This window comes from Linepithema humile, chromosome 7 (genome assembly GCF_040581485.1).
Source record: "Linepithema humile isolate Giens D197 chromosome 7, Lhum_UNIL_v1.0, whole genome shotgun sequence".
NCBI classification, from domain to species: domain Eukaryota; kingdom Metazoa; phylum Arthropoda; class Insecta; order Hymenoptera; family Formicidae; genus Linepithema; species Linepithema humile.
Window position 1 is genome coordinate 12,903,432 of NC_090134.1, and position 72,089 is coordinate 12,975,520.

Sequence of the window (72,089 nt, forward strand, 5' to 3'; positions counted from 1 at the left end):
GATATATTTTTGAAATATTGCAACATTACTACAATATTACAATGGAAGTGTTCTACAGGGAATCAAAGTAATTTTTAGAAAACATGATTGATGCCCAGAACAAACCGCTTAGTAGCAATCAAATGTGATTGGCTCTTATTTTTAGAACCAACAAATCAACATTAAGGGCAGTATTCACAGTCCGTTCTTAATATTCAAGATTGTCTTAAGCATGACTTATATTCGCTCTCTTCGTTACACACAATCTGTACGTGTTTCAACAGAGCTCAATATTTTTCCGGATTTGACTAAACGTTCTTTGTATTCGCTTGAGTTTGTGTTCTTTGTTAAATTGTGTTCTTATTTATTGCGGATCACGAGTGTCAACCCTGATAGCACAGAAGGTTTCGGTTATGTTGCGTTATGTTGCAGAGACATAACAGAGACTTTGTTATATCTTTGTTATATCTCTGCAACATAATCGAAACCTTCTGTGCTATCAGGGAATTGACGCAGTACTATTCGTTTCGCAACAATATTCATATATTTTAAAAATATTGTGCGCTTATAGGGATATTGCTAGATATTTTTCGCCTTCATGTTATATCGACAAGATGACAATTTAGCAGTTGTTTTGTTGAACGCGGTAACTATATATCTTATATTCCATGCGGGGCGCGCCTGCGCAGCAATCGACCAAGCTAGCATGCGAATACTTCCATGTGTGTGTGTGTGTATGTGTGTTTACGTGCGTGATTCGATCACGAGAGTCACAAAGGCTGATGAAATAAAAAAAGAAGTCAGACGAAAAGACAATCGTATTGCTGCGCCTATCGTTCTGGTCGAGTCTTTATTGTGCGAATTTTAGTGACAGAGGTAATCGACCACGAGAGTCACAAAGGCTGATAAGACGAAAAGAAGTCGGACGAAAAGATAATCGTATTGCTGCGCCTGTCGTTCTGGTCGAGCCTTCATCGTGTGAATTTTAGTGACAGAGGTAAGTTAAGATAGAAAATAGGTAATTGAATAAGATTATAGTGATGTAAAGTTAAAGGAGGTTAGAAGGGTGATGGAGGTTAGAAGAGTTACCTGTTTTTTAATCAAGATAATATAGTAGATTGATATATTTATATTACAGTAGATGATAGAATATCGTAATTTTTAGAAACACCTAATAAATAAATACTTTCTCTTCCATTCATTTCTTGTTTTTTCTGCATTGTTCTTTGGAATGATTTTATTTCAATGTTATTGCTAGATTTTTTACTTATGTAACATATCCTCTTACAATAGTATATTAAGTACAACAAAGAAAATAATAAAATAGAAATCGTTAATATAGACAATGTATAATGAAATAATGCAGCCACAATAAAAGCACGATTAATCGATATATAATTTTTTATATGACTTTTGGAATGTCTTCAATTTATCTTTAGTAAGTTTTTTAGCACTAGAACTCGCCAGGAATATAGACTTGTTTAGATTTCTATCTATATTATATATATAGCATCTTTCTTTAAATTTTTTTTATTTAAAATGACATTTTTCTAAAAATTTTTAACTATTTAAGAGGATTTTGTATTGTGTTGATTTTGCTCGGAGGCTAAAATTTTGATTAGTTGTAAAGATTATAATTAAAAAGTTTGTTGATTTTTTCCGGGATTTTGGAAGAAGTAGTCTTCAGTTAGAAAAAACAGTAAAATATTGAAAATTGTTTGAAAAAATTATGAAAAAATCGCAACGAGGCATCTTTTGTTAACTACAAATATTTATTTTTGACTGTTTCCTAAAATGTTTATGATTAGACTACTACTTCTTCTTCTCCCTTTCCCTACAGACATGCCACAATATACCAAGAACTTAAAAATGAAGATACATTAACAATTTTGAATATCGCTATTATTCTTTTAAAGCAATCAAAGTACATTTAATTGAAAAGATACAGGTTTCAAAATGTATGAAAACTAATTTCATGTTACCAAAAAATTAATGTAGTGTGAAAATCAATGAACCAACAATGCATTCATGCATCATTTATTCTTTCAAATATAATATTTTGTAATTTGCAATTGCTTTGATTAATATCATTAATTTTAATTGTTTTAATTGTTTCACACATTTAAACGTTTTTTCATTATAATTGCAATAAAGAAGTAAATAAAAAGTTGAATAAAATAAGGAGTACACTCTTTCGCAGGTTATGGATCGCATTCAGAAACCTAGTCGTTTATATTCTGATCGGCACAAACGCCGTTTAATTCAACAACAAACCGCATCTGATTTACGCAGAATTTTTGAACAAGCATTATTTCATAGAGATGACGAAAACATAGATCAACATTTTCCATCTAAACAAGAGTCTTTTTTTGAAAATGAAGATATCAGACAAAACTTAATGACTGTACAAGAAGCACTTCCTTATGATGCAAATTCCAATCGTAATAACGATTCCATCGCCCAATGTTTAACCGCGACAGACGGATTCCTTGATGATGCAATCGATAGTACAATTAATATTAATGATTATTCGGCGTCTAATATAAGTAACGACGAATCGTCGGAGGAATCATTAATCGAATTTAATAGAAGCGAATTATTGGACTTTCAATCAAACATTACTGAAGAGTCAGATACAGAGACATTCTTAACAGCTTTCATTAGATGGATAAAGGAATTTAAGCCCTCGGCCAACTCCGTCAATGCACTTCTCCGCATTTTCAGAAAGCACACGTCTGAAAATTTTCCTGCAGATTGCAAGAGTCTCCTCAAGACCCCTAGAATTACGAAAGTGCATTCAATGGGTAAAGGAGAATACTGGCATAATGGTCTTGCGAAAGTTGTTTTAGCTGTAGCAAAAAAACGTGAAGAAATAGGTTGTACAGATAAGAATATTGATTTGTTTATAAATATCGATGGAGCAACAGTAGGAAAATCCTCGGAGAAAAGTATGTGGCCGATATTATGTTCAGATACGCTTTCTAAACAAGTTTACGTGATAGGTATATATTTTGGAGAGGGAAAACCGGACAATTCAAATACATTTTTAGAAATGTTTATTAATGAAGCAACTCAATTAATTGATAATGGCATTGTATTCAATCACAATTTATATAATATTAAAATCAAAGGTTTGATTTGCGATGCATCTGCAAAAGCATACGTTTTACAAGTTAAATACCACTCTGGATTCGACAGTTGCACGAAATGTGTTATAGAAGACAAACGTGTCCAAAATACTGTGTGTTTTCCCGGAGTTAAAAATGTAACTTTAAGAACTGACGAGCTGTTTAAGCGTTATGCATATAATCTTGATTATCAGATCGGAGAAACAAATCTTGTGCAAATCCCGCATTTAGGCTTAGTAAGCAACGTCGTACTCGATTATATGCATCTTGTATGTTTGGGGGCAATGCGCAAATTAATATGTCTGTGGATGTCCGGACCACTGAATGTACGGTTATCAACAAACAGTATTAAAAAAATATCGAAGGAATTAATTAACTTAAGAAAAAACATATCGTCCGATTTTTCTAGAAAACCAAGAGCGTTAAACTTTGTAAAATTATGGAAAGCTACGAAGTTTCGTCAGTTCTTACTGTATCTGGGACCAATAGTTCTGAAAACAGTTTTAAGAAAAGAGCTGTATGAACACTTTTTAACGTTACATGTCGCAATAACAATCCTAGCCAGTCCAATCCTTACTCGTGCTGATGTTGCTAATGTTACGTACGCGGAAGAACTTCTAAAAAAGTTTGTTGAAAACTTCGAAATATTATATGGAGAAAAATATGTCAGTCATAATATACATAATTTGCTGCATCTCGCAGCTGATGTCAGGCAGTACGGATCTGTAGATGGCTTCAGTGCCTTTCCGTTTGAAAATTTCCTTGGTGTTTTGACAAAACTAATTAGAAAGTCCGAGAAACCATTACAACAAATTGCTCGTAGGCTTTTATGGTGCAATAACTTCCAGTGATGTAAGAAAGTCAAATCTTTATAATTTGGAAAAGCACCACCATGATGGTCCTTTTGATAACGTTAGAAGTTATACAAAACAATACAAAATAATGCATAAAAATTTATTTTCTCTGAATTGTGATAATGAACAGAACTGCTACTGTCTATTGAACGATGGAACCATGATCGAAGCTGTCAATTTTGCGGTATCTAACAATGTAACATACGTTATTGGCTTGCAATTAATTCCGATTGGTAATATATATTCAGATCCTACAGAGTCAGGAGAGCTCGGCATAACAATGATTGAAAAAAGTGAACAAATTAAATCTTGGCCATGTGATAGGATTTATTTGAAATTAATGAAGTTGCCATATCAACGTAATAAATTAATCGTTTTTCCGATCCTTCACACAGCGGTGTAAGTTTAACAATATAAAAAAACTTTAACGTAAAGAAAAAGTTGTGCCATTAATAAAGGTTTTTTATTGTAACAGATTTTCCATTTAATTGAATCTTTTTTCCTTTAAAATGTCTATTTAAGATATCTATGATTTTTAAGCCTCAAAAGTGGGCAAACCTTTTGAACATGTTCTGTCATTGTTCCCAATCCTCATTCAAACCTGTGTAACAAAAAGGGCAGAAGAAAACAATTTTGTTTAGCGTAGTGTTGTATATTAGGAACTGAAGTGATTATTCGTAATAAATTCCGTTAGTAAATATTTTTTGTTTTATAGTTTTTGAATTTTTCAGCATGTGGAATAAATTCAAAATAATTTGATTTGTTTTAAAACAAATCACATTTTACAAGTTGTGCTTTCAATGTACGTACGAATGTGCAGTACTTCACAAAAGATAATTATTCTAGAAATTATACATATATGCTTACATATTTCTACGCATCTGATTGTTATTATCCGAATCATTCCATTCATTACACTAATCAATAATGAAAAATAAAATATAAAATAAATTGGAAATATAAAATAATATAACTTTAAAAATCAAAAAATATAAAAAATGTACGGGCACTTCCATAGTTACAACTGTATCTTTTCAATTAAGCTCTGCTACATTAGCGTACAGGATTTAGATTCAATGACGAAAAGTACGATAAAAATGTATTCGCATTCGCAGTTCGATTTTGTCGACCAGTGTTATTTTTATTTTTATTTTGTAATTTCATTAATACGACATTTGTAGAGTTTTATATTTCAATGTAAAATATTTGAAATAATTACAGAGTATCAGATAAATCAATATGTATAAAGTTGTGGAATTCGATGACGGAATAATGGCGGTTCCAACTAAATGGGTAGATATTAAAAAAAGCGTCTGCAAATGGCCACCATATAAAAATAATGAAATTGAAGAAGCGATTAGAGATAACGAGGACGTCGGACGTGGCTGGCTAGAATTGCCAATACGAGCATGTTTTGGAAAAGCAGTCGGTAAAGTAGCATTTATTATTGTATTTTATAAACATATTTATTACGTATATTAAAAAAGTGTTGGAACATTGGAAATTCTATAGTAATAAAAATCATCGCGATTAAGAAAAATTATAAAAAGAATTTTATAATGCTTGTGGCATCTTATAAATATAAAATTTTACTCTAATATATTTCATTTTAGATGATTTGGCAAGTGCGAAAGAAAAGGTAAAACTGGCGTTGATCGTGTCCGATTGCGACGATGACGAAATGTTAAAAAGAAGCAGACATGAAAGAAGCAGGCGAAGGAAAGTCTCATCAGAATCGAACAGTGAAGACGACGATAATACCACTGAAGTAAATGAAAAAAATGCACCGTCTGCAAACAAGAAATTGTTGAATAAATTACCTACAAACATGTCACGTATTGTGCAATCTTCGGGTGAAAAGATGGAAAATACAGATACTAATGAGAATGTATCCATTTTTGAACAAGTATTTAATCCTGGTAAGTTTATTGTTCTTTACTTGTAAATAACACTATTGTTGATATGTAATTAAGGGGGAACCAAAGTGATTTTTCATTAAAAAATCGATTCTTTTTACTATTGTTTTACGTATCTTAAATCTTATTAAAAGTAGAAAAAAACAGTACGTAGTGATTTTAATTTTTTGTCTACGAAAAATCGCATTTTAAAGGATAAACTTCCCATAGAAATAAATGTACAGCATTTTATAAAAGTAAATTTTTCTAAAAATTGTTTATTTTTATGTTTTAATTGTTAAAAAATGTTAATGTGCCTGAGTTTTTATCGGATCTTCATACAATTTGGTGTCAACGTTTATTGTAATTACTAAAACAAAGTTTTGCATGAATGAAGAATTTCGAACATTTCCAAATTGTTACAAATAAAATAAGGTTGTAAGATTACAGTAATTTTAATAGTACCGCAAATTAATTTTTGTGTGGCTTTCACTTGGACACCGTACAATTATTTGCGCACCGCTCATTAGTTAGACATAGAAAGATGCGCATTTTCACATTAGATCTAAACATGGAAAAGTAATAGATATGCAAAAAACAGTTTATAAAGGTAATTTGAATCTTCTGAATTAATTTTATTCGATATAAACTCTGACGCAAGATGTTGACGGCAAAATTTAACAAATAATTTTAAAAATATCAATTTATTTAGGCTAAAAGCGCGGCGACAGAATTAGTCTGATATATATATTTTCTACAACACGAGATTTCTTTTCCACACGATTCCTACTCGAATCTAGAATATCTCTCCATGTTTTACTCGCGATCTGCAATCTAATCTGCATTACTTAACGGTTCGAGATTTCTCACAATTCCCTGCCTAATTTCGAAGAACTCTCTCCGTTCGTCTCGCACTCACGCTAATCATTCTAGCTAAAAGCCTATCCGCAAAATTAAGACTTATTTACAATTTTCGACGCTTCTATTTTGACCAATTATTTTTGCCTCTTACACATTTATATGAAATTTGGTATATAATCTTCGTATTTGATACTTTTTAATATGTAATTATTGTAACGCGATTGATTTATCCGTTTTCAATTTGAAAAAATCACGTTCCTCTTTATTTATAATGTTGTTATATTTTATGTTTCGTAAAATTACCTGTTGAGAAATAATAACTATTACAGAAACGCACGTTGTCACACAAACTGCGGCGAAAAATTCCACTGGAAAATGTACGAATGCCAAGAAGCAGTACGGGACAACATTGGACGAAAAACTTAATTATATTATTAGTAAATGATACATTACATTTCTATTATTCTATTATATTAATCTAACAATATTTATTTATATGTTAACATTTATTTATGTACATGTAGGACTACTCGAAGAAAATATGAAAAAGAACAACGCCATTTTAGCTGATTTGGGGCGCATGTGGAAACATATTCGTGATGATGAGAAAAAGAATGAACATGAGCCCAACGCTAAAAGGCAATTTGAGATCGCCAACAATATTAATAGCTTCATTTCTTTAAAAGATGCTAATGACTTAGATTTACTGGAGGAGCAATTGAAAACAGAAGATTTCAAGAATGCAATGGTAAATATAAATTTCATTCATTGTACGGTTTTTTAAAGTTATTTGATTCTATTTTTGGTGCTTTTTTTTACTCTTTTTATTTTTTTTATTTTTTTTTTGGTAAAACAAATACTTACTTAACGTTTTCAAACTTTTTTAAATATATTTTAGTACTCTTGATGTACAAGAAAATTTTTAAAAAATATTTTTTATTATCTTGTTATATAAATATCTGCAGTTAAAGATGATGAGATATTCCGTATAAATTGCAAAAAATGTTTGATTTTTCAAACAAAATAATCTTTTTTAATTTTATTCGCGATATCTCGAAGACACTTCGAAAAATGTGTAAAACAAGTTTCATAAAATGAATACTAGGGACTAGCAGGGGAATAGCAGGCAAACGGAAATTAAGCAGTAGGTTTTTATACAATTGAACATTTTTTAAATCTATTCAGAATATCTCGGAAACGCTTTAAAAAGTGCGTAAGAAAATTTCATGCAATGAAATGTGTTATACCGCACAAAATTAAAAGATCAATTTCAGATTCAAATTTTGTTGAGAATTCCTATTGCGCTTGCTGGAAATTGTCTGCTAGCTTCAGTTGTATCATCATTGTATGTGTTACACGGATAAAAATTTAGAAGAATGTAGAATTACATAAACTTTGATTTAACTTGGATTGTGCTATTATAGTAAGCGTTTGTAATATATATTTACAATAAAAGCGATTGAACGCTTTTGTAATATCAAATTTTAAACTTAGAAGGAGAATCAGTTTTGATGCTATAAAACAATAAACGCGATAAAAATTAAGAATTTTGAATTAACGGGCATGTGACGTAGAGGCTACACTTTTGTAATGACAATAATGATTAATACAACGTAAAAAATATTAATTTTTATTTTTTAAACGAGTTTATTTATTTGATATGAATGAGTTGATTATCACGTTATAATAAACGTTTGTATTGTATATGTTTACTTTTGCCCGAGTCGAAATTTAGCGTCTCTTTTAATGCTCATACAGCCTATATGAACCTATTTTTACGGAATTAGAACCTAGAACTCCTCTTTTAAAACCTGATCTCCTATAATTTGATGTTGAAATACTACTTTAAACCTATAGAGCCTCACAAAATAGATTGTATTACTGCGAGAACTCCTCCATTAAACCTCGAACTTTTATCTAGTATATATATATACTAGATAAATTCGACCTATAAAAGTTATTATAATGTTTAATCATAAAGGAAAATATTTAATTCGTTGCATTTCCAACTTTCATTAATATTGATACCTTTCCGTTCCCTTCTTCAAAATAGTGATATGATATCTGAAAAAAATTCAGCGCAAAAAAATTTTTTTAAATTAATTTTTTTATTAAATGTTAACTATTTTAGATGTACTCGTTAAAATTCAAATAAGAATGAAAAACTATACGAGCAATATGCATAATGTGGTTGTATTTTGATTATTGCTTTATTAAGTGATACAATATTATCAAACATTTCAGTCTTAATTTGGACCTTTTTCTGTATAAATATTTCTGTCTGAACTTGTTTTAACGCATGTTAACTATACTTAATAATATACTCTTAACTATATGTATTACATATACTTTGAAACCGTGTGAGCTTCGGCGGACGCGGATTAGCTCGCCGGAATCCAGGTTCGGTCGGTTGGGGGTATGTCAAATAAACCAAATGCTCGTTTATAACAAAATAATGAAACAGCGTTTATTGAGAAAGATGTTGATTCGATTTGCCTCGAATGATCTGCTACAATGCTCGTGCATACATGCGAAGCGTGTGCAAGATGAACTTGAAATAGCATACAAATTAGCCAAATATCGGTGAAGTAATTAACAAGTGATAGCGAAATAGTTCTTTAAAGCGGCGTGAAATGAATACAGAGTAGCGTGAAGATAAATGCGGAGTATCGTTACTGGTAAAATAATTATTTGAGCAACGGTGGAATAATTATTTTAAAGCGGCGCAAAATAAAAGCGAAAGCAACGTGAAAATAAATGCAAGATATCGGCAAAGGCGAAATAATTATTTAAGCAATGGTGAAATAATTATTTTAAAGCGGCGCAAAATAGAAGCGAAAGCAACGTGAAAATAAATGCAAGATATCGGCAAAGGCGAAATAATTATTTAAGCAATGGTGAAATAATTATTTTAAAGCGGCGCAAAATAGAAGCGAAAGCAACGTGAAAATAAATGCAAGATATCGGCAAAATGAAATAATTATTCGAGCGGCGGTGAAATAATTATTTAAGGCGGCGTAAAATAAATGCGAAGTATACGTGAAAATCAATGCGAAGTATCGTAATAATGAAATAATTATTTGAGGCGACGGTGGAATAATTATTTAGTATGACGTGAGGCATCCTGGTGCGGTCGGCGAGAGCGCAAGCGCGGGCGATCGTGTCGCAACGGTTGGTACAAGACGGAGCGCTTGTCGGTGAGTGCGTTCGTAGTATCGCGAGTCTGTTCGATCGTAGATCGATGCGGACTATTCGGCGGCGCGGATTGGTCGACGCGGTGTTGCTTGCCGGACGGATTACAATTATGAAATCCCGGCGAATAAACGCGGTATGCGGACTTAGGCTGCCGATTACGTTCGGCGGGAGTACGAGGATGCTCGTACGAAGACGGAATTTAGAATAGCGACCTGGCTAGGTATGCGGAAATGCCCGCAATACAGAGTTCGGTGGCCTAGAGGAACCAAGTACGCTTGGCGGGTATACGAATATATTCGTATCCTGGAATCAAAGAATACCGAGGACGCTCGGCGGTACACGAGGATACTCGTGTGCTGGCACAGGTATAGAGTCCGAGTATGCTCGGTCGGGACTACGAGGACGCTCGTAGCAGGTTTGTTCGCTGTCGATCAGCGAACGGAGTCTGGTGAGAAGACGTTCAGCCGGGCCTCTTTTATACCCGGCTGGCGGCCGAATGATTTCGAATCGGCAAGCATCGGCGGTTTCGGCGGCGAGTCCCCCACAATACGGAATTTCGGAACGGTCGGGTGTGGGGGATTTTCGGCGGTTGACCGCCGCTGTTTTTGATAGGAAATTTATCGGCGCGCGATGCGCCCTTGGTGGGCTACGGACGATGGACGGTCCGTAGCCGTAACGATGCAGCGGGCTGCATCGTTACAACTTAATAAATAATATTTAATTCAATAAATATTATGTAATGTTTTTAATATCTTATTTTATATTTAATATCATAATTTAATATTTTTAATATAATCACAAAGGTATATGGATTTTCAGCACTAGTTTTATGATATTATCAAAAAATTCTAATGATTGCAAAAATCTTCACAATAATAAAGAAAATTACTAACTGTATAATTTTAATTGATGATCATTTTTAATAGCATAGAATTTTTAAAAATATTAGAAATCAATACTCAATAGTTGAATTTTGATATTATATTTTGATATTATCAAGAAATTTCTAATAATTACAAATTTTCAAAAGATAATAAAATTCAACTAAATGGTATTGATTGATGATATTTTTAAATTTTATGCTATTAAAAATTATCGTTAATCAAAATTATAGTTAGTATTTTTCTTTATTGTGAACATTTGCAATCATTAGAATTTCTTGATAATATCATAAAAGTAGTGCTGGCAAAAAGGAATCTATATATTTTCAGGGTCTAAAGCGGGTCAACGGAGGGTTTTAACTAAACCCTACTTTGAAACTTTAGCAGGAAAAAAGGAAATTTCGGACATATTGTAGCGCCAAAGTAGGTGCTATTATATACATACGATACAATGCATAACATCTACTTTGACTCTCTTATGCCTACCTCAAAATAAAAGATTAAGGTTTAATATAGGTGCTAAATTTCGACTCGGGTAGGCGGCTTTGCTAATTTAATGATTCTGTTCTTCGATGAGTGTTTTAAAAGAAGAAAGCTTGTTTGATGCTGAAGGGCAGGGTAATTTTTTTTTCTTCTGTACAAGAGTCCTAACTGTCTCTTTAATTTTTTGTACGTTTGATATTTCATCCTCATTACTATCAGAATTCGTAATTCTGCTTAATTTCTTTTTTATTACTTGTGGAGATTCATCAGACTCCTCTGAATCGTACAAACGTTTTGTCTTATGTTTTTTTCTAGACCCTTCTAAATCAGTCTCTCCTGCTGCAGTGTCAAGATTACTATTATCTTCAGCTAATTTACATGCTTTGCGAGCACTGTGATATTTATCTAAAAAGACAGAACAAATATGATTATAACTTGAAGAGTTTATCCAAATTTAGTCGAAACATTATTGTTCTCTTTTAAAAACTATGACATACCATATGCATACATAACTGTGACTGGATAATTATTAAATTTAAAGGTAGGTTTTGACAAAGCCATAATAATTCTTGTAATTTTTTCAGTAGAGAATTTCTTAGGCGGCCATTTGCACGATAATTTATCTTCACTAATCCATGAGAAGGGCACAACTGCCACAGTTTCTTCTTCTCCATTAAATTTTACAACATACTGAAAATTAATTGAACATTTTATATATTTCAGAAAAATAGAATAAAACATGAAAAATATAAAATTATATTTTTAACATTTTATTACCTCTTCAGTAAAAAATAATATTCGCTTCTTTATTTCAATTTATTGCAATTTATTGTTAGTAAAATAAACAAATTGCTTCCAATAATTTAATGAATAAAATTTATAAATTTAATGAAAAAAAAATTTCTAAATGTTTTTACAAAAAAATATAAAAGTACAATATTTAAAAAATATTTTAATTTTCATCAATCAAAATCAACCATAGGAATACACAGAATTCCCTCTAGAAGAGGAATGGTCACACATTTGGCTTTTACATGCGATAAATTCCAATATTGACGTCTTCTCTCTTTCTCTTTAACTTTATATATGCCAAGAGAAGATGATGGCAGGGGAAAATCATAAAAATTTTCTAACTGTTTGAATTTTTTTCCTACCAAGATTACACCTCGCACGGTACTTATAATATTTGATAAGAACACAACTTCTCCAAAAATAGTAGTAAAACAATTATTTGGCTCATTACTGTTGAAGGTCATTCCTTTCCATATTAGTTCTGTGAATTGTTCACCCTCAAAAATTTCTGATCTTTTTTCATAACGGCCTTTTAAGACAGGTTTATATGAGTTGGATAAAATATTTTCAACTAATACACCTCCTGTTTTGGAATCACGATTGGCTAGTTGCTGAAATGGTTTATAATTTGATCGAAGTACTCCTTTAATGACACCCAAATAATTTTCATATGGGAAAGCACTAAACGATTCTAGAGTACCATAGTTTTTACATTCTTCAGCAAGATGACCAATAGAATGTACATTGTAAACAAGAAAATCACGACCCAAGGTACGAGCAGCATGACTGATAAATTCTTTTAATAGATAATCAGCAACATGATTTAAATTATGATTAAAAATAGAACTTGATAATATATATATAGCTGAATGAAGCAATAAAAAGATATGATAAATATTTTGAGAAAACTGGTCTTTAAATACTTTAATACCATTATAAAGTAGACACCGTCTAAATTCTGTACCTTTCCACTTTGTTCTACTATCACGATTCCCCAGACTTCTAGGTTTGCGATTGAATTCTTTAGGAAAATACTGAGCAATTTCATTTAAATTATTATTAATCCTCATTACATTATCTCTTGGAAGTCTGCAGTGGGTTCGTCTCTCAATTAGATAAGATAAAAACCGTTTAAAAACTCCTAAATATACAAGGTGCATAGGATCTAATCGAAACTGAGATACCATTCCAGTATTAATATTTTCCAGAGAAGAATTGCCATTATGATGACCTGGATTTTCTCTTCTTCTAAAACTGTCATCTGTTCGCAACTCACAGTTTACATTCTCAAATATAATCCTATTATGAAACCATTCACCTTCTACTATACATTTCTCACATGCAAATGGAGAATTATGTGGCACGCATTGCTTTATAAAGCTACGAGCTTGTGCATCCAAAATATAATTTCTAATACAAAATGGAAATACTGTTCCATTACATTCAAAACCACTTTCTGTAAGTTCTGCTACTTCAACAATGTAATTATGGAGATAAAGATCTAAATTATTTGGCTTTCCTGTACCAAAAAAGACACCGATAATAAATGGATATTTTTGATGTGCAAATCTTCGAGTATTGGCCAAAATTGCTTACTGGAATCTTTTTGAAGGGGTATTTCATCTATATTCACATTCATAATAATCTGGCCATTATTAATTAAATACTGATGATTTATTCTCTGTTCAATGTTATGTCTGATACCTTTGTACCACATCTGTCCTGTCCCAATAACTTGCAAAGAAACTTTACATGGAGTTTTGAGAAGAGTTTTATATGATTTGGGAAGAAAATGTAAAATAGGTTTAAATAATTTCAAAATTTCATCTACTTTTCTTTTAGACACATTATAAAGTCCCCATTTTTTGAGTCCTGTCAAAATATATGTCTTTATCTCTTCTTCATTTTGAAAAACATTTTGAGTTACAATCTCATTTTCAAATTCATTGCAATTAATGTTTTCGTGGTTGTCATAATTGATCCATGCATTATTATTGTCAACATTCCTACCATATTCAATGTTATCATTATAAAACATTTCATCATTGATATTCATAGAATACTGTTGGGGAATGACATTAACGCCATCATTGGAAGGATCACATATTGAAAAGCTCGTTCCAGTTTCATTACATTGAAGCCCTTGATTTACATCAAACTCAAGCTCTTGATGTACATCAATATTTTTTGCCTTTGAACGGATAAAAGCTTCATAAATTCTATTTTTTGCCCTGATTTTATACTTACGAGAAACTTTCTTTTTCAAAAAAGATGACTGCAAGAGGATAATTAATATTGAACAAAACATTTAAAAAACTATATAAAATACACACAAAATTAATTGTTTCAGCTCTTTAGAATATATATCTAAGCTAATCATATAAATCAATTTTGTTGTTACAATGTGTTCTGTATTTACAGGATAGATTTTTTAATTATCTATTTATTAATTAGCAAAATATATATATTTTTCTTTGCTAATATATATATTTATTTTGCCGGTTTATAAGCGTAAACATATTCTAACCTTAAAAATATAAATCATTTATAAGTGTTAAATATCATAAATGTTATACTTACTGGTTTATTCATAACTGTTTATTCACTCGCACAATCGTGATGCAAGATATATAAAGATTTTTTTTTACTTTTTTAAGGCACTTTGAGATGCTACTTTCGTTGTTCGAGCCGTATATTTACACTGAAACGACGTATTTTGACACGAATAACAATAAATTGCGCGAAAGACATTGCGCATGCGCAATTCATCATGCAAGTCATATTCTTATCATGATAATATCATTTTTGCTAAAAAGAATTTTTATATTCATATACCATCATATTTAAGTCCTAACATACAATTATGAATATCGGAAATAATCTAAGTTCAAATTATCGTGAACGAAGCCAAATACGAGGCTAAATTTCAAAATCATAATTTGATCAATTTTCTGTCATGATCAAAATATGACTTTTAATAGTCATTATGATGTCATTTTGATAGTATTGTGATTTTCTGTTCTCCTTGGGATTATACATAATACATAATATTGTAAAATAATATTATTATTAGGTCCTTGAATAAGTTCTCGCTGTTTCTTAAAAGATGGCGTAGCGGCACTCTGTGCATGGAATTTCGTACGGAAACGCATCAGCTAAGTAGTACTATATGTAACCTCAAATTCTAGTAGATACAGTTTACCACAGTGTCAACCACGTGTTTAATTACCTATTGCGAAAATGTCTACTTTTGTGCCAAATAAAGTGTTTTTGCGGGGAATTTTATTGCACTGCTTTATTCAAAAGAAATCTGCAGCTGAAGCACACAGAATTCTTGTTGAAACATATGGTGACAATGCTCTGTCGAATACGACATGCAGAGACTGGTTTAGGCGCTTTAAAAATAATTACTTTGACCTTGAAGATAAAGAACGTTCTGGAGCACCGACAAAGTTTGAAGACGAAGAATTGGAGGCATTGCTTGATCTAGATCCATGTCAGACGCTAGTAGAGCTCGGGAAAACATTGCAAGTAGATGCGTCAACAGTTTCAAAACGTTTAAAAGCGTTAGGAATGATCCAAAAGCAAGGACATTGGGTGCCGTATGAGTTGAAGCCGAGAGACGTTGAACGACGTTTTCTCATGTGTGAATTGCTGCTTCAACGGCATAAAAGAAAAGGTTTTCTGCACCGTATCATCACTGGAGATGAAAAGTGGATACACTACGATAATCCTAAGCGTAGAAAATCGTGGGGTAAGCCCGGCCATGCATCAACATCGTCGGCAAAGCCGAATATTCATGGTTCGAAACTTCTGCTCTGCATTTGGTGGGATCAGCAGGGCGTAATTTATTATGAGCTGCTTAAACCTAATGAAACTATCACGGGAGCTCGCTATCGACTTCAGATGATGCGTTTGAGTCGAGCTCTAAAAGAAAAGCGGCCACTATACGGGCAGAGACACGACAAAGTCATTTTGTTACATGACAATGCTCGGCCACATGTGGCAAAACCAGTCAAAACTTACCTGGAAACGCTTCAATGGGAAGTTCTACCTCACCCGCTGTATTCACCGGACATAGCCCCCTCGGATTACCACTTGTTTCGGTCGATGGCGCATGGTTTGAGCGAGCAGCGCTTCCATTCTTTCGAAGAAACCGAAAAATGGGTCGATTCATGGATTGCGTCAAAAGATGAATCGTTTTTTCGACGGGGGATTCAATTACTGCCAGAAAGATGGGAGAAAGTGGTCTCTAATGATGGACAATACTTTGAGTAAAGTTATTGTAAGCCTTATATTTTAAATTAATGTTTTTTTTTAACAAAAAAACAGCGAGAACTTATTCAAGGTCCTAATATTTTACTTACTTTTTTCTTATTCCTTCCTTATTAATCTTAGAGCTGATGGCTTGTGCGCTTTCCATGTTGATTAACAATGTTGCATTTTACTATGACAAAAAATCGATAATAAACAAAATTGTTTTTGCAGACATTATTTATTCTGCTCCCTGACAACATTTGTCACGTCAAATTTGACACTTATTGGAGTAATTGGAGTATATGAAGATAAAAAAGGGAAAAAGAGAGAGAAGGTCGAATAAAGAAGGTAAATAAAATATATGTATGTATATATATATTTAATAATTTAAGAATTTTTAAATTAATTTTATATTTTAAAGAAAAAAATAATATAAAATGTTAAAATGTACATTTTCTTAATTTTTTTATTAAAATCTGACAGAATATAGAAGAAAATAAAGAATATTAGTGAGAAAGAGAGAGAGAGAGAGAGAGAGAGAGAAAGAGAGAGAGAGAAAGAATAGAAGACAGAAAAAGGAGAAAGAAGGAGAAGGAGAGTCAAGTGAAAAAGGTAAATAAAATTTATATATACATTTCATACAATGAAATCTTATATTTTAAATAAATACTAAAAATACTATTTTAAACTATTATACTATTTCTTTCATAATCTGACAGAGTATATAGGAGAAGACAAAGAATATTGGCGAGAGAGAGAGAGAGAGAGAAAGAGAGGGAAAGAGAGAGAGAGAGAGAGAGAGAGAGAGAGAGAGAGAGAGAGAGAGAGAGAGAGAGAGAGAGAGAGAGAGAGAGAGAGAGAGAGAGAGAGAGAGAGAGAGAGAAAGATAGAGATAGAGAATAGAAGATAGAAAAGGGAGAAAAAGGAAGAAGGAGAGTCAAGTAGAGTAGGTAAATAAAATTTTATATACATATATAAATATATATATATATATATATATATATATACAGGGTGATTCAAAATAACCTGATGTCCTTGCAATGCCATATTCGTGAGCGAATTCTGAGACGATTTTTCCTTTTATAAAATTTTGTCCGAAGCTTAGTTTTCGAGTTATAATTGAAAATAGGTAGCAACTTACGAGTTCGGTACAACGGGCAGGCAGGGACGCGCAATGTATAATGAGACTGTCAAGTGTTTACTGTCGTCTCATGACGCATTGCCCGTTCCTGCCTGTCCGTTGTATCGAACTCGTAAGTAGCAAACTATTTTCAATTATAACTCAAAAACTAAGCTTTGGACAAAATTTTATAAAAGGAAAAATCGTCTCAGAATTCGCTCAAGAATATGGCATTGCAAGGACATCAGGTTATTTTGAATCATCCTGTATATGGGACATTTCATATCAAACCGATCACCCTACCTACACAGAAATTGATTTGACCGATGTAAACGTATAAGGTCTCAAAATGTTCGTCTGTTAAAAGGCTTTCAAAAGAAAAGTGGCGTTTTGAGAAATTCATTATGGCGGATCAAATATGGCGCCTATAAGGTTCACTCTTCATGGTTAATTTAGGAAAAAACATTGACAAAATTTTCAAAAGTGAGAGAATATATCCCCAATGTATATATTAGACTGTTTTTGGGTCCGCTGATTACGAATCTATCATCGGAAATACAAAATTCAAAATGGCGGATCCAATATGTCGAACATAAAACCCATATAACAGTAGCATAACGATTTCAGGTCACTTGAAGGTTAGGATCCTGGGGTTTTGGGGATCTCTGATAACAAATTTGCCATTGGAGTTTCGAAATTTAAAATGGCGGAACTAATATGGCGGACGAGGAACCCCAACTATCTTTCTTTGCGGCAAAGAACGATTACAGATCACTTACATCACTTAAAGGAAATAGCCTGGGGTTCTTAGGAAGTCTGATTACAAATTTGCCATTGGATTTTCAAAATTCAAAATGGCGGATTTAAAATGGCACACATGTTCCTCAACTTTTCCTTTTTTGAGGTAAAAAACCTAATCCATGTCCAAAAAATTCGCCATCGATGTTCTGATGCTAATAATCATTTTTACAGCTTTATAACTTTTGACTTCTTGTTCGCGGTATTTTCAGTGGTGATGAATGAGTGGCATTGAGTTCATAGCACACTTCACTCAATGGTTTCGAAGCGTTGGAGTATCGCTTGAGTTAATGTTTCATTCGATTGTGGGATAAATGCATGTCCCATTTGAATTTGTGCTACACGTGGACAATCATTAAATCTTTTTAAAAGAAATTGGTGGGCTCGTTTATGATCATCTTTAGTATATAAGAAAAATTGTATGTCAAAGTTTCGCTTACTAGTAGCCCATGAAAATAGAGCTTCAACATTTAAGATAGCTTCATTGACTGAAGCTTGTAAACTAGCTCTTGCAGCTTCTCTTTTTACGATCGCTCCAACTCCATCACAACTACCCTTTCCGTGAGCTGTTGCAAAGAAATGCCAGTCAGCATATACGCCAAAATCTTTCTTGTGGTGCATTAAATTACACATTTGGAAACAATTTTTAAAATGTTGTTTAGCACCATCACTAGCATAGTTTACCTTTTTCAATTCAGAACAAACTTTGCGGATTTCAGGAATTAGTTTTTGTTGCATTATATACACCGCAGTAGCATCATGAGTGGTACAGTCGGACATTGTTAACGTACTAAAATGTTTTATTTCATGACCAGACTTATAATAATAAATTCAATTATCAAGATTGGCAAAGACATATTGAATAAATATTCTCATTGTCAAGTGGTTTACATGATTTCGTGTCGTAATTGCGACAAAACGTTCGTTGGACAGACAAAAAGACAACTCAATACTAGAATCAAAGAACATAGGAACGACATAAATAAAAAGAGTGGTTCCCCTTCCGTCATTTCTAAACACAAGATCGATTCCTCTCACGATTTTGACTGCGAGAATGTAAGGATATTGGACGGGGAACCTTCTTATGTAAAAAGAATGATATCGGAAATGGTTTTTATTAAGAAACAATGTGCAGGCTTGAACAATCAGAATGACACTGAAAGGTTACCTGATGCTTATCTCCCCATTATTAATCTGTTTCCTTCATTATAATTGTATTACTCCCCTCTCCTACACTAATATCCTCACCCCTCCATTCTATACAGGGTGTCTGGCAATAATCGCCCCACCAGTCATATACAGGTAGAGGAGATCAAATCGAGTAGAAAAGTCCTTTATCATTTTTTAATTTTCATAATAAGTACTGAGTAATTAACGAAAAAAGATCGGCGAATCCGCGCGAGTAAAGCGCGCGCGGTGAGAAGGACATCCCACTGCTATGCGATCACTAGGCGCGCGATGAAGCGTTGGGAGGAGCGCTCTACAAATGACAATGGCAACATACGAGCGGCGCGTAACGCTAGATCCTTGTGTCCTAGTGATCGCATAGCAGTGGGATGTCCTTCTCACCGCGCGCGCTTTACTCGCGCGGATTTGCCGATCTTTTTTCGTTAATTACTCAGTACTTATTATGAAAATTAAAAAATGGTAAAGGACTTTTCTACTCGATTTGACCTCCTCTACCTGTATATGACCGGTGCACAGTGGGCCAGGATACCAGAAAAACTGGCCAAAAGTCACTTACGGCATTAAAAGAAAAAGTGTATGCCATCATCATTGAGACATGGTAATATACATGTGAGACCATTTTTATGCGTATTAATCAATTATTGTTTCGTTGGTGCAAGTCCGAACTTAGAAATATGAATATCATACCAGTAGTAGCGATTACTTCGTTTGTGTTAGTTAACAGTTTAAAATATTTTTATAAGTATTTTTAATGTCTGTATAGAAACATTAAGACAACAGAAGACTTAAAAAGTTAAAAAATATACTCAAATTTTTATAAAATAAGATGCTTAAGAGTCGTGAATTTTTATATTTTTCATGATGTCGACTTCTGTGATTCAATGTTCCAAAATGTTCCGCGGCCAATCGAAATTTTTTTCATGTTATTCAATAATTTATATCGTGCACTTCAAGAAAAATCTGCACATTTTTGCTCGAATTCATACTCTATGGAGAAAATCGCATTTAAAGCCGCGCGCAGTGCTTCACAGCGCGGCGCGGCGCGATCGCTCGTCTTGTATCAGTATAAAAGTGTGTGTGTGTGTGTGGGTGGATGTGAATGCGTGCGTGCGTATGTGTGTCATTCTGGATTAAGAAAAACCTTAAAAGAAAAATAGAAAAATATGAAACTTAAAACTAAAAAGTAGAAATTAGAACAAACCGTTAAAAGCTAATTTAAATACAATAATTATGAGAAACGCTTAATTAATTAATATAGAATACAAAATAAAATTTAAAAAATAAAATACAAACTGGCAATAGCTCTGGAATGGCGATGAAATGCAAAATAACTGCTGTGCTGGAGACGAACATAATTCTAAAGAAAATAGTAGATTTGCAATTGATTGGTGCAAAGGTGGTCATATTATATTAATATAAGATTATAATTTTATTGACAATTATTAAGACTGTTACGTTCTCGCCGTTTTGATTTTGTCGCCCGATGATATTCGTCAGCTGACGAACTGATTGATAATATTGATCGGCATTCTGACAACTGAAGATCTGGTTGCGTAAATAAGATCGGATATTATTTTCATGTCTCTATGACGGACGATACGTTGTTATTGATAAATATTGGCAGTCAGATTTGGGATTGCTATCAAGCTATTCAGACGTATTTGTAACTTTAATAATATTGTGTATCCTAATTTCTATATTCTGCGTTTCGTTTCATAAATTAGTTAAGTGTTTCTCATTTATTATTTATTAAATAGCTTTTAAGGGTTTGATTTAGTTTCCAGTTTATATTTAAAAGAATTTTGATATTAAGATTACGCTTTGCATTAATCGAAACGATGCATTTCACGAAACGTGAAATTCTTAAAGTACTAGAAGAAAATAAAGAACAAGGATTGGATGCAGTCAGAGATTATATTTTCTTAAAACTAAATGTAAATATCACAGATGTCAGTGATGATGCACTGAAACGTTTACGAGTTGCACTAGCCTCTCTAAAAGCGAAAAATAATACAAGATTTAATGCTGCTCATAGAATCAGAAATAGATATGAATCAAACAATTCAGGATGGTTGGATTCCAAATTTGAAATTCCCAATTTACAAACTACTGATCTTAGATTTAAAAATAAGACTACTAATATGGGTCGCCCAACTCTCGCTTTCGATAAAAAATCAAATAGATCCAAAAGACGCGAAGCGGCAGAGATCAGTGTCCAACATGATCATAATGTTGAAAAACTTATAATGGCGGGTCGTCATGCTGCAAGACATTCGGGCGATAATGATTTGCATTATGTTCTAACCAATTTATCGAGTACAGAACAGTCAGAAAAAATGCGAAAGTTAATAACTACAAAAACAAATCAAATCAGAAAAAAAACCCCCGAAGAAGCATTAAATTTTATTTTAGACAACAATGTGTCTAAAAAACTGTATATAAACATGCGCTTAGAGACACTTGCATCTGGAGCAGACATATGGCCGTCTTATAACGAAGTCAGAATGGCAAAATCAAAATTAAGGCCATCACAAGAATTGATGACAATTTCCGAAACGTCTGCTTCAGTTCCACTCCAACCACTTATTAACCATACTGCGAAGAGACTTATTGATCTACAAGCTCCAGTAATTCTTCAACATGTTAGAAAAAATAAGTTAACAAACATAGACGTAGTCCTTATGTGTTCTTGGGGGTTCGATGGCAGTAGTGGACATTTGGAATATAAACAATCTTATGCAGTCAAATCGCAAGAAAATGTAAGCGATGAAAGTTTATTTGCAACGACACTAATTCCATTGCAGTTATCAATAGATAAAAACGTCATTTTATGGTTTAACAAAACTTCTCAGTCTTCGAGATTTTGTCGACCGATTCATCTTGAGTACGTCAAGGAGTCACGAGACATTATTTTAAAACAAAAGCAAAATATTGATGACCAAATTAATCGATTGCAAACCTTTGAACTTAGTTTAGAAGAGTGCCATATTCGTATAAATTTTTCATTACATATGACATTAATAGATGGCAAGGTTTTAAATATTATTACTAATACAAAATCTATGCAAACTTGCCCTATTTGCCATGCAACTCCCAAACAATCTAATGATCTTTCAAATATAAATTCTCCTAAATTTTCACCGGAAGCAAACTCATTGCAGTATGGAATTAGTCCACTTCATGCGTGGATAAGATTATTCGAGTGTTCTTTGCACATCTCCTACAGATTAACCATTCAAACTTGGCAAGTCAGAGGCGATGAATTAAAAATAAAATTTAATCAACAAAAGCAAAAAGTTCAATCGATGCTTTTTCAGAAACTTGGGCTGTCAGTTGATAAACCAAAAAGTGGTGGTAGTGGAACAAGCAATGACGGAAATACTGCTCGTAGAGCATTTGAAAACATCGATTGCTTAGCGGAGTGTCTCGGAATCGAACGACAACTGTTATATAAATTTAAAATTATATTAATTACTTTATCTTCTCATCTGCCGATTAATCCAATTCTGTTCGAAGAATTTTGCATTTCAACCGCCAAACTTTATGTCTCCCTTTATCCATGGTATCCAATGACATCAACCACACATAAAATTCTAATACATGGTGGACAAATAATTAAAACTAGCGTACTTCCCGTAGGTATGCTCGGAGAGGAGGCCTCTGAGGCACGAAATAAAGATTATAAGAACTTTAGATCCCGTCATAGTCAAAAACACAGTCGAAAAGCAAATCTCGAAGATATTTTTAATCGAATAATGGATTCTTCAGATCCGATTGTATCGAGTTTGAGTCTACAATCACGATTAAAACATAAAAAACATTTTATACTCCCAGAAGAGGCCAGAAAGTTATTACAAATTCCGAGTGTAGACGAGCATGAGAGCACGTCACAAGAAACAGAAGCAAACTTGCAACTTGCAAGACTGCAACTTCGACGATAACGTACTTTCCGAAATTGATGTTTGCTTGGACGAAGTAGAATTATCAGATGAAGAACATTAATTTCGGAGAATTAATATAAAAAATATTTTTTAAAAATATAATGGTTAGTTTATAGATAAATTATACTATACATAAATTATTATTTATAAATTACATGTGATCTGTAAAATTTCACTCCTAAAAAACACCCCAAATAGTGAGTGACAAAAATAATATAATATCTGGTCACTACTCTCCGTCATTAGATAGGTGTAAGAGTTCAAAGCACTAAAAAAGAAAATTCTTTTTAAATATAATTTAACATATAATTTATAATAAACATAAAAAATTAAGATTTTTGGATCTGTTATTTTGAATTTCAAAATAATAATATCAAATTCGTAAACAGTTACCCCAAAAACCGTTAAAAAAAGATTTTCAGTACAAATTGACTTGTTTTTGCATATTATGTTCGCCATTTTGGATTCGCCATTTTGAATTTCAAAATGGTAATATTAAATTCGAAATCAGCGACCCCAAAAACCTTATATTGGTATATAATTTCACAATTTTAAACAAAATTAATTTTAGACGGACTTTTGGCCAGTTTTTCTGGTCTCTTGGCCCACTGTGCGGTGGGGCGATTATTGTCAGACACCCTGTATATGCCTTCCCTTCCTTACTCCTTGTCTTTTTGTTCTCCCCTCCCTACCTCTCAATTTTCTATCGTCACTTGAATTTGTTTTACTCTTTTATGAACATTAAGATTTTAACTATCATTTAAGATGGACCTAAGTGTTTCTCTCTTACCTTGAGTACTATTGAGTGGATGATCTTATTACCTACATTATTCGCGAAACTCCCGTAAGCCCGAATTACTCCCGTAATAATTCTAGTCCGTATTCCCGTTCTACTACAAGTATGTAACATAAATTTATTTCTATCTTCGACCAGCGTTTTTAGTATAATACAAATTCTTATTTGTTTCTTTTACTCTGATTACAGTCCTAATGTCATATGAATTTGAATATTATTTGAATGTTAATCAGTTCATCTATGGATTATTTTAAACAACTGTCATGTTATCACACTTTTATGTAATTAATATGTTGCGGCTTATTTGAATTTGTACAACTAATATTGAAAGGCTTGATGACAAGCCGAAACGTTTATTTAATGCTAATGTAAATAATTAATACACTATAATTTTCGCACGAACAACTTGCTATGTGGCTCTTTATGCTCCTTTTTAAGAATTTTGATTTTGACAATTACCAGAGCCTAATATCATTATAATTTTTAAAGTGTAATGATTTTCCTTTTCTTCAAACACGTAGAATTAATTAAGATTGCTTGGAAAATTTCTTTGGTACTGTAAGACAACAAGGTGGCAATTGTTTAAATCCGACACCTATACAATTTCAGCGTGCTTTTAAAAAACTTTTCAGTGTTAAATTTTTACTATACTTAGAAGCACAGAATTGCAGTGAAGATAGAGATTAAATGTTAAATGTTATTAGAACACCATATTTAAATAAATGTACAGAAATTATTTTATCTCCACCACTCAAAATTGTAGATATCCCAAATCATGATTATTATGCTATGGATCTATCAGAGGAAAATGTATATACCCGCACAGCACATAATATTGCTGCAATATTGCTAAAATATTGCAATATTGCGATAATATTACGAAGATATATTGCAGTAATATTGCACTAATATTGATGCAATATATAATGTCCGCGAAAATTTATCACAGTAATAATGCTGCAATGTCTCTGTAATATTTTTGCAATATCATAATAATATTGTTGCTATGGCCCCATAATATTTATATAATATCATAACAATATTGTTGCTATGTCTCCGTAATATTTGTATAATATTACAGTGATATTACTACCATGTCTCTGCAATATTCCCGCAATATCACAATAATATTGCTGCAATGTATGCACAAAATATATATATAATTATTTAATAAATATAAACAATTTCTTTATATTTATTTATTAATTCTTTAATAAACATAATAGCTTATTACATAATATTATTATATAGTATATATCGTATACGACAAAAATAAAAATATGTGTTTAAAATTATTATTTTTTACTTAATTATTTTTGATCAGCTCTGCTTTTTCCTTCTTAGCTCTGAAAAGAAAAAAAGAATCAAAAATGTATAAAACACATGCATAGGTGGTATTACACGTCAAGTAACCACTCTTGTTATAATTTTGACACATTTAACAGTTCACAGTCGTTAAAATGTATAACTGTATAATACCTGTTTCTCGATAAGCGAACAGATGCATTTGCTAGCCACTTGCCCATTTGTTTATGAATGTAATCTTCTTTACTATTTTCGCTGGCCATTATTGCTTCTGTAAAATACAATATTGATGTTACAAATGAAAATGTTTCCCATATATTATTAAACAGAATCGTAAGTGAAGATTTCAAATAGATCAAAAACGGATACTTGCCAATAATGCACGAAGCTATTTTAAAATCCAGTAAGGTCTTTTTCTTTTGTTTACCCCGCATACTGAAATCTGATGCCAACTCATTTGTGAAAACTTTGGCCATAATATTGTTTGTTAAATCTTCTACATTTTTTCCTCCTCGTTTCATAAGTGCGTCTAGCTGCAAAAATTATTTCTTGTTAAAAATGTTATTTTAGAATTTTCTGTTGTAGTTAAAATTTATTATATGAGAAAAATTAAGCTCATAAACGTTCAATGCTTACAATGAATGTTTTATCTCAATTTTAAAATGTGTAATTTATTAATGACAAAAAATTTAACAATAATTTATTTGCAAAAGAAAATACTGTGCTTTACAATCGTTATCATCATACAAATGTTTTAAAAAAAGCCATAGAATCTATAAAGTGCTGAGGGAATATTTTGAGGATCATACGTGATATATACTTATAAGAAATTCCAGAAATATCTTTGAATTTCGCAATAAGTTAGTGTATGTGCATATACATCATGCACGTTAATACAGATCCATGAAGTTGTTCACGCAATATAATAATTGAATATACTTTCGTATTATGTGCTTTTCAAGCTTTATATGCAGTTACTGTATTTTGCAATTGAGCAGCTTAGGAGTACGCGAAATACAGTTTTTCGTTTCCAAACACGTAACCACCCGAGTCAAAATTTTTAGCCTAGATTAAACCTACAAGTTTTGTCGAATTTGGAGAACCAATGTAAGCTTTAATTCATATATATAGATATAACATTACATTGGCTATTGCCCTCCTTTGATACTAAAAATTGTTACTTATTGCCGTTTTTTCCATGTGGAAGCTCAAAAGAGTACCTACTGAGAACCTCTAAAAAGGCTCCAGGTTCTATAAATATGTATTTCTAGAAAATAAATATTCAAAATTACTTAATAATCTATTATCTCATATACTCTACTTGCATTTAATGTATGGATCTTGATTTCAATAAACAATATATTAATTATTATAATTTGCTTAACTGTAAATAGGCTACTATAAGCAAATATTATATAAATAATATTCACTTATCTCTTACACATCTATCTGCAGTTAAGTAAATTACATAATTAATGTATTGCGCTTATTGAAATTAAGATATGCATTAAATACAAGTAAATGTGGTAACAGAATATTAAATAATTTCAAATTATAGGTCAAATATGTAATAAAATATTAAATAAAATTTTGAATTTCAATTGTTTTTTGTTTATTCGAATAAATTTTTAGTTATTTATAATACTAAATATAATACTGAGTTGCACTTAATTTTTAAAAATATTTTTTACTATTTATTTGTTATTATTTATTTTATATTATAACATTTATTATATTAATCTGAAACAATAGAAATTGAACTCAATTATAGATTGAATATTAATATTTTTATTGCTAGAAATTTCGATAAGATTTGGAGATTCAAAAGAGGTAGGAGTTGTAAGAACAAAAGTAGGAATTGTATATTTAACATCAATAAAAATAAGGGTTTTCTAGGACAACAAGATTAAAGAAAGGTCAAAAGAAGACATAACACTTTCAAGATAGAACTTGTAGGTCAAGGAACATTATTAGAGGCACAAATAACCATGTATGAGGTTTATAGTAGGTTTTAAATTTCGACTCGGGATGATTTAAAAATATTTTTTTTAATAAACATGTGAAGATTGCTTTTTATTTTTTTCTAAGAGCAATTATCTTATTTTCTAAACCTTTGAATTTTATTATAATTTGGATTTATTTTTATTTTTTGCTGATTTTTTGCTCATATAAGGTCAACGTAGCCATCAACTTCACTGCTGCGCATCATATATGTATAAGTCTAGATCAAAATATCAGTTCTTTGAAGAAATTTTTATTTTTATCTTTTTATTTCTTGTGATAAATAATGATTACATATTGTGTGTACACAATTACACACAGCACTGAATAGCTGCATACGATTTCGTGTTCTTTCGTTTTTGCTTTGTCGTGTTGTACAAAAACTCGCGTCGAAAGAGTAATACAAAGAAATGAGGTAATGTTTTATTTTAAATTAAAGAAGATAATTTTATTTTTTATGTACTCAAGATTGTCATTCAAGAAAAAAAGTAATAAATTATTAATTATTATTTTTATTAATTATAGTTATTTACTTCCTATTTATATATATTACTCAATAAGTTTCTCGAAAATCTATATAGTAGCATTATGGAAGTATATATTTTCATATTTTCTGTATGTATATAATCTGTATATATATAATCCATTGTTTACAATATTTCACAGGTATTTTTTTATGAATATGTGAAAATATTTTGAAGTATTCATATATATTTCGACTTTTTTATTCACAATTTTATATATACATTATATACAATACTTTGTGAGATTTGTGTTCTTGAGCTTTTATATTTTGTATTTTACGAATGAAAAGTCAAGATTTATTAATGCTTCAAAAATCAAATATTTTCACAAATTCGTAAAATATAATAATATACCGTGAGTTTTGATTATTTTGCACAAACACGATTTGCATTTTCTCATCAAAAAGTCAAAATACAGTCATTAAAAAGTCAAATTATGTTTCATTAAAAATGTTAAATGATATTATCTTGACTTTCTAGAAATGATTAGTTTTTGACTACTTTTTGATGTCATCTAGATTTTTAAATGACTTTTTGTTCTACTTGGGATACAACATTATGTACATCTTTATTTTTCAGAATGTCAAAACTGGGGATAAATCCTGATAAAGAATTATTAGAAAACGACCCTTTAAAAGACATGGACATGGAACAAGACATTCAGCTGCAAGATGCAGCTGAAATAAAAATCAAAAAGCTTGAAGAAGAGTTGGAATCCTTAAAAAAAAATAGGTAAATACATTACATATATTATTATTTACAAATAATCGCGTATCGCACACGACTAGACATGGTAATGAACAGTGGCGCACCCAGTTGGGGGTCAAAACCCCCCCCGAAATTTTTAATATGTCCTATTTTTTTATTAACTCAATAGCAAAAAGTGAAAAATCTGTAGTTAAATAAAATGCGTTCAAACATTTGTATTTTTTGTCTGTTTTTAATTAGAGTCACAATTTTAATAATTTAAAATTCACATCAATATCCTTGCACACAAATAATTGATAGCCTCTCTAGCTATACTGCTGTTCGAACGTATATAATTTATATTTTAGAATAATTTTATATTGCACACTAATAAAAATGTTACATTGTTTAATAAAAAATAGAATTTATTTTTATAGTAGCATAATTATAAATTGATATTGAGTTTTCTTTGTTTTTCGGGCAATTTATTTATAATAGAATCAAAAAATACAAATGTTTGAACGCATTTTATTTAACTACAGATTTTTTACTTTTTGCTGTTGAGTTAAATAACGAAAAATATCAGGATTAATACACAATGATCTAGTCTTGCGCAACGCGCAATTATTCGACAATCATTAATTAATATCTCAATTATTATTTTTAAAATTACAGAATAGCAAATGATTATTTATTATTATATTTTTATATTTGCTATTCTGTAATTTTCAAAATAATAATTGAGATATTAATTAAGAAGAATTGTCGAATAATTGCGCGTTGCGCAAGACTATATATATATATATATATATATATATATATATGTATATGTATATAAATACATATATAAAAAATACATATTTTTTTAAATATATATACATATATAAATATATATATATATATATATATATATGTACAACGCATGTTTTGGGACATCTTCTTTTTATTAGTTTTATGGGGACTACATCACTTTACAAACAGGCAATTTGAAATTTTGTTTATAGAGCAATAACAAAAAAAATATTGGCAATTTTATAATCATCGTATACTTTGAGATTTTTTGAACAAAGGTATTATTTGGAGACTGTCCTCAAATTATAAATAAAACTGATCAAAATTTGATTTAAAAAAAATTTAATTAAAACAACAAAATATTTATTAAGAAATACAAAAACACTTGGCGCTGCCACACCGAACAACATGTTAACTTACATAATGTCAATTAATTACATGATGTCAATTAATCATGCTATTATTACATTATTACTCATTTTCGTTGTTTCATAATACTATAGGTGTAAAGATGTAAAGGGTTGGAGGGGTGGTGGAGCCTTTTGACGGGGGGGGGGGAAAGGGGGAAATGGCGTGAAGGGGTTGCGCTAAGGGGGGAGGGGATGGGTGAAGCCCGTTGGCAGCGCCAAGTTTTTTTGTATTTTTTAATAAATATTTTGTTATTTTAATTAAATTTTTTTTAAATCAAATTTTGATCAGTTTTATTTATACATTTATACATTTTATACATTTTATAAATATTTTATGTATGTTTATTTTGAATTTGCACCTTGAATAACATATCAGTTACTTTTCATGTTGGTGATATATTAAAAATTTAGATAATTATTAAAATATAAACATATTGGAGTGTCTTTTTTGGAACTTGGCCAGACCTTATCATTTATGAATTTTTGTGCTATATCACCTACTTTTTTATAAATGTACAAAATTAATTATGTGACAGAATTGAGATTATTTTTCAATTATTTTTGCACATTTCGGATGTAACATTTATATTAAGTCAGTTGTATATTAACTAAATTATCTTACATTCTAACACAAGTATTTTGTATCACACTTACATTCTGTGAAACAAATGTTTTATTTCGAATATTCAAACTTAACTATTTTTTGTTGTAACATGTCTTCGGTTTGACTGCCCCATTGATATAAAGCCATGGATAGCTGATATAAAATATCTTTGGTTTGATATCACAGTTTTGTTAAAATTTTTACATAATATACGAAATAAAACTATAATATCAAATCAAAGACATGTTAAACATAAAATAATTTAGTTAAAACATTCGAAATGACACTTATTATGTTTCATCTAACGTAACTGTGATATCAAATGCAATACTTATGTTATTATTAGTTATTTTGTAATATTACCAATAAAACATCTGTTTAACAGAACATAAGTGTGATATAAATAAAATACTTGTGTTATAATGTGAAATATTTTAGTTAATATGTAATTTAGTTAACATAAAAATGTACAGAAATGTACAAAATTAATTATGTGACAAAATTTAAATTATTTTTAAATTATTTTTCTACATTTCGAATGTAACATTTATGTTAACTTAATAACATATTAACTAAATTATTTTACATTATAAGTTTTGCGACTGGATCGATGTCGACGTCGATGAGATGTTTCGTTCATTAATACTAATAAAATTCTATTACATGGCAGTTTATTTGTTAATAAAATATTAACAAGATTAAAGGATATAATAATTTTCTTTTTCATACTTTGCAGAAGTTCTTTTTAATACTCCTCGAGTTATTTTATATCTTAATCTGACATATTTCGATATAAAATTTAAATTAAAATATCTCTGAAAATATTAAGTTATGGATAATCTTACCGTAATACTTTTATGATTAAAATAATGAGAAGTAGTAAAAAAAACGCATAATTGTTAAAAAAAGTACATTGTAAATTACATACCTTTTCTTCAAAATAACAATGGGTTTTTTTACACGTATTGATTCGTTTTATTATTCTACGCATAAAAATATTACGGTAAGATTATTGATAACTAAATATTTTAAAAAATTTTAGATTTTACATCAAAATATGTCATATCTCTCTCTCTCTTTTTCATGTTTGCGAAATTTTCGTAGTGCAACTTGGGGAAGTCGAATTCATTGACCCCTGGCACCTGGTGCAAAAAATGAACGTAGCGCAACTCGGAGTACTCGAGTTCGTCAACTCTTGGGACTTGATGCGAGGAATTCCCGTAGCGCAACTCCCGAAAATCGAATTCGTCGACCCTTGACACCTGGTGCGAGGAATTCCCGTAGTGCAACTCGGGAAAGTCGAAATCGTCGACTCTTGGCACCTGGTGCGAGAAATTCCCGTAAATTTTAATGATAATGATAATACTCTGGGCCCCGTAAATTCTTTATCCGCCCCTGCGGACAGAGGAGAAGAATAAGGAGACGACGTTTCTTAATTTTTGCATTACCAACATTACTCTTTGACCGCTTGTATCTCTGAAACGGCTGGACCAATTTAAATTTTTTTTGGCTCAAATTAGTCGTGGCGATGCCGCCTTTAAGGATATACTATGTGTTTTTATAAAATTTTTTATATTTTAGTTGCTACAAACCCCCGAAAAGTCGACTTTGTGCGCGCAGGATAAGAGACTTAGTAGTGTCATTTTCTGAACTTTGCCAGAGATTCTTTTCCTGACTTAGTAGTGTCGTTTTTTGAACTTGGCCGGAGACACTACCGCGTCTCCTGATATTAAGTACTAATTTCTTTTGTTGAACGTATTTTTTAAATCTGTTTTTTAGTCTATGTTTCTTAAAAGAATAAGAAAGTAAAAGGAATGGGGCTGAATTAATAAATATATAATAAAAATAATCCTTTGAATACAACATGCAATCTGATGTCGTTCTGATTATTGCTAGGAATAATTTTTATTAATTTTAATTTTTTTAACTTTTATTTTTTGATACTGATAATTTGTGTAAAAATATAAATTAAAAAAAATTGTTGGATATATATGTGCCCATATAGTCTATGCTTATAATTTTTACCAAATATCTATATGTACCTATAGTACTTAAAACATTGGTAGATCCATATTCCAGCAAATAAAGCGAATCTAGCGAAAAGAGCATTGAGAAACGAGATAGACAAATCTGGCGAGAAATAAGTTGTGAAAGACTGCTTTATATGCTTTAGTACCAGTGACAAATAATAATAAAAAAAAAATAATCACAAGAATTTCAAGTCCGTGAAAATTGCAGTCTTTAAAGTACATGTTGGACAAAAGTATCAAAATGTCCTCAAAGTATACGCACGCTCGAAAAATGTCTCCAATAAATACTCTATATACCTATATATACAATATACATATCTATATGTACAACGCATAATTTGGGATATTTCCGTTTTATTGGTTTTATGAGGACTACATCACTTGATAATGCAATATAAAATTTTATTTATACTTTAAGATTTTTTGAACAAAGGCTTTGATTGGATACTATCCTCACATTATGCGATCAACGTACCTCAAATTATGTACGATCGACTGTCCTCAAATTATATGATCGGCATATGACGGAAATGTCCTTAAATTAAACGTTCTATCTCAACTTTTAGGGTATATTTTATTGTTAAAATAAATGTTTTATTCCAATGTGTTTCAAGCATATTTTATACAATTAAAGTACGAATTTCTTTTGTTGAATATTTTTTTTGTGTCTGTATTTCTTAAAAAAAAAATGTGTGAATATAAGAGGGTAATAGAAAATGAGCAAAATCAATAAATATGTGACAAAATTAAATTTTTGAATACATCACGCTGTCGCTCTGACATTTGCTAAATTATTTTCATTAATTTCTATTCTTTTATATTAATAATTTTGTGTGAAAATTTTAAATTTAAAAAATTTGAACACATATATGTGCCTATTAGTGTCCCTTATTTATAATAATAAAAAAAATTTTATATTTTTTTCGGTCTCACCCTTTAAAAAGTTTGCAATTGGTATTACATAAAATTTTAACTCTCTAGATTCTAGATTGCAAACCAATTGCAAACTTTTTAAAGGGTAAGACCGAAAAAAATATAAAATTTTTTTTATTATTATAAATAAGGGACACTAATAGGCACATATATGTGTTCAAATTTTTTAAATTTAAAATTTTCACACAAAATTATTAATATAAAAGAATAGAAATTAATGAAAATAATTTAGCAAATGTCAGAGCGACAGCGTGATGTATTCAAAAATTTAATTTTGTCACATATTTATTGATTTTGCTCATTTTCTATTACCCTCTTATATTCACACATTTTTTTCTTTAAGAAATACAGACACAAGAAAAATATTCAACAAAAGAAATTCGTACTTTAATTGTATAAAATATGTTGAGATAGAACGTTTAATTTAAGGACATTTCCGTCATATGCCAATCATATAATTTGAGGACAGTCAATCGTACATAATTTGAGGTACGTTGATCGCATAATGTGAGGATAGTATCCAATCAAAGCCTTTGTTCAAAAAATCTTAAAGTATAAATAAAATTTTATATTGCATTATAAGGTGATGTAGTCCTCATAAAACCAATAAATATCCCACGGAAATATCCCAAAATATGCGTTGTACATATATATTTGTATATTGTATATATATATACAATACATAGAGTATTTATTGGAGACATTTTTTCGAGCGTGCGTATACTTTGAGGACTTTTCGATACCTTGGAGACATTTTTATTTTTTTATGCATATTTTGAGATCTCTTTATATGATTTTCATTGCACGTTATTTTACCATTAACTCTGCTTTTCAATTACACGTAATTTATATAAAAAACAAAATAAATCTAATTAATTTATATTATTACCCATTTAAAATACTAGAAATTAAGATATTTGTTTATATTATCAAGAAATTTTCGTTTATACGGATTACTGAATTTATAATAACATTAAAACTATAATTACCTAATGATTTTTAACTTTCATGTTAAGCAGAAATCACTTAATAAATTCATTAAATAATTGTATGATAGTCAGTGTATAGTTTAAGTACAAATGCTATAAAATAATACTAATTGGCGCCTACATTTAGTCAATATCATAAATTGCAGTCCTCAAAGTATATGTTAAACAAAAATATTAAAATGTTCCAAAGTATACGCACGCTCGAAAAAATATTTCAGTATAAGTATTTTGTGTCACAACGCATGTTTTGTTCCTTTTTTATTGATTTTGTAGAGATTATATCACCTTATGGTGCAATGTAAAATTTTATTTTTACTTTAAGACTTTCGACATACTTAAACAATTTGAAATATGTATAATTTAATATACATTTGATATATAAATATTACTATAATATATAATATATATTTAAACAAATTTTTTATTGTTTATTTACTGAATGTAAGTTTAGCTGCAATAATAAACCAAATTACTTTTTCCGCGATAAAATTCTGTGTAAGGTTCCACCCCGTATAGTATTAAAAAGATTAGTAGGCTCATGTTCGAGCGGACAAAGTAAATCTAATGAAAGGAACATTAACGAGTATAATAGCTGAAGCAGCAAGGAATTGGAATGAGAAAGATTGTTTTAGTAGCATGTGGTGACTAAATAATAAGAAGAAAAAAATTAGTCGCAAGGGTTTTAAATGTGTTTTTTCTTATTTTTTATTATGTATTACATAATATATATATGTAAACTTTTAAACTCAAATATAAACTTTTTAAAAATCTGAAACATGTGATTAAATGCTTTAGATCTCAACACAATCAATATCTAATTAAACAAAAACATTGTAGTTAAGCAAAAATTAAACAAAAACATTGTAATCAAATCCAGATCTAATCTAATATTATAATTTAAACACACACAGATCTAATATTATAATTTAAACACTATAACCTACAAATTTTTAACGATAGTTTTATTTTTTCTTAAATAGTTAAACTTATTAAGAATAAGAAAATAAAATTTTAATTGTAGACACAAAAATGAAATTGAAAACATTGAGAAAACTTCTTGAAATGATAATAAACTTATAATATTTTATATTTTTGTAGTAAATTCAGCGTTTTTCTTATTTAAGTATTTCTTTTTTCTAGCTTTTTCTTTGCGCTGATTGTCAATCCAGGATTTTAATTGTTCAGGAGTCCTCTTTTTCAAGCAATTATTTTGATAAATTAAAGCTCTACATTCCTTTAATGATGGTAATTTAAGCAGCTTATGAATATCACCAAATTTTTTTTTAATTACTTCTTTTTCTTTTTCCATCCATCTAATACGTGTTACTGATCTTTGCTTTAAAGCTGTAATTAAAATATAATTTATTATATATTAATAAAAGATTTTAAATTATAAATTATAAATTTTTATTATAAATTATTAATTTTTAAAAATTAATATTATATTAGATAAAAAGTAAAGGTATAAATTTAAAAAGTAATAAATCAATAATATTAAAAAATTTTTTTACAAACTTACAGCTTGAGAGATGAGTACTGGAATTTAAGATTTCATCGTCACTGTCGTCATCATAATTTAATTGACGTGTGCAAATACGTTTTCTTGAAGATCCTGATTGTATTTTATTAATACTAACATTATTATTCCTACAAAGATCATCGATAATCAACGAACCTTCTGTTTGTACATTATCGTCTTTGGAATCAGTTTCATCATTTTCTTCATTGCTATCTTCTTTTTCATCATTATCACCTATTGCAGCTTGCAGTAAGCGAGATATTTCAGTCATATCAATCAGTCCATTAGGGATACGATACACATCCTTGTGGATTTGTTTGTCATGTCCCATAAAATTTGCTAAATCGGAAACTTGATTTTCCTCTACTCACAACATAGCAGTGTAAGTAGCAATATGCTTTCGAAGCATAGTTCCTCGCAAACTGGTAGGTATTGATGCACCACAATCATCAGCAAACTTTCGCATTACAGCACAAGCTCTGACATAACCTTTTTTTGGAGAATCTGCTCGAGGTACAGCAAAGACATATTTATTTTTTGAATTTACTCCAGCTTCGAAACGATATTTGAGTAAAACATCGATGTACGAAATTAAAAATGTATGCAATAATACGGGAACAGTTCTTCCTAACTTGCCTCGTATAGTTAATCGAACAAATTGTTTGGCTTGTCTTTGAGACTCTTCTGATATGTTGTCAAATACGTCAAGATTGAAAATTTTGTCAATCGTCTCTTGATTTTCATAGCTTTCAATGGAGAGTCTTTCAATTTCATCGGCTCTTCGTCGATTAAACATTTGGACGAGAATAAGACTGCCTTCTGTTAACATTTTCCATGCACTAAGATCAAACTCTTTTTCAAGAATTTTCATAGCCTCCTCACACATATTTTTCGTATAATTATACAATTTTTGAATATCTGATTTTGATGGAAGGACAATTTGTTTTTCTTGACGTTTATTTGTCCGATCCTCTATAACTTTTTTATTAATTGTTACTGAATAATCATCATCAAACAATACCCCATGAAATGATCAACAGCTTTTTTTCCATCAAAATCTTCTTGTTTAATATATTCAGTAGCTTGTATGCGAGCACATTTTTTTAACATTGTTCCCAGAGTAGTGGCATTATAAGGTGTTTGAAAAATCTGTAATTCTGAATCATAATTTGCACATACTTTAACCGCCTTTATAACGTCATCATAGTATCGAGGATGAAAAATGGATGCAAAATCAGTTATTTCCTTGTTAATTCTTTTGATTGCCAATTTAAAACGACCAAGAAGACGTAGATAATTTCTGATCATATCGTACTGATGAGAAAGTGTGTATGTATTGCATAATTTATTTCCGAACAAAATCAGAAGCTTATCGTATTTAATCGATTTTGAAACATCATCATCTTGAAATGATGGAAAAATTTTTCGACGCATTACATCGTTAGCATCACAATGTATATATCCCATTAACTGTTTCCCTTTCACAAGTTGATTTTTTTGACCTTTCTCATAAGCTGGGTTACATTTCTTGAAATGTATTCTTAAAGTTTTCTTAGGAAAAAATCCTTTGCAATGACTGCAACATACGTAGCTTTCAACCGTATTTTTAAATTTTGTTTGAGTACGTCGACAAGTTATGAGAACTCCTGTATTTAAATTGGCATCGGTGTTATGAAGATAATTTCCATATTTCCGAATTTTTTCAATAATTTTGCGTCGTTCTGGATTGCCTTTTGGAAAATGCATAAATTTTTTAACATCTAGTTCTTTTTTGTGTTTTAATTCCAAATGCCGAGCAAATTTTGTTTGGAGCTTTTTGCAATAAGGGCAAAAATATTGTTTAAGTAAATGATCTTTGCTTTGAGAAACAGGTACATAAATGTCACGAATATCAACTGAAGGTGCATTATTATTAATGGAAAAATTTAATTTATCATTTACGTTAGAATTTGTTTCATTTATTGTAGTGATACTACTGCTTGGTACATAATTCGAACTATCTTCACATTTGTTATCTGCCGTTGTATCATTGTCTTCTTTTGAATTAGACTTTCCAATAATGTTAGATTCCATGTTATTTTGATATGAAAAATTCACAATGTGATCGCAAGATTTTTCCCCGTTTTTGATTATATTATCAGAATTTTCGATAACTTGTTCTTCAGTAATGGAGGAAATATTTTTTTCCGTGACATTTGATTCCATACTCAAATTTTTTAGCCAATCATCTCCGACAACTTTCATAATTTCTGACACACCGCTAGGCGAACTACTTTCAATAAATATGTCGGTTGAATTTTGATGAATTGCAGATAAATGCATATCAAATTGATTCTCTGTCGTTGGTGGTATTTTAATAGGTGTCGAACAATTAGTGTCTTTTATAAAGTTAGAATATCGTGTTTGATTAGGTGATAGCAGTGATCTCGATTCATCTTTTCTATTACTCATACCGTTGTTAATATCGTCTAGCTTTCTTTGTAAAACTGTATATAAATCTAAAAATTAATAATTAAAATTTGATATCAAAATGTATGTAAAATATTTGCTAATAGTAATAATAATAATAAATATAATCAAAATACAAAATAAACAGTCATCCGTCCCTAAACTATACTTACTATAAAACTTATCTAATAGGTTATATTTATAGATTATTAGAATTAACGTACCATCAGTGTTTAATAAACAGCATTCATATGACGATCCCTTTACTTTAACAAGACAATCTTTTCCTTCAATAATTTTTACTTTTTTTGAAAGAGTTACAAGGCATTCTTGGTTATCAAATTTTATTAATGAATACATGACTGCAAGAAATGTTTGGCAAGTATATATTATCGACTTTCTTTGATTAAGATTGTGGTTATCTTGTGCAGACACTTTCTGAAAAAAAGTTTAACAATTAAACTGATTCACTTTTTAGAATCGTTTCTTTGGGGTCGCGGCACACTATTGCAATTGTGTACACGAATCGGTTAATACCGCCAATATCGTGTTAATGCCGTCCGTAATTAGATTTCGGGGGATCCCTAGGACTACCTAGGACGGACCAACGCTTGACGCGATCACGCGAGACACGAGGGGCCGAGTAGTGGGGCAGGGGGACAGTAGTAGGGTAGTGGGGGAATAGTAGTGGGGCGCGCTTCTATCTTGCATCCCTCGCGCAAGACGGACGATGGAGAGAGAAAGCGATATGCGACGTGCTATGCGTTAATGCCGTCCAATAGCTGTCTCACTCACTCGACACTCGAGTAGGGTAGAGTGAGTGAGAGAGCAATACGGTCGGCTGGACAGCCGGGCAGTTGAATCGCGTGACTGAGGCGCGTGCCCCGAGCGCGCTCCCGTATTATGCGTATGTTTACGCATTTTTAAATACCAAAATGATTATTTTGTATATGTATATGTAAGAGTGGAATTCGCACTCTTAGCTAACGTTCTTAGAACGAGGAAATTAAGCCATTCGATGTCTCTAAAAAAATGAGACTTTTTATTTTTTTTGAGTAACAATAACATCACATACAGATAATACTAATTACATAGATTCGCTTTTAACCTAAAATGCGGTAGAGTATATCTCCGCGCTTTTCGTTTGATTAGTAATGTAATTTACTAACCTAAAAAAATGAGAAATCGAAAGTACTGTGGCTTTTCCTATTCCGAGTTTCTTTCTGGAGTTTTTAATAGTTCGAATCCTTACACGTGGCGTTACACTCTTCCTCACTCAATTTTGTCGGATCGTCTCTCTCCTCTCTCTCTTTTCTCTTATCTCTCAATTTCACTCTTGTCACCTGCTGCCACCTTTTCGGATCGACGGCCGGACGGCCTTTCTCGGATAACCGCGCATTTTGAAAGAGAGATGCACAATCTCTACTTTTACATCCCCCCGCCACAGAAGATTTACAGCAGAGCCTGTAAAGTCTGTGTATCATCAACATCTTCGAATTTGATATATGGCATAAGCTTTGATATATGGTAGTAATTTGATTCCTTCTTTTTATGTCCTGAGTCTACCTCAAAAATAGTATTAGAAATTTTTTGTATTATCGGGAACGGCCCGATTCTAACTTCATCTAGTTTTTTTCTGTTTAGTCTTGATCCATTCTCTACGTAGACCATTTGTCCAACATCAAACTCATAGTTTGATCTATTTTTATCATATTTGCTTTTGTTGTAGATATGATTTTTTTGAGAATTTCTAAGTGCTAATATTCTATCTTTATCTAAATCTCTCTTTGGTCTTAGTTCTTTTGGAATCACTGGGTCGATTTCTCCGAACAGCAAATATTCTGGGCTGAATCCGGTAACCGAATGTTCCGTACGATTATATTGTTCTGTGCACTCTTCGGCTATTTTCGACCATGCTCTAGATTTTGTTTCGTTTATTTTACATCTAATCCTATTCACGAGAGTTTGGTTTAATCTTTCGTTTAGTCCATTTGAGAATGGACAGTTTACTGCAGTAAAGATTAAATTGATTTTCTGTTGTTTGAGATAATTTTTGAATGCGTCTGAATTTATCCCGCTATATTGGTCTGTAAGGAGTGTTTGTATCTGGTGTCTATCTTGAATCCTCTTCAGTAGTTTTATGAAATCTTCTGCCGTTTGGTTTTTTGATGTCAGTATAAAGGCGTATCGTGTAAAATGGTCGACTAGTAGATGTAAGTATCTTTTCGACGATTTGTTTCCTGCGAATCCACCGATCGTATCCAGGGAAACAATGTCAAAAGGTTTTTCTGCTGGTCCTAGTTTTGCTAGTAGTCCATAGTGTTTGCTTCGTGTTTTATTTTTTGAGCAAATGTCGCAGCTGTCGCAGAACCGTTTTGTAATTTTTTCCATATTTTTAAAGTAGTAGAAGTTTCTTATCTTATTTATAACTTTACTTTTGCAAATATGCCCGTAGTTTCTATGTACTTTTGCAACCAGACTCTTTCCGAATTCTTCCGATATCATTACTTGTTTGTTACCGTTTCTGAGCCTGTATACTATTCCGTTTTCTTCACATCTGTCTTTCATTGTGTCTATTTGTTCTTTGTTCATTTTCTGATCCTCTCTTACGTCTTCCATATCCACGAAATTTATTGTTTTTATACCCTCTTCTATGTCTTCTGATTCTGAGATTACTGGGTTTCGGGAGAGGTAATCCGCTTCCACGTTTGTTCTTCCCGGTTTATATTTAATGTCGAAATCAAATTGTGAAAGAAAGTGCATCATATCTCCTAGTTCTTCATCTGTTCTGGATTTAATGTTTTGTCCTTCGAGAGGTTTGTGGTCACAGACCACTGTGAATTTTTTTCCTATGAGCCGGTACTGCCAGTGGATGATTGCTTCTTTGATAGCAAGGCACTCCAGGAATATTGCTTTCTTATTTTTTTGGTAGTTTTTCAATTTTTTTGAGAAGTAGTCGACTGGTTTCAGTTCTCCATCAGGTTGTTGTTGCTTTAACACCGCCCCGAGTCCTTCTATGCTGGCGTCTGTGTATATGACTGTCGGAGCATCGGCGTTATAGATTGCGAGTACCGGTTGCGAACATAATAATTTTTTTATTTTCCCAAATGCATCTTGGCAGTCGTATGTCCAAGAGAAATCTACGTTTTTTCTAAGTAAATTGTGCAATGGTTCCAAAAGTCTAGCCGTATCCGGGATGTATTTATGATTAAAGTTTACTTTTCCCAAAAATTGGCGGATTTTTTTTTTGAGTCTGGTGTCGGAAAATTTTGAATGGATATCAAGTTTTCAATGGTCGGTCGAACTGTATTTTCTGAAATGATATGCCCCAAGTATTTTACCTCGTTTTTCGCAAAGCTGCATTTTACAAATTTTAATCGGAAGCCTTCTTCGTATATTGCTTGTAGTAATTTTTGCAAGTGATTTATATGTTCTTCGAATGATCTTGAGAAAATGATTATGTCATCGATGTAGTTTATGCAGAATGCGTTTAGATTGTTCCTTCGAATGATATTACTTAATATGCGTTGGAAAATACTCGGAGAATTTTTTAAGCCAAATGGTAAACACTTCCATTGCCAATGACCGTCTTGCGTTACAAAAGCCGTTTTATACTTGTCTTTAATACGTAGTGGGATTGACCAAAAGGCCGAATTTATATCTAGTGTTGAGAACCACTCAGAGCCACTTGTCTTTGCAATGATTTCGTCTATTAGTGGGAAAGGTTGTGGTTCAGAAATGAGTAACTTATTTAAGTCTCGAAAATCAATGCACATTCTTGTTTTTGTACCTTCATCTCGTTTGTAGGCGAGTGTAACTGGGGAAGCGAACGGTGAGCACGATTCTTCAATTAAATCTGCTTTTATTAGTTCCTTTATTTGAAATTCTATCTCTTTTTGGTCATCTATTGAGCACCGGTATTTTTTTGATATAAATCTTCGTTCTACGAGCTTTATTTGCGCCTCGTGATCCTTCACTTTTCCGACGTCAAATTTATTTTTCGCAAAAATTGATTCATACTTGTCTATTAAACGTTTTACTTCCTCTCTCTTTTCTTCAGGCAAATGCTCCAATTTTGCATCAAATTGTTCAATTGGGATACCTTCGTTGAAATTAACTAAATATTCTTTAGCTCCTATTGAAGAATCTACTTTTGAGATTTCCTCTTCTTTTTGATAAATTTTGAGATCGTAATCTTGTTTTAGACCAAAATTTTTTATCGAATCGAGGCCTAGTAGTATGTCATATCCAAAATCTTCATCATCTACTACGAACATATTTATCGTTTTCTTTATTTTGTGTATTTTCAGTTTCGCGTCTAATTTTCCTGAGACATTTTTTCTGCCACTGACCGTCTTGAAAGTGTTTCTATCTTCTTTTATTGGCAAATGCATTTTTTTCACAACTTTTGAATTTAGTAGTGTGACATTTGCACCTGAATCGTAAATTGCTTTCATTTTAGTGTCATTTAGAAATACTTCTACCGTTATCAGCGGCAGCCAAACTAGTTTTTTTGATCCACTATAGTTTCATTCAAATGTTCTTGGACTGCGATATTATTTACCGTTCTTATATTTTTCGAGTCTCCATTGGCATCTCTTTGTTTCAGTCTACATATCGTTTCGGGGTGGAATCTACCTGAGAAACCTTTTGATTCGCAATACCCGCACGTTTTCTTTTCGCTCGTTTGTGAAGCTCGTATGTGTCCTGGATATGTCGTGTCATTAATTGTTGTTTGCTTTACACTACGTTGGTTATTCGTCCCCGAATTGTTGGCGTGACTAAACGTTTTTTTTCTTTGTACCAAACTTTCTAACTTACGTAGCTCTCCTAACATCTCTTCGGTTGACGTGACCTTTGTTTTATCTATTCTATCTTGTATGTAGATTGGCAGATCTGTTATAATTAAATCAATAAGGATATCTATCGGAAAATTTTTTCGCAAGTTTATCAACAAGTTTTCTTTTCGCAGTGCATAATCTACTAAGCTACCTCCGACATATCTAAAGGAATACGCTTCCCTACATTTTCGCCATCCTGTTTCGCGAAAGCTTTCTAACATTGTTCTTTTCCATACGTCAAAACCTACGTCTAACCCTAATGCTATAACTTTTGAGGAATACCAATCTTTCGCTGTACCTTCTAAAAACAAACGCAAAATTAATATTTTATCTTCATCTAATATGATTTGACATCTTTCGCATTCTTTTTCAAACATATAAAACCAATTCTCAATTGGAAAGTTCTTTCCATCAAAGTTTCCTATCACGAAATCTTCGCGTATTTTCTTCAAGTTCTTCCTTGCGTTTGATGTTTCTGTTCTTGTCTGTGTCGTTGCATGCTCATTTGTTACCTTATCCGCCGCTTTTCCATTTTCTTGTGTGGCTTCCACAGATTGTAGATAGACCCCTTTATACCTTACGTCACCGTCTTCGTCCATGTATAGGGATGCGATATCTGGTGGCAGTGAGACCTTGAACGTGCGATATGAACCCCGTGTTTTCATCGAGGCGAGAACCGTTTTTACTTTTGGTATCGCGCAAATTTCTGGGTGAGCACTCGGGGATTGCAGTTCTGTCGGCAGTTCATAATGCACATCTGTATCGTCCGGTTGGATCCATTTTATTTTGTATACGTTTGATTTTCTGTCTGCTGCCTCTTCTATGGTTGCATAAAATCGAAATGCCACGTGCGTAGTCATTTGGAATTTGAAGTCCAACTTTCGATTTGTAAGAGTGGAATTCGCACTCTTAGCTAACGTTCTTAGAACGAGGAAATTAAGCCATTCGATGTCTCTAAAAAAATGAGACTTTTTATTTTTTTTGAGTAACAATAACATCACATACAGATAATACTAATTACATAGATTCGCTTTTAACCTAAAATGCGGTAGAGTATATCTCCGCGCTTTTCGTTTGATTAGTAATGTAATTTACTAACCTAAAAAAATGAGAAATCGAAAGTACTGTGGCTTTTCCTATTCCGAGTTTCTTTCTGGAGTTTTTAATAGTTCGAATCCTTACACGTGGCGTTACACTCTTCCTCACTCAATTTTGTCGGATCGTCTCTCTCCTCTCTCTCTTTTCTCTTATCTCTCAATTTCACTCTTGTCACCTGCTGCCACCTTTTCGGATCGACGGCCGGACGGCCTTTCTCGGATAACCGCGCATTTTGAAAGAGAGATGCACAATCTCTACTTTTACATATATATTATTAATTAATTTTCTTTTATACATATATACATATACATATACAGGGTGTTTTATAATGTCCGTGCCAACGCTCGTGTACGGATAGAGTGCGGTAAACTGAATAGAAAAGTCCTTTACCGTTTTGCAATTTTTGCAATAGTAATTGAGATATTAATTAAAAGGGATTGACGAATAATCGCGCGTTGATCGCGGCTAGATCGTAGGCTGTACGCTCTAGGCGTGACAGCAATGAGAATTGCATGGCAACGTAAAATAACAACGCATATCACTCCTGCTCTCGCTACGTGTTATTTTTCGTTGCCATGCGATCCTCGTCGTTGTCACGTTTAGAGTGTACAGTCCACGATCTAGCTACGCGCAACGCGCAATTATTCGTCAATCCCTTTTAATTAATATCTCAATTACTATTGCAAAAATTGCAAAACGGTAATAGACTTTTCTATTCAGTTTACCGCACTCTATTCGCACACGAGCGTTGGCACGGACATTATAAAACACCCTGTATATAAATAATATATATACTATTAATTAATTTTCTTTCATATATATTCCGTCATATGTCGATCATATAATTTGAGGACAGTCGATCGTACACAATTTGAGTATGTCGATCGTAATGTGAGGATAGTCTCCGATCAATGCCTTTGTTCAAGAAATCTTAAAGTATAAATAAAATTTTATATTGCATTTTAAGGTGATGTAGTCCCCATAAAACCAATAAAACGGAAATATCCCAAAATATGGGGTGTACACATATATATATGTATATTGTATATATACATAGAGTATTTATTGGAGACATTTTTCCAAGTGTGCGTATACTTTGAGGACTTTTCGATACCTTGGGGACATTTTTATTCTTTTATGGATATTTTGAGATTTCTTTATATGATTTTTATTGCACGTTATTTTGCCATTAATTTTGCATTTCAATTACACGTAATTTACATAATGAACAAAATAAATTTAATTAATCAAAATTATAACCCATTTAATGAAAATATTTTAGCAAATGGCAGAGCGATGGCATGACGTAATCAAAAATTTAATTTTGTTATATATTTATTAATTTTGCTCATTTTCTATTACCTTCTTATATTCACTCATTTTTTTAAAAGAAATACGGATACAAAAAATATATTTAACAAAAGAAATTCGTACTTTAATTGCATAAAATATGCTTGAAAAACTTAGAAATAAGACACTTATTTTGACAACAAAATATACTCTAAAAGTTGAGATAAAACGTTTAATTTAAGGACATTTCCGTCGTATGCCGATCATATAATTTGAGAACAGTCGATCGTACATAATTTGAGGTATGTCGATCGTATAATGTGCGGATAGTCCCAATCAATGCCTTTGTTAAAAAAATCTTAAAGTATAAATAAAATTTTATATTGCATTATAAGGTGATATAGTCCCCATAAAACCAATAAAACGCAAATATCCCAAAATATGCGTTGTACATATATATTTGTATATTGTATGTATATATATATATATATATATATATATATATATATATATATATTTATTTATTTATTTATTTATCCATATTTATTTATCCAATATTTATATAAATTTATATATAACGTATAATATATTTATATAAATATTATTTTAAAAAATAAAAAAAGACATAAATTAGTGTTGAAGAGATCAATAAATACTTTTTATATATATGGTAAAACTATTTTATTACATATATTATACTAAACTTTACATCTATGTATATAAACTCTTAATATGTGATAAATTATTTTATTACAAACATTAAAACGCTTTATTATAATATTTTATTGATTTTTAAATAAAATTAGTTTTGAATATTTTTGTCGAATATATTCGTTTTTTTTTTCATTTCTGTTGCGCGTTTTCCTTCATGAAATAAACGAAGAACTACATATGTTTTTATAATAGCTTTAATCAACTGTGTTTTATGGTTATCAATAATTCCTTGATTTTTAATATGCTCTGTCATGATATTGTCATTAAATATTACATGATTGATACTAACTGCCTGAAATGTTTTTATTATTAAGAATTCTTTAATATTTTTATGTGTAAAAAGTATATTGTTATTTGCGCGTATAATTTTTTCAGTCGTTCTTGCTATTATAATAACATCATGCGAAGGATATGTTAACATTCCCCGTGTTTTCATTGTGATTAATGTACATTTTGGCATATCTTGGCTACTGGCTGTCAAATATAATGCACATATATCGCACATACTTTTATTTTTTAATATTTTCTTAATTACAAATTCGCTGATATATGTTACTACTTCATCAATATACGGACTAAGATTCCACAATGTTGATGAGTAGTTGTGATCAAATAACACATCAACCGATGACGTTATTTGCATATTCTCATCCTCTGTAAAAAGAGTGTCTTTCTTGTTTGCCAACGAAACAAATAAAATCTGAATATCATTAATCATACAGTTTCCTGTTTTAGCAGCTTTCACCTCATGTCGTACTAATAATCTCTTATAGCTAGATTCAAAGTGTCTGGCCGATGGATTATTATTAAATCCACCTCGACTTCTTATCGCACTAAAAAATGTTTCCAAGTGGTCCTGATTAAGTTTATAAGTTAGTAAATATTCTAATCCCTTTTTTTTTTTAAACTAGAAACAATTCAAAAATATTTTGTAAGCATATAATTAAACCAATAAAACCAGTTTTTCTATTGCTTTTTAAAATAGATCGGTGCTCACAATCTTCAATATTTTTTATATATTGAATTATATTCTCAGCATACTGTTTTAATTCAGTGAAGGTGCTGTCAAAAAGAGGCATATTACATTTTTTTGGTTTTGGAAATTTTAATCTGACATTGAGAATATCGAAGGCATCGTTGAAAGTAGAACAGAACTTAGCAATTTCTTGGGGTGACTGTAAATATCCAGGAACACACTTTTCAACAAATTTTAGAGCAGTGTTAACACTGTCGCTAAGTGTTTGAGCCGCTAATTTAACGTTCATTTTATTATTATAAAAAAAAGACATGTTTTTTAGTTAACTTTGTACCAACTTTCAAGCCTTCTTCATCCTGTAATTTTTGCAGACGTTTTATATCTTCGAACAATATCTTTTTTCCATTATTCCACAATATTAAACAGTCTCCTAACGTATTTCTTATTAATTTAATCATGTGACAAGGGTCAAGAAAACAGAACACTTTTTCTTTTGTCGCAGGGTTTATAAAAAAAGGCTTAAAATTTTTTTCTAATTCAAAGTTTGCTCCTAACTCCTTACACATAGACACATTAACGGCGGCACCATCGAAAGTCAAGGAATGTATGTGTACATCAATTTTCGCAAGTAATTCTAAACAGTTTCTAAGAATGCTCGCTCTTTCTTTTCCATTTAGTGAGTGAATTAAAAAGTAACCTATCGGGACCTTCCAATGGGCGTTTAGGGCCACAATCATGAAAACTAAGGCACTTGTAGCTTGTATTGGCTGACTTGAATTTGTAGAGTTATTAAAACCTAAATCTACATAACCATAATATCGATTCCCATCGTAATCAATCTGCTGACGAATGCTTATTTCATCTATAACTAAATTGCAAATTATTGGTTTATCGCTACTTTGAACTTTGCATCGCAAAGCTTGAAAAACTTCGTCAGTAAATCCAGGACGTCCATTGATTGATCTATACCATTTTTGAATTGTTGAAGATTCCGGTAAAAGGTTTTTGAAGGTTTTTTGTACGTATTCGTAAGCTTTGTTAGAATAAAAATTTAAAGTTAATGCAAAGGCTCGTAATTCAGCGGAGTATTTTTTTCTCGCTTTTCCTTTTCGCTTTAACACTTCATGCAAAACTTCTGGGATATCCTAGACAGAATCAACTTCTATATGAAACTAGTGCACATATACATATATTTACCTTGGAGTGCATCAACTCGGAGTAAGCCTTACTCTGGTAGTAAATCTTGATTTCGGGGATTTCTATTGGAAGATGAGTTATTAAAATCGAGATTTACTACTAGAGTAAAGTTTACTCCAAGTTGGTGCACTACAGCCTTAATTTATTTTATATATCCTTTAAAGAATATATAAAAAATAATTCCAAAAAATATGTACAATTGTAACCGAGGTAAATTAGAACTGCAAATATACATACATATAATCCCGATTATAGTTCTTTATAAAATATATTTTACTAAAATTATCATTATGATTTGAATTTAAAAAAAACATGATAGAAGTCAACGAACTGACAAACGTTGCTGTAACTGTACATGTGAACTATAGAATTATGTATAACACTTTTTGAAGCCTTCAATGATTTAGACATTATTTAATTTGAAACCTTCATCGATAGATAAATGCCATTCAAACGTACCATTAAACTGTCAGCAGCAGCTTCAGAAATATAGTTTCTTTCTTTCAAATCGGAGACCAGATCTTTTAGCGAAGATATACGTCGCTTGCATCTATGAAATTTTTTCTGTAATGTTTCAATTTTTTTCGTTGCTGTGTAACGGTACGTCGTATTACATTAATGGTTCTTGTAGCTCGTTTTGGTGTTGCCAGATGAGAAAGCTGGATATCACCAACATAACGTGGATTTGGTATCATTGGTGGAGCAGAATCATGAATAGTTGGTGTAAGAACAGAGACCTGCTAGATTATACGACATTTACATTATTATATATTTATATCTATATAATACAAAGCAGGGGGTTTATTATTTTTAGGTCATAAAATATAAAATAAATTAATGGACATTAAATATATAATTATAATATACTTATATTTTATATTTTTATGAAAGTGTAAACTTTCTCATATTTATTGTAAAAAGTGTATTTTTTTATTGTAAAAAAAAGATAGAAAACACCTCAATATTATAATAATTATGTGAAAAATTTGTTTCATATAAGGCATAAATATTTACCTCAACAAAGTAGTATACTTACTGGTAATTCTTGAATAGAAATTGTTGAATCAATACCATCATTAGAAATCAATTTAGTAGAATCGAAATTTAAGCGTTTTTTCTTGCTGCTACAATGAATATCTTCATCCCGTAGATTCCCTTTCAAGGGAGTTAGGCAATTATTCAAAGAAATTTCACAGTTATCTATTCCAGTACAATAAGCAGGATCGTTATTCTCTTTGACACTTTCGTCGTCTTCTTTTGAAAAGTTCTTAAATTTTATGGGCGTATTACAAGAAAAATCACTCTCTGTTACTAGTATTTTGGACACAGTTGTTGAACTCATGACATTATTATTGTCATTCTTCAGATTACTGCTTGTGATTTCGGTAGAACAGATATTGCCATCGTTAGTCTTACTGACATTTTTAATAGTAGAGAAGTTTGTCCTCACCGAATATATACAAGGCACAGCTTCTGCCTGCGCAACGACACACCTTGAACGTTTTTTCAGATCTCCGGGTTTGAAGTGATCTATACACAATCTGTGTGAATCATACAAATTTTTCTCGCTTTTCTCACAGAAATTCAACCACTGCTTTCTGATGTGCTTATTTGATGGAAATCTGTTGACAAATAAAATACATTTATATAATTAAAGTGTAAAAAAAATATTTTTGATAGTAATTAAATTAAACAGTTCAATATTTAAATCGTTAATATTATTGACATCAAATTACAATAAATTAAATACATTTTTACTTACCGTAAATAGGAAACCGATTTGTCTTTTCTACCACATAAAATGCAATATATGCCCATCTTTTATTTAAATTTTGACAGCACTGCACATTCGCGAAAGAGTACGTTTCACAACTTTGGAACCCAACTAAAGAATAAATATTTTAACATATGACTATAACCTAAGACCATAACCTATTTTCAATGGATAAAACCAGCCAAGCAAACGTAAGCCACACATGCGCACTGTTGAGCAGTTACTCACAAGAGAGAGGCAACTATGATTTTTTTTCTCACTTCCTCCGGACATATTTTTCTTTCGAGAACAATAGGCATTCTTCTTCCATTTATATATGTTCTAAGACTACACGTCTCTCATAGTGCTTATATCCTAATACGCAAATCCTTTCGATCTTTTGGAACTATTGTGGGCCTCCACGTTGAAGAGGATTAACCAGGACGTTAACCGCAGGGTAACCTAACCCTCGAGATACGTTCCTGAACCTGACTAGTGCTCACAAGGCTCTCTCGCGATCGACAATCGATCAACGCAGTATAAAAGAGCGTCGACGCAAACTTTTCTTCACTCACTCGCTTCAAGGCGAGCTCTCTACTAGGGTCCTTGAGCTGAATAATATCTCTGCAGTAGCAGAGCGTAAGCAGAGGCTAATTACCTCGCCGTTTTTCTCACAGTGCCTAGAAAGGCACGCAAAAGAAAAACAGAGTCCCAGCTTCAGCCGCACATTTCATCTAAGCGGCCCGCTGACTCACCAGCACCGCCGTCATCCCCACAGATTCTCGCTTGGAAATTAATTCCTCTAGAGTTCTGTGTCCAGCTGACTCGGCCTCCAAGGGATACTCTTGTTGCTGGGGACAACCCTAAGTTTCCACCTACCTTTTCCCACTCCTCTGGCCTCGGTATATGCACTTTGAAGCGCCTATCAGAAGCCCGAATAATAAGTACTCTGTCCTGTCGCATCTCGAATATCGGATCCAGCAGAACGTCTTCCGGCAGCCTCGTATGCCGGGCTCCCTTCTTCCATTTTAGTTCGCATCTCAGACGGTATGCCGCCATTGCTGCAGCAGCCACCACCACCTGATGAAATGGTTCAATGCCGAACATTACGCCCATCGCCGCCACTGGTGTCGTAACCATAGCACCCAGGGCCCCTCTCAAAATCAGAGCCTTGACATGCTCCAGCGCAACTTTGGCTGTTTTCTTTTGCACCCTAGTCCACCATACTACGGCTGCGTATGTGAGTCTGGGGCGAAGTATGGCTGTGTAGATCCAGTGTATCATACTCGGTTTCAAGCCCGAAGTCTGGCCAAAGGTCCTTCTACACATCCAAAAATACTGGCACAAGCTTTTGCACCGATTACGAAGGTGCTCTTCCCAAAGCAGTTTCTTATCCAGGATAACTCCCAAATATTTCACCGATTCAGTCGGAACTAACCTTACTCCTCCAAGAGTGGGTCCCACAATGATGCCCACTTTGTATTTGCGAGTGAAGACAGTAAGACCGGTTTTCAGTGGATTCACCGCTAAACCCGTCCTCTGACACCACTCTTCTACAACTTCCAGTGCCCCCTGCATGAGCTCTAGAAGCGTCTCTAGGAACGGGCCTCGCACAAGTATTGCCACGTCGTCCGCGTAGCCTTGTGCAGTGAAGCCTCTATCGTCCAGTGCCCTTAATAAACCGTCTGCTACCAGGCACCATAAAAGTGGGGAAAGTACTCCGCCCTGCGGGCAGCCTCTTCCCACCCACCCACAGACTTTCGCAGTTCCCAGCGAAGTCATCACACGCCTCCCTAGCATGCCCCGGATCCACTCAACGAGCTTTATCGGGACACCCCTTCTGGCGGCTTCCTCACACACTACCACGTGCGGTGTGTTGTTAAAGGCGCCCTCTATGTCCAAGAAAGCACCCACTGCGTAGCCCTTTCTTTCCAGCTGCTCCTCAATAAACGCTACCGTCTGATGTAGAGCAGTCTCGGTGGAATAGCCCGAACGATACGCGTGCTGATTCTTGTGGAGAGGGTGACTCCACAGAGTTGTCTCCCTCAGATACGCGTCCACCAGCTTCTCCAATGTCTTAAGGAGAAACAATGTTAGGCTAATTGGCCTGAAATCCTTTGCCTTGGTGTAGCTCGTTCTTCCCGCCTTCAGAATAAAAACTACCCTAGCCAGTTTCCATGCGCTGGGTGTGTAGCCCATCGCGATACAAGCCCTTAAGGTTCGGGTCAGTGGGCCCAAGATCTGTTCCAGTCCTTCTTGTAGAAGAGCCGGAAAGATACCATCCGGTCCCGCTGACTTGTAGGGCTTAAAGGTGTTAATTGCCCACTTGACCTTCTCGGGCATGACAATCTTGGCCGCCATTCGCCAGTCCGCTTGTCGGGCTCGTCTGAGTGAGCCCGGCTCCTTATATGCAAATAGCTCTCCCTGCTCCCTATGGAAGCCCGGAAAGCTCACTTCCAGTAGATGCTCCAGACATTGCTCTCCAGTCACCACCGTCCCATCAGGGAGTGCGATGGCCTCCAGAGTCGCATCCGGATTCCTAGCGAGGATCCTGCAGATTCTTGCCGTTTCAGGCATTCCCTCTACTTCCTCGCAAAACTTCCTCCAGCTTTCCAGTTTCGCCCTAACCACAGAGTCTCTATATTCCTTCTGTGCCCTCCTAGAGAGCTCCCAGTCGGATTGGCGGCCCATGTTGCTGGCTCTGTTCCAGGCCCTACGAGCCGCCACTCTGAGACCCTGCAGTCCAGGGGTCCACCAGGAAGTTCCTCTACTATTTGTAACCGCCTTTTCGGGGTAGTTACTTTCGTAGCAGTTTACCAGAGACCTTTACAAGTAGTCCACACAGGTCTCCAGTTTGTCCTCTGTCCCGTGCCTCTTAGGGAAGCCTTTGAGACTGTTGGCCAGGTCTTCCCTATAGGAGTCCCACTTCGTTTTCCTCGGGTTCCTGAATTTGACCTCCTTCCCCCTAGCCTTAGCTATCCTGAAGGTGATCTGCCTATGGTCAGAGAGCGAGGGCTCCGTCGAGACCCTCCACTCCACTACCTCCTGTATCAACTGCCTGGAACAGACAGTGATGTCGAGCACTTCTCTTCTCGCTATAGTGCAGAAGGTGGGCTCGTTTCCTGTGTTGAGGATCTCCAGATCCGCGCTGCTACACCACAAAGTATTAGGACCTTGAATAAGTTCTCGCTGTTTTTTTTGTTAAAAAAAAACATTAATTTAAAATATAAGGCTTACAATAACTTTACTCAAAGTATTGTCCATCATTAGAGACCACTTTCTCCCATCTTTCTGGCAGTAATTGAATCCCCCGTCGAAAAAACGATTCATCTTTTGACGCAATCCATGAATCGACCCATTTTTCGGTTTCTTCGAAAGAATGGAAGCGCTGCTCGCTCAAACCATGCGCCATCGACCGAAACAAGTGGTAATCCGAGGGGGCTATGTCCGGTGAATACGGCGGGTGAGGTAGAACTTCCCATTGAAGCGTTTCCAGGTAAGTTTTGACTGGTTTTGCCACATGTGGCCGAGCATTGTCATGTAACAAAATGACTTTGTCGTGTCTCTGCCCGTATAGTGGCCGCTTTTCTTTTAGAGCTCGACTCAAACGCATCATCTGAAGTCGATAGCGAGCTCCCGTGATAGTTTCATTAGGTTTCTTCGTCTTCAAACTTTGTCGGTGCTCCAGAACGTTCTTTATCTTCAAGGTCAAAGTCATTATTTTTAAAGCGCCTAAACCAGTCTCTGCATGTCGTATTCGACAGAGCATTGTCACCATATGTTTCAACAAGAATTCTGTGTGCTTCAGCTGCAGATTTCTTTTGAATAAAGCAGTGCAATAAAATTCCCCGCAAAAACACTTTATTTGGCACAAAAGTAGACATTTTCGCAATAGGTAATTAAACACGTGGTTGACACTGTGGTAAACTGTATCTACTAGAATTTGAGGTTACATATAGTACTACTTAGCTGATGCGTTTCCGTACGAAATTCCATGCACAGAGTGCCGCTACGCCATCTTTTAAGAAACAGCGAGAACTTATTCAAGGACCTAATATTATAAAGCAATGAAATTAACATGTAGTTTACTGTAGCAGCGCCAAGTTTTTTTGCGTTTTTTAATAAATATTTTTTTATTTTGATTAAATTTTTTATATTTTTTCATTTTTTAGTTAAATATTTTTATTTTTTAAATATTTAAAAAAAATTTTTTAATTTTAATTTTTTGTTTTCTTATTTATGTATTTATTTTTTTATAATATATATAGTATATAATATAGTTAATTATATATACGACAGCTTTATGTACAAGAGTTTTATAGAAATAGTGTACAACTTTTTTCATAGTTCTTTAGTCCCACTTGGTGCCATTTCCTAATATCATATTTTTTTGTAGAAAGTATATATAATAGCCTTTTTAAAAATTTTACTATATACAAGTTTTTTTTTGAAAGGTTTTAATATCTATGACAGGTTTTTTTGAAAGGTTTAATATATACGACAATTTTTTTAAAAGATAAATATCTATTACTTATACTTGTGGTCTGACATATACAGGGTGAGTAACTTAACATTAGGACCTGAAATTTCTCCATGATTTTTGATGATACGAAAAAATGTGTAAGGAAAAACTTATTTGCTTCGCAAATATTATTACAAGTAAAAAAGGTAAGGGGCAAATATTATTACAAGTAAAACATTTTTTTAAAGTTATTATTTTTGAGTTTTCAAGGTCTTTTGCAATTTTTTAAATGGAATAACATATTTTCATTATCACTATGTTGTAGCTAACAAAAAGACAAATTCAACCATGTAAAACATGTTAACCTTTAGACGACTCTTCGAGATGCTATTATCCTGAAATCGTAATGTAATGTACAGAAGTGATATACGTGTTTTGTTTACAAACAACTTACATTCGTACCTATTCATCCATGTAATATCAGTATCATTTCAATCGCGTTGTGACGATGTCGTTTTCGATTGCTGAAAGACGTGATATGGTAATTGTCTATTGCCAATGTAGACAAAATTCAGTACAAGCTCAATTGCTGTATGCAAGAAAGTATCCTAATCGGAGATGTCCTAGTGCTCAAACTATTGTAAATATCTTCAAACTTTTTAAAGATACTGGAAGTACTAGAGAAAAAGAAACGTGTACGGAATAAACCGGTAACAAATGTAAATAACGAAATCAATGTTCTAGCTGCAATAGCTGTTGATCCACATACTAGTACACGCAATATTTCCCGCAAAGCAAGCATAAGTCAAAGCAGCGTGATACGAATTCTTCAACGACATCGATTTAATCCATTTCATTTGTCCCTACATCAAGAATTACACGGAAATGACTTTGAGAATCGAATAAATTTTTGTAAATGGGGACTACGTCAAAATCCTGAATTTTTTAATAATGTTTTATTTACGGCTAAGGCAACATTTACAAGTTATGGTGCAGTAAACTTAAGAAATGAATAACATTATTGGTCTGTTGACAACCCACATTGGTTTCATGAAGTACAGCACCAAAGACAATGGAGTATCAATGTTTGGTGCGGAATTGTGAACAATAAAATAATCGGATCATACTTTATAAATAGAACGTTGACAGGAGGAATATATGCACAATTCTTGAGAGAAATTCTGCCAGGTTTACTGGAAGATACACCTCTTCAAAATCGCTTAAATATGTGGTACCAACATGACGGCTGCTCTGCTCACTACGCGAGAGTATCAAGAGATGTGTTGAATAGAAATTTTTCCGGTCACTGGATTGGACGAGATAGAACTGTTGAATGGTCAGCACGTTCACCTGACCTGAACCCACTCGACTTCTTTTTATGGGGGACAATAAAAAATATTGTTTATGCCAATAGACCAACAATTGCTGAAGATATGCGTCACCGTATTGTCGTAGCATGTGAAAACATTATCGGCGACACTTTAAATAACGTAACATTTTCTGTTACAACCCAATTACAAAAATGTTTTGATGTCAACGGTCACCATTTCGAACACATTCTTCAATAAACTCAAGTTGTTTGTAAACAAAACACGTATATCACTTCTGTACATTACATTACGATTTCAGGATAATAGCACCTCGAAGGGTCGTCTGAAGGTCAACATGTTTTACATGGTTGAATTTGTCTTTTTGTTAGCTACAACATAGTGATAATGAAAATATGTTATTCCATTTAAAAAATTGCCGAAGACCTTAAAAACTCAAAAATAATAACTTTAAAAAAATTTTTTACTTGTAATAATATTTGCCCCTTCGAAGCAAATAAGTTTTTCCTTACACATTTTTTCGTATCATCAAAAATAACGGAGAAATTTCAGATCCTAATGATAGGTGACTCACCCTGTATAATGCCAGACATGAGGTTTAAATGTTTAAAATATCATGTCTGTAATAGACATGATTTCCTAAACATTTAAAAGTGTGGTCTGACATATAGAAATGCGAGACATAATGTTTAAATGTTTAAAATATCATGTCTGTAACAGACATGATTTCTTAAACATTTAAAAGTGTGGTCTATTACAGCGCTCGAAATTAGTTGCACATTTCGGGCCGATTCTGGAGACGACGCCTCCTGTTCCCCCACTACCACTCGGCCGCTGGCGGTCGAGCCGCCGATAGCTCTGACGCAGGAGCGTTTTATATAAGAAATAGGCTCGGTTGTTGAGGCACCTCTCAAAAAATAGTAATATTTTCTTTGCTACATAAATAATGTTTATTTTCATTAATAATTAAATATATATATTATGTATTAATGAAAATAAACATTATTTATGTAGTGAAGAAAATGTTACGATTTCCTGAGAGATGCCCAAACAATCCAGCCTATTTCTAATGTAAAACGCTCCTGACCCAGAGCTATCGGCGGCTCGGCCGCCAGCGGCCGGGCGGTAGTGGAGGAACAGAAGGCGTCGTCTCCAGAATCGGCCCGAAATGTGCAACTAATTCCGAGCGCTGGTCTATTATATAGAAATGCCAGACATGATGTTTAAATATTTAAAATATCATGCCTGTAACAGACATGATTTCCTAAACATTTAAAAGTGTGGTCTGATATACATGATACCAGACATGATGTTTAAATGTTTAAAATATCATGTCTGCAACAGACATGATTTCCTAAACATTTAAAAGTGTAGTTTGATATACATGATACCAGACATGATGTTCAAATGTATAAGATATCATGCCTGATGTCACAGGCGTGATATTCTATACATCTGAAAGTGAACAAAGCAAATATTAGCAATGAGCAATGCAATAATAAATTTTATTTTAAACATTATTATTGCATATCATTAGACGAGGAGGGACCAGCAAATTCATTAATATCTGCAGCATATAGTGTTAGAAGGTTTTTTTTTTTTTTAGGACATGGAGAATAGAATTTGTCCGCGGACATTAGAGACAAATGCTTTTCTTTAATTTCTATGTCTACAGCTGTTTCCCCTCTCGCTTTCAATGCTGACTTAAGCACGCATGTAGCATTGACACTGACAGATGAAAGTGGATTTCGTTTTTTTGTTTTTATATCTGGAGCAAGGAAAAGATTCTTTTTGAATCGGCATTAGAATTTGGTAGCGATCTTATAGCATTCAAAAGAGACATCAAATTTAGATATTGATGAGTGCGTTTGAAAATTTGTTTCCACATGTCATCAAAATTCAACATTGATAGAATATCTTTTTCTGCTTCTGTAAAGCTTTGATGTAAAGCAAACCATTCTTTTCTTAAACTGTTTTCGTTAAACCTGCCAATAGTCTGAGCGACAAAAGAAACATCATTAAATGAAGTTTTTCTATTAATATTACATAAAGCTGTGCCCGGTTCGAAAATTTTTAATTTTGATAAAAATTTGTCATTTATTGATAATTTTTTACAAATTTCTTGGGCAGCAGTTATGTAAAATTGCAAACAGTTTTCTCGAACTATTGCAACTACGTTTGCGTGTTCCTCTGCTATCAACTTGTCAAGATGTTTTTCACATTTATCTCCTAAATATATTTCATTAAAAGATTTTTGATTTTCTTTTTTGGAAAATTTAAAATTATTACTTATATTTTGTAAAAGTTCTGACTTTAAGAAATGTTTACAAATAATGGTTAGGAATTGAAATGATTTCGGCTGCAATAACTGTATTCTTGTTTCTAGAGCTTGGAAAAATGCATTAAAAGCATTAAAAAAATATAAAATATGTTTTAAAAATAATAAATATGCTTTTATATCAAGTTTTTGCATTACAGATAATAAATTTTGTCCAGACTTTGTTCTTTTACTCATTACCATTTCTTTTAAAAAATGCTCGACAATATCCCAATACTCTAGAAGTCTTTCAATACATGAATGCCGAGAAAGCCATCGTGTGTCGGACAACTTTAAAATTTTTCGGTTTGCTTCCTGAAAACTTTCACAAAATTCTTCAACAATAGCAGATTGTTTTGGACTACTGTTAATATAACTTGCTATTTTTTTTACGAATTTTTCGCAATAGTCTGGGATCTTACCACATGCAATATGTGCAACAAGTGCAGCGGAATGACGTGGGCATGAAAATGTTAACAAATTTTTACATTTTTTTTCAAGTTTTGTTTTAAATGATGAATATTTGCCCGTCATGACGGGCGCATTGTCGCATAACGAGGCAACAATATTTAAAAATGGAATTTGCAGTCTATACATTTCTCGTTTAAAAGCCTCAAATAATTTATCCGCACTGCTATTTCTTGCATCAATATCTATTAATTTGACTAATTGCGAGCGAGCGCGCGCGCGCACGCACACACGCAACACATCTATTATTTATACGTAAATATGATACTAATAAATATGTATATATATATGTTTATAATATACATATAGTATTTATATTGTAATATACATAATATTTATATAGTAATATATTTTTGTGGGTATTTTGCAATAATATGTGGTAAAATAGGGCTACAGGCAAAGATTCACTTTAAAAAAATCTAGCGCGCTATTAGTGGAACCTCATGGGTGGCGTGGAAGGCTATTATTAACTAATAATTAATTAGTAATATATCTTTCTTTTCAGTTTAAAGCGGTAAATGTCAAGTAGCAAGCGTGGCTAAACGGATTAAGCGAGTAGCTTGTAACGGTGCAGCCCGCAAGCTGCATCGTTACGGCTACGGACCGTCCATCGTCCGTAGCCCACCAAGGGCGCATCGAGCGCCGATAAATTTCTTATCGAAACAACGGCGGTCAACCGCCGAAAATCCCCCACACCCGACCGTTCCGAAATTCCGTTTTATGGGGGACTCGCCGCCGAAACCGCCGATGCTTGCCGATTCGAAACCATTCGGCTGCCAGCCGGGTATAAAAGAGGCCCGGTTGTACGTCTTCTCACCAGACCCGGTTCGCTGCCTCGGCAGCAAACAATCCTGCTGCGAGCGTTCTCGTAGTCCGACCGAGCATACTCGGATTCTATGCCTTATTCCAGGTACACGAGCGTTCTCGATACCATTTCTATCTCCGATACGAGCATACTCGTATACTCCGTCGAGCGTACTCGGCTCCTCTAGGCCACCGAACTTCGTATTGCGGGCATTCCCGCGTACCTAGCCAGGTCGCCGTTCTAAACTCCGCCTTCGTACGAGCAACCTCGTACTCTCGTCGAGCGTACTCGACGCCATGGTCCTAATTTCGCGTTGCCGCGCACCAGGGATTCATCCGCAGAATCCAGCGGGCAAACTGCGTTGACCAATCCGCGCCGTCAAGCGACCCGTCACGATCCACGATCGAACGGACTCGCGATACCGTCACGAACGCATTCACCGACGAGCGTTGCGTTGTACCAACCGTTGCGACACGATCGCCCGCGCTTGCGCTCTCTCTGATCGCACCAAGACGCCTCACGTCAAACTCTAATGATCAATTCACCGCCGCTTCAACGAATTATTTCGCCGTTTGCTTAAATAATTGTTTCACCGTTGCCGGTACTCCAGACTTATTTTACGCCGCTTTAATAAGTATCTCGCCGTCCGTTTAAATAACTGTTACACCGTTACCGATACTCCAGATTTATTTCACGCCGCTTCAACGAATTATTTCGCCGTTTGCTTAAATAATTGTTTCACCGTTGCCGGTACTCCAGACTTATTTTACGCCGCTTTAATAAGTATCTCGCCGTCCGTTTAAATAACTGTTACACCGTTACCGATACTCCAGATTTATTTCACGCCGTTTCAACGAATTATTTCGCCGTTTGCTTAAATAATTGTTTCACCGTTGCCGGTACTCCAGACTTATTTTACGCCGCTTTAATAAGATTTCGCCGTCCGTTTAAATAACTGTTACACCGTTGCCGATACTCCAGATTTATTTTACGCCGCTTTGATAATTATTTCGCCGTCCGTCTAAATAATTGCTTCACCGTTGCTCATACCAATCTCACCGATACTTGTACAATCATTTCCCGCCGCTTTAACGAATCATTTCGCCGTTTGCTTCACTAATTATTTCACCGTTGTTAGTACACCGATCGCATCGATATTTTTCTATTTTGTATACTCTTTCAAATTCGCTTCGCACCCGCTTCGCATGTACACACGAACATTGAAGCAGATCATTTGAAGCAAGTCATATCAACATCTTTCTCTAATAAACGCTGTTTCGTTATATTGTTATAAACGAGCATTTATTTATTTCACTGACATACCCCCAACCGACCGAACCTGGATTCCGGCGAGCTACTCCGCGTCCGCCGAAGCTCACACGGTTTCAAGCTAAAATGTTAAAGATATTGTGTTTGGAAATTGCTTCTTGCAACTTTTTTTGCACCTGAGTTTCTAACAGTAATCAATCAAATTATTAAATAATGTTTTCGACAAAAAAGGATTATTTTATATTTATTAATAATCTTTGGCATATCAAAGCATATTAAACTTGCATTTTGTTGAAAAATTGTAAAATTATTGTGGCGGCTAAATAGCCAACCACAAATAGAAACAGAAATACCGTCACTAGACGGAGAAAAAGCATAAGTTACAATATTCACCGCTAGAGGGCTACGACCCTCCTCGTTGTGCGCCACCTTGTCGTGGTGAGGGGGCTCACCGTGGGAATACCTAAAAAGGTGTTTCTGCGGTGCTAAGAGCGCACAGTTTCTCCGCTGGGGGGGAACAGGGAGTCCGGCGGCTCCCCAAGGGACTTTTCCCATCCGCCGGTAGGAGACGGGGACTCCGACTTCAAACCCCCGGTGGCACGGCACCGTTAAGGGGAGATTTTTATCTCCCCTTCGTGCACGGGCGGCCAGGCTCGTTAGCCCATTGTGGCGGCTGGCCAGGGGGGTGCTCCCCCCACGGTTGAGGCCTGTCCTGGCCGGGGCTGCTGCTCCGGCGAGACGGGTCTCTGGTGGGGTCACTTTGGTGACCCCGTCTAAAGGGATGGGATGTGGGTGCCGGTCCTCCTTGTGTCTGGGGCCGACTCTTCCTCTTCCAATCATGGGAGGGGAAAGGGTGCGGTCTGGCATGGGGAGGAAGCGGCGTCCCACAAGAGTGGCTCTCCCTCTCCGACCAAACGGCTCGTGGACGTGGTCCGCGAGCACGCGGTCGTGAAGGAGAGCGACGGGCCGTCGATATCCCGGAATTCCCGGGCTCGTCGGGCTGGGCCATTCCGAGCCGCTCGGACGTTTCCGAGGCAGGGTCGGATGGCAAAGGTGTAGTTGCTCGGGCCGCTCGGAATTATTCCGAGGCAGGATCGAGCAGTGAGGACCGTTCATTTCCGGAGTGCGTCCCCGGTTCCACCGGTTCCGGAGTGCTCGGTCGAGGAGTGGATTCGCTGGTCGCCACGGCGAATAAGGCGTGGAGTGGGTCGCAACACTCCCCGCCCCAACCGTCCGTGGGGCCCTCCCCGTAGCTGCGCCCACTGCGGTGCCCGCATTGTCGGAGGTGCGGGACCCCCGAAAACCCCTGGGTAAAACCAGGGGCGAGTAAGGGGCTGGAGGCCAGTGCACCGGATGATTATTCCCGGTGCCCGAGCCATATATTGACCTCCCGGGGGAACTCGGGACTTAGTGGGCATGCCCGGTCAACGGAGCCGCAGTGGGTTGAGGTATTGAAACAAAAATGATGCCTTTTATAAAAAACAAGAACGATGGTGGTCATCGGGAGATGTGTCTCGCACTCGAAAAATTCTTTTTCTCAGTCGAAGCACCGACTCTCGATGTTGGGGGAGAGGAGACGTCAAAGATGTCTCCGGAGTCTAGTGTCCCGTCCCAGGACTCAGTTCTGAGACTGAGGGGGGGCATGGACTCCGATAATGAGATGATGGGAGGAGAAATGAGTAGGAACCCACCCCCCTCTCTTCACCCACATCAACGACCTGGTCCAAGGTCGCGGAAAGGCATCCCTGTGGGTACCCCGGCTCCATCGCGGAATCCATCCAGAGCCGGGTCCCCGAAGAGAATACAGGGAACTTCGAGAACGGAGTCAGAGAAAAGCCTCTCACGGGGGGCCCAATCCATCCTCGTCGACCTTCGCTCCGACAATGAAGATGACGGAAATGAGACGACAACCTCATCCGTCTCCAAAGCCGGCAGACCGGCGATTGGGGCCAAACGGCCAAGAAAATCACGGGAGGAGACCACCATCCTCCCGGAGACTCCCTCCTCCGACGAAAAGAAGAAAAAGAGAAAGAAGAGGGAGAGGAGGACAAGGACGAAAGGCATCTTGTCCTCTGACGAGGAAGATGAGGAGACCCTGAGGGCGCGAGCTAGGAAGGAGGATCCTAGGGGGCGCCCCGCACTGGATCCCTCACAAGTGGGGCAACACACTGCCCGCAAAAGGAGGGAAACAGCTGTGGTGCGTATCGAAAAGATGCACCGGGAGGTGGCGGAGAGGGTGATGAACCCCCACCACGAGACGGATCGTACGACGGCAAGATACCACAAACACGTGGAAAGAGTGAGGAACAAGGTCGTACAATATCAAGCGGCGCAAGTCCAGAACATCCTGGATGACCTTAAGGAGAGCACTGATGCTATCCTTGAGGTAGCCGCCGTATCGAAAGGGTTGAAGGGGGACCTGGTCAAACTCCTTAACTTAGCGGCTTCCTCCCTCGAAGCAGGAGCCGCAACACTGGCGGAAAAAGCGGAGAGGTGATATTACGACCCCGTAGCGGGTAGAGCCCCCCCCCCTCCGCAAATACACAAACGGAGGACATCCTAGAGGCGAATCGCCTCTTGGAAAAAGAGATTGCGGACCTTCACAGGGAGAAGGAGGAGAGAGAAAGAACCTCCCCTCCTCTCTCACCTCTGAATACACGGACCAGAGCTGCGGCCGCTAAGATGGAGAAGGCGGAAGAGACAACAGGGATGGGGGAGACGATGGAAAACTTACTTCCGGAACCATCTCCCATAAAAGTCACCAGAAAAGACCTGGAAGACTTTCCGGCAATGAGACTCCCCATCCAAGGGATCGCGAAGAAGCTGGAGGACCGTTTCCCCCCGGTAATCACCCTCCTCCCGGGTGATGGCCGGAATTATCGCCAGAGAGGTGAGAAGACAGGTGAAGGAGTCGCTCTCCCAAGTAATGAGGGAACTCCCCTAAATGATGAGGGAACTTCTGGGGGACAGACCCCCCCCCCCCCTCCTTGCCTAACCCCCCTCCCCCCAAACCCCCTGGCAATAAGGGTCCACCCTCAGCTAAGAGGGTGGCTCCCCCTGCAGGGGACTCCAAGAGGGAGGAAGAAAAGAAAGGGAGGGGGAAGGTGCCGGCGCGGTCCGCCGCCGTGCGACAGCCCACTGCCAGCCCTTCCCCCCCCCCCCCTACAGGGAAAAAGAAAACTCCGATCGTAAAATCGGGGCAACCAATTCCCCCTGGAGGGAAATCCGCTGTAGCTGGCACTGCCATAGTTCAGTGGCAGCAGCAACAACAGCAGGAAAACCCACCACCCCTGTTCACAGAGGTAGTGAAAAGAAAGAAGAAAAGGAAGGAGACCCCTCCCTCCTCTACAGCGAAGAGCGCCGAAGGGGCAGCCAAGACGGTGCCCAAAACCGTCCCTAAATTCCCCCCCCTTCCCGCCCAAACCGGGCCCCCAGGGAGAGAGGGGGAAGAAGAAAAAAAAGAGAAAGGTGCCCAACACCGCGGCTGTTTCCCTCACATGTCCAGTGGGGGAATACGCCGCGGTGATGAAAAAGGTCACCGGGGAGATCTCCCTCAAAGAGATGGGGATCCCGCCGACGAAGGTCAAAGCGGGCCAAACGGGGGCCCTTATCATACAGATTCCGGGCCCGGAGGGACAAAAGAAGGCGGACAAGTTAGCGCAAAATATGCGCAACATGTTCGCAGACAGACCCGAAATACGGATCAATCGACCCCAGAAAATGGGCGAGATCCGTATTCGGGATCTGCCACCGTCGACCACGGCTGAGAGCGTTGCTCAGGCCGTGGCAGAGAAGGGAGGATGCTCCCCCGCTGAGGTCAAAGTGGGGGACATAAAACCCTCCCCCATCCCCAGAGGCCTCTACACGGCCTGGGTAAAATGTCCCCTCGGGGCGGCCAATAAGGTCGCTTAGGAGGGGCACGCAGTGGTTGACGGGTTCTTCCGAGCCCGGGTCGAACTCCTGGAGGTGCGCCCCCTCCAATGCTACAAATGCATGGAGAAGAGCCACGTTAGAGCCACATGCCCTAACACAAACGTAGACCGCAGCGGTATCTGTTACCGCTGTGGGGAAACGGGACACGAGGCCCGCGGATGCACGGCGCAGGCCAAATGCGCCGGTGCCGAGATGCGGGTCGACCGGCCTCCCACCGTATGGGGGGGTCGGCGTGTAAACCTCCCAAGGGGGGAAGTAAAAAAAAGAAGGGGGAAGCTGCCATAGCGGCACCCATCCCCCCTCCCAAAAACAAGGAGGAGAAGCAGACGACAGCGGCGAAATCGTCCAAAAGGGGGGAACCGAATCCCCCCGCGGAGGCCATGGATGTGGATCCATCGCCAGCTGTCGTAGTAACAGCAGGCACGAGTGGCCTGGAAGAGGGACAGGTTAGTGAAAACCAATAATGTCCACGAAACTCCTCCAGGCCAATCTAAACCACGCCCGCCGGGCCTAAGACCTTTTTATGGCGGACCTGGACGGGCGTGACGCGGGACTGGGAGTGGTGGCGGAGCCGTATCAGGTGCGAGAACCCGATCCCAACTGGGTTTCGGCCTCGAACGGCTCCGTCGCCATTGTGAGGAGGAACTCTCCCCGCTCCCCCCCTTTACCCTAATGGAACGGGGGGTGGGATTCGTCATGGCGCGGTGGGGCGCCCTATATGTGATGGGGGTATACGCCCCACCAAAGCGGCCTCACCCTGAGCTGAGAAAACAGCTGCGGGTAATGGGGGAGGGCATTTGCCGATGCCTCCCCCATCCCGTACTGGTGGCCGGGGACTTCAACTCCTGGGCTGAGGAGTGGGGTTCCCGGTTCACCAACACCAGGGGTGGGGCCGTGTTGGATTGGGCGGCAGGTCTCGGCCTCCTGTTACTGAACAGGGGGTCAAATAGCACTTGCGTTCACTCCCGGGGAGAGCCCATCGTCGACTTGACGTGGGCTTCTCCCCGGGCCGCGGACCTGGTGAGGACGTGGAGGGTGGCGGATCGGGAGTCCTTCTCGGACCATCTCTGCATAGAGATGGTCTTAACCGCCACCCCCTGGGAGGTGCTGGCCCGCCGCCACCGTCAAAGGGGTGAAAATCCCCCTAGAAGATGGGCACTGGCCAAATTAGACCAGGATAAACTGATGGCGGCGGCCCTGGTGGAGGCGTGGTCGGATCCCCCCGACCTCGTCGACACCGGGGCCGAAACCGAAGAGATCGGAGACATGGCCGAACGCATGTGCGACATGGCCATGCCCCGATCGAAACCCGCCCCCCGTCGGGCCACGTATTGGTGGAACGAGGAGATCGAGGACCTGCGAAGGAACGTGAACGTCGCCAGACGCGGTCTTCTCAGGGCCCGACGACGGGTGGGCGGGGAAGACAAAAGCACTGCCGAGGCGCGCGGGGAGTATCTGGCCGCAAGGTGCTCCCTGCGGACGACCATCGGCAGGGCCAAAGCCAAGGCCTGGGAGGAGCTGCTCGCTGAGCTCGACCGGGACCCTTGAGGGCGTCCGTACCGTCTGGTACTCAATAGATTGAGACCGGCGGCGCCCCCAACCTCGGAGACGCTGGACCCTGGGTTCCTCGACCAGGTGGTGGGGAGTCTCTTCCCGTTGAGAGACATCCACATCCCCCCTAGGGGGGATTCCCCCACTTGGACCGAGGACCTGGGGATATCAGAGAGGGAACTATCCGAGGCGGCCAGTTTGGGCCTTGGCTTTTGGCGTGGTGGGTGCTCGACTGAAGCGACTGTACAACGCATGCCTCAGGACGGGCACCTTTCCCTTCTTGTGGAAAATAGCGAACCTTGTGCTACTTTGCAAGGAGGGGAAACCGGCGGAGCAACCTTCGGCTTACAGGCCGATTTGCCTGCTGGACGAGGTCGGCAAGCTGTTCGAAAGAATCATTGCCGGCCGAATAGTCCAGCACCTGTCGCGGGATGGTCCCAATCTATCGGAGGACCAATTTGGGTTCCGAGAGGCCCGATCCACAACAGACGCAATTATGCATCTGCGGGCCCTCTTGGACCAAGTTGTAGGGGGGGGGGGGGGATGTGGCGTTGGCGGTGTCGCTGGACATCGCCTTCAACTCCCTCCCCTGGGAATGTGTGGGAGAGGCCATGGAGTTCCATGGCCTTCCCCCATACATAAGGGAGGTCCTTTGGGACTTCCGTGACAGGACGCTCCAGTACAGGGATCAGCTGGAGCGGGTAAGCCGAAGAGAAGTCTGTTGCGGGGTTCCTCAGGGGTCGGTGTTAGGACCCCTATTATGGAACCTCGCATACGACAAAGTGCTCCGCACGGCGCTTCCCCCGGGCTGTCGTCTGCTGTGTTATGCAGACGACACCCTGGTGGTGGCCCGGGAGAGGAGCTAAAGAGAGGCCCGGGACGCGGCGAACGCCGCCACCCGGGCGGTCGTACACTCAATACGAACGATGGGACTTGAGGTCGCCCCGCAGAAGACGGAGGCTCTGTACTTTTACAGCAGAGACTCGGGGCGACCTCCCTCACCCAAATCTGTGTGGGGGAGGTCCGTGTCCGGGTGGGGACCCAGATGAAGTACCTGGGCCTCACCCTGGATGGACTTTGGGGGTTTGAGCAGCACTTCGCTGGGATAACCCCCAAAGCGGATAGGATGGCGATGGCATTGGGTCGCCTCCTTCCGAACCTGGGTGGTCCGAGAAACAGAGTTAGAAGACTCTACGCGAACGTCGTGCAATCGGTGCTCTTCTACGGGGTACCGGTGTGGGCCGAAAGGGTCGCGGCCAGTCGGCGCATACAGGCGTTGTTACATCGTCAACAGCGCCGGCTGGCCATCAGGCTGATCCGGGCCTACAGCACGACGTCGTACGCGGCGGCCACGGCTCTGGCGGGCCTCCTCCCGGCCGAGTTCCTGGCGAACTCGTACGCCGAATTTTACCGGCGTACGAGGGACCCAGACCGGCCCGGGAGCGCTCGCCTATTGCCACGAGTCGTGGCCAGACTCCGGAGGGACGCCCGCCAGAAAGCCATGGAGGCATGGCAGGCCTCCTTGGCTGGCTCCACGGCGGGCAGATGGACCACCCAGGCCATCCAACCCTGTCTTCCCGAATGGGCGGACAGGAGGGGACACGGTATCGGGTTCCACCTGACACAGGTGCTCACCGGACATGGTTGTTTTGGTGACTACCTGTGCAGGATCGGTCGAGAGTGTACGACCGAGTGCCACCACTGTGCGGCCGGTCTGGACTCGGCGCGACACACCCTAGAGGAGTGTGAAGCATGGGAGGGGGAGCGTCGGGTCCTGATCGCAGTGGTCGGCGAAGACCTCTCCCTACAAGCATTGGTAAAAGCCATGTTGGAGGGAGAGGATAAATAGAGGGCCGTTTCCTCCTTCTGTGACAATGTGATGTTACGGAAGGAGGAGGCGGAGAGAGAGAGGAGGGGAAGGCGGTAAGGGGAGGAGATTGACCCTTCTCTTATACTGCCGCCAACACAACCCCCCCACCCCCATGGAAATAGATGAACAGAGGGCCTCCCCGGGCGGTGGCACGCACTATAAGCGCGTCACCATTAACCCCCGGGGAGGATTCCCCCTAGGAGGGATCCAGACTGGGTCCCTCCAACTTGGATGGCCGGAGGGGAGATACCGTAGACTATCGGAATTCTATCTCTCCTCCGGCGGGAGGTCAGTTGGGAGCGGGGGCTCCTGACTGGCCTCAGCCTCCCACCAAAAACACGGGAGGGCGGGGAAAGGTCGCGGTAGTCCGGCCTTTCCCGACAAAGACAGTAATTGAGAAGGGGAGACTTAGTCCCCTCCTTCTCCAAGAAGGAACCGCGTTGCGGTCAGACCTGAGGGAGGGTGAGATGAATACCTCTGGTGATGCCTCACCCTCCCTCTCTATGATCCAGGAAGACTACCGGCAGGGGTTGTAGTGGGTATGCCTGGGGATTTTCCCCAGGAGACTCCCACATAACCCATGGGTCTCCCCCCGGAACCCGTGGGTATCCATAAAAAATTTCCCCTGCCTTACCAAAAAAAAAAAAAAAAAAGGGCTACGACCGGCTAAAACTAACTTGTAATTAAAAAGCCACGAGCTGCCTATATATGAACATCAAAAAACTATAATCGACACGTCCTCGGATCTGAGTGAGCTCACACATAGTCACATAGGCCTCAGATCACAGACAAAGTAACCCGGCATTACACGAGGTGTGCCAACTCCTCTTGGCCCTCGAAAATTGCCTTTGAGGCGCGCCAATTAATTTTTGGCCCTTACGCCGAGAATTCACATTGCGTTTTATAGGGGCTGACGTAACACAACCAATCCTGGGATCCAATTTCCTAGGATATTTCCACCTGCTACCAGACGTAAAGAAAAGGAAATTACTAGACGCCACAACAGGACTGGCCACGGACGGCGTAACAAGTCAGATTGAGCAAATATCAATCAAAACACTCTTAAAAGAAACACCGTATCATGAGATCCTAGCAGAATTCCCCCAGCTCACGAATCCTTCAGGGATAAAGAAAGAAGTACGCCACACCACAGTGCATTATATAGAAACCACTCCAGGTTCTCCAGAAGCATGCCGTCCGCGCAGATTGGCACCAGACAAATTGAAAGCTGTAGCAACAGAACAAGCAATATTAAATGCTAAAAGGCCAAAAGAAATGGAAAACATCCATAGACTGGACTACAGAGCAAAACAACGCTTTCATTAGCTGCAAAGACAGCCTAGCAAAAGCGACGCTCCTAGCACATCCAAACCCAACAGCAGAATTATCACTAACGACAGACGCCTCGGATGTAGCCATAGGAGCGGTGGTGCAACAACATCTAGAGAGCGGACAACAACCACTAGCGTTTCTAAGCAAGAAACTATCACAGGCACAGAAAAAGTACAGTCCATATGACAGAGAACTGTTAGCCATCTACATAGCAGTCAAACATTTTAGACATTTGCTAGAAGGCCAAGAGTTTAAAATATATACGGACCACAAACCCTTGGTATACACTTTTCGAAAAGACTCGTTACTCAGTTCACCAAGGCAAACACGGCACCTCGAGTTCATCGGGCAATTCTCAACTGACATACGACACGTTTCTGCTAAAGAAAACATCGTAGCAGACACACTGTCCAGAACAGAGGCCATTCAACAGCAACCGGACTTTTCCGAATTAGCCAAATTACAAAAAAAAACCCGGAACTTATCGCATTCTTTAAAAAACCAACAGCGTTAAAATAAAAAAAAATAATAGTACCAGAAACGGAAACGAGCCTCATATGTGACACTTCAACGCCAATACCACGCCCATTCGTAACACAGCCTTACCAAAGACAGATCTTCAAGATGTTGCACGGTTTGGCACATCCAGGCGTAAAGGCAACAGTCAAAATGATAACACAGCGTTTCGTGTGGCCAAACATCAAAGCAGACTGTCAAAAATGGACACAGGCATGCATACCAAGCCAGAAAGCCAAAATACACAGGCATACAAGTACTCCAATAGGAAGTTTCCTCGGGCCAACCAAAATATTCCAGCATATCCACATGGATATAGTGGGACCGTTACCGATGTCACAAGGAAAAAGATACTGTCTAACTATAATAGATCGATTTACACGCTGGCCAGAAGCCATACCCATAGCAACAATCACAGCAGAGACGATAGCTAAACAACTCTTTACCCATTAGATTACACGCTACGGGACACCAGCAAGAATAACAACGGACCAGGGACGCCAATTCGAATCCGATCTATTCAAACAGTTAACAAAACTCACAGGATCCCAGCATATACGCACAACAGCCTATCACCCAGCAGCCAATGGGATGATAGAAAGACTACACAGGCAACTAAAAGCCGCAATCAAAGCACATGAAACCGAAGCTTGGACCAAAGTACTATCTGTAATCCTCTTAGGAATCCGAGCAGCCATAAAAGAAGACTTAGGAGCTACCCCGGCTGAATTAGTTTATGGAGAAACAATAAGACTTCCAGGCCAATTATTAGAGCAACAAAAGAGAGAAGAAGAGCCAACAAACGAATTTGTGAGAAACCTGCAACAAACCATGACCAGGCTCAGGCCTCAGATCCGCCGTCATGGAAATCGAGCGACATTCGTACACAAAGATCGGGCAGCAGCAGAAAGAGTATTCATAAGACACGATGCACCAACAAAAGCACTCCAGCCACCATACGACGATCCATACAAAGTCCTAGAAAGAAGCGATAAAATGTTAAAGGTACAAATTAACGGGAAACCCGCAAACATCTCCATAGACCGATTAAAACCAGCATACATAATGGAAGAGCCTACAGAAGAGCAAGAAAGCTTAAAAACATCAGATAAACAAGAACCCCAGAAAACCAGAAGCGGACGCCCAATCAAACCAACCGTGAGGTTTCGGACTTAAAGACAGCCAAGGGGGTTCTGTGGCGGCTAAATAGCCAACCACAAATAGAAACAGAAATACCGTCGCTAGAGGGAGAGAAAGCATAAGTTACAATATTCACCGCTAGAGGGCTATGACCGGCTAAAACTAACTCGTAATTAAAAAGCCATGAGCTGCCTATATATGAACATCGAAAAACTATAATCGACACGTCCTCGGATCTGAGTGAGCTCACACATAGTGGGCCTCAGATCACAGACAAAGTAACCCGGCATTACACGAGGTGTGCCAACTCCTCTTGGCCCTCGAAAATTGCCTTTGAGGCGCGCCAATTAATTTTTGGCCCTCAAAAGAAATCAACGGCACTGCCGAGACCACGGAAAAGGAGGCATCACGACGAACCTCCTTAGCGGCTGCAACTTCCACCGAGGGAACCTCCTCTGCAGCCACCTTCCGAGGGAATAACCGAGGTACCGACAGGACCGCAGTCACTAGACCAGGGCGTCACATAAGAGCAGACATTTTAACCGTGGACTCTGATACCTATAGAGTTCACGATAAAAAGTTCCGATCCACGGACAAGCAACCAGCGGCCACCTGCTTCACAGTCCGTAGCCACCCAGACCGGCGAACACACTGCCGACGCCACCACGCAGACGGAACGAGAAGTCCAGCTAAGGTGCCGCTCGCCGAGTCCCGGCAGCACACTTTCTCAACTTCCGCCAACACCAGGGAAAAGCCTGGAGCGGCTACTAGCCTTCCACAGCCTAGAACGTCTTCTTGCGCGTCGCAAGAAATTCAAGA

General features: G+C 36.3%; 4 protein-coding genes and 1 long non-coding RNA gene across 5 annotated transcripts in view; 4 read left to right on the forward strand and 1 right to left on the reverse strand.

The window, feature by feature from the left end:
- The first annotated feature begins 716 nt into the window (after window positions 1-716).
- On the forward strand, window positions 717-7,565 carry LOC137001016 (uncharacterized). The gene is made up of 5 exons (XM_067358911.1): window positions 717-976; window positions 5,183-5,390; window positions 5,575-5,880; window positions 7,047-7,154; window positions 7,242-7,565. The coding sequence occupies exons 2-5, from the start codon at window positions 5,201-5,203 to the stop codon at window positions 7,499-7,501; spliced, it is 864 nt and encodes a 287-aa protein (XP_067215012.1). The 5' UTR covers window positions 717-976; window positions 5,183-5,200; the 3' UTR covers window positions 7,502-7,565.
- LOC137001015 (uncharacterized) lies at window positions 2,828-4,625 on the forward strand. The gene has a single exon (XM_067358910.1). It carries the CDS (start codon window positions 2,930-2,932, stop codon window positions 3,956-3,958), a length of 1,029 nt encoding a protein of 342 aa, XP_067215011.1. The 5' UTR covers window positions 2,828-2,929; the 3' UTR covers window positions 3,959-4,625.
- Window positions 7,566-25,352: 17,787 nt separating the features above from the next.
- Window positions 25,353-26,011, reverse strand: LOC105669785 (uncharacterized). Its single transcript, XR_010891246.1, has 3 exons — window positions 25,847-26,011; window positions 25,648-25,744; window positions 25,353-25,514 (listed from the first exon to the last, which is right to left on the reverse strand). It is a non-coding gene; the product is annotated as an uncharacterized lncRNA (long non-coding RNA).
- Window positions 26,012-65,644: 39,633 nt separating this feature from the next.
- On the forward strand, window positions 65,645-66,409 carry LOC137001195 (uncharacterized). Its single transcript, XM_067359574.1, has one exon. The coding sequence runs from the start codon at window positions 65,645-65,647 to the stop codon at window positions 66,407-66,409; it is 765 nt and encodes a 254-aa protein (XP_067215675.1).
- A 3,829-nt stretch (window positions 66,410-70,238) lies between these two features.
- Window positions 70,239-72,089, forward strand: part of LOC137001196 (uncharacterized) — a 1,921-nt gene continuing 70 nt past the window's right edge. The window contains exons 1-3 of the mRNA XM_067359575.1: window positions 70,239-70,386; window positions 70,675-71,293; window positions 71,835-72,089. The exon at window positions 71,835-72,089 is cut by the window's right edge and continues 70 nt beyond it. Of these exons, the coding sequence (XP_067215676.1) occupies window positions 70,239-70,386; window positions 70,675-71,293; window positions 71,835-72,089 (1,022 nt within the window). The remainder of the gene's footprint in view (window positions 70,387-70,674; window positions 71,294-71,834) is intronic.

Coding starts and splice junctions, on each gene's coding strand:
- LOC137001016 (XM_067358911.1), top strand. CDS start 5,201: ATGTATAAAGTTGTGGAATTCGATGACGGAATAATGGCGGTTCCAACT. Junction 5,391..5,574: donor ATGTTTTGGAAAAGCAGTCG/GTAAAGTAGCAT, acceptor ATTTCATTTTAG/ATGATTTGGCAAGTGCGAAA. Junction 5,881..7,046: donor TGAACAAGTATTTAATCCTG/GTAAGTTTATTG, acceptor TAACTATTACAG/AAACGCACGTTGTCACACAA.
- LOC137001195 (XM_067359574.1), top strand. CDS start 65,645: ATGGGGGAGGGCATTTGCCGATGCCTCCCCCATCCCGTACTGGTGGCC.
- LOC137001015 (XM_067358910.1), top strand. CDS start 2,930: ATGTGGCCGATATTATGTTCAGATACGCTTTCTAAACAAGTTTACGTG.